Source organism: Gossypium hirsutum, chromosome D08 (assembly GCF_007990345.1).
Source record: "Gossypium hirsutum isolate 1008001.06 chromosome D08, Gossypium_hirsutum_v2.1, whole genome shotgun sequence".
NCBI lineage: Eukaryota > Viridiplantae > Streptophyta > Magnoliopsida > Malvales > Malvaceae > Gossypium > Gossypium hirsutum.
In genome coordinates this window covers 326,389-388,847 of record NC_053444.1, presented here as the reverse complement: position 1 = coordinate 388,847, position 62,459 = coordinate 326,389, and the positions used below count along the sequence as shown (strand labels likewise).

Here is a 62,459-nt window from a genome sequence, read left to right as displayed (position 1 = left end):
GGTAAGAAAAATCTACAAATAGGGGACTCACGGTCGTGTCCCCTGATCATGTGCGAAAACTAAACTTGTGTATGATGAACCACACAACCATGTCACCAAACCGTTTGCGAGAGTTAAACCCATGTGAAATAGGCCGTACGGCCTTCTGGTCTGTAAAAGTTTTGGTGATTTTAGTGCACACAGTAACATTTAATTGCATGGTCATGAATGTTACAGTTTAGGGATCAATGGTGGAACTAACTCAAATTTATAGTGTACTAAAATGAATTTAGTTACTAAGTTAGGACCAAAATTACATTAACCCAAATCAATATCTAAAGCCTGTTTTTCTAAATTCCTCAAATGTGTTTGTACTGCAAATCCCTAAATTACAAAGTGCAGTACAATGATAATAGTCCAAGGTTCTTTTTTTTTTTTCTCTCACTAGCTGGCAACTCTAGTGGACATTAGATTCATTGCATTTAAATGTGATCCAGCAAATTAGAATTCGACTTTTGTAATCACCTTCCACAACTTTTTATAATTTTCCATGCAGGTCCACTGTTGTTGTATCGAGTGGCGGCCCCATGCAGTTAAGGGACTCCACCCAAAAATATACAAATTTATAACGTAGTTTTTATGAAATTCTACTTTCAAAAAAATGAAATTTTAAATTAATATAAGGGTAAATTTATATTTTGTTATTTTTAAAATTAAAATTTTATTTTGGCTTGAAAATAATTTTATAGTTTAATTTTTTTAAGTGTAAAATTTTAAGTTAATAAAATGATAAATTTACCATTTTAACTCTTACGAAATTTTGTATTCAATTCTAGTCCCCAAAATATTTGGGACTTGTCATTGGTTTTACTTAGAGTTATAAATGTGATACTAGTGCTCTCAAGTTATTCAAGCTCAACTTAGAAAAAACTCAAATTTGATTCACTATTCGAATTATTGAGTTGAGCTCAAGCTCGAGCTATAAATTGAGTTAAAATTAGGCATTGTAATATTCTATTCAAATGGCTCGTTGGCTTAATTGAGATTTTTATATATTTTAATGTATTTTTATATTATGAAAGTACATTTTTACTCTTATCAATTTTAATTTAACTATAATCTGAGCTTGAGTAAAAAATTTGATAAACAAACTTGAGCTCAGATAGCTCGATTGAGTCCCAAACCAAGTTCAAACTTAAATTTTAATATTTGAATGAACTCGAACTTATTATTATTCAAATTCAGCTTCACTCTATTACATTCCGAAAATAACACTAACCTTCAAAAAATGTGAGAAAACTTTAGAAACTTAGTGATAAGCACTTTATAATGATGTACCAAAACTAGCAATGGTAGTACAAAATCATGAGCGGGATCCCCTTTTTAAATTTGCTTTCAATTGAGTCCACCAAAGAAACCATAAGCAAACCCAAAGAACATGAAGATGGGACACTTAACATTATTTTGGGGCAAAAACACAGAGGATATATTCCCAGGATGGTCAGGTGGAAGCTTCTGTTCTTATTTCTTTGGGTTAATTTGGGTGTTTCTTCTTTCATTCATGGTGGAACGACTTTCCCACACAAAGTTTATCAAGCAAGGGACCAATCATGTCGTTGCAGGGCTTTTGCAGACACTTATGTATGCAACCAGGGTGGCTTTGGCTTACTTAGTGATGTTGGCTGTCATGTCGTTTAACGTTGGTGTTCTTTTAGCTTCGGTTGGTGGGTATGCTGTTGGGTTCTTGGTTTATGGGAGTCAGGTTTTTAGGAAGGCGGACTTTATTCAATACGAGGAATCTTCTGACATTCCTCCTTTAAATTGTTGAAATGTTGTTTGATAGTAAGTTCTGTCTTCTGACTATGTAGAGAAAAGTGCTTGAGATGTTGGCTCTGTAGAACGAGAGTATCTTGTCGGATCAGACCATACATAGGGCATGGCTGCCTATCAAAGGAACATGAGTATCTATGCTTGATAGGGTTTGTATATATGCCCTTATATACAGGGGTGAAATTAGATATTCTTTTGGAGGGGCCAAAAGTAAATTATAAATGTTTGGGGGCTAAAATGAGATTTTATCACTATACTCATTTGTATTCTTACAATTTGTAAAAGGACTCTAAGCAATTCTACCACTTTTGGGGGCCAAGGCTCAGTACCAGTCCTCCTCTAACTTCATCACTACTTATTTGGCATCAATGGATATTTATGCTACCACTTGATTAAAATGGTCGTGCGTCACGTATGGTCCAATCCAATAAGATGCTTCTGCTCTATTGAACATATTATTTTAATCATTCGAAAACTCTCTAGAGTTAGGAGACAAAATCCCGATTAAGAACAATTTTGTTCCATTTAAGGGTCTATCAATCCCCATTGAACTTCAAAAGCTTCTCCAAAAAGGTTTGACCTCTTCTCAATAAAAACATAACTCTAACATGTGAAAAAATCAGTTGGTCTTTAAAGATGTTAAGTTTTGGGTTTTCACTGTTTGTTGGCCCAAAGGGGTAGAAATACCAAAACCCATCATACTCACTTGTTCAAGTTGAGTCAATTTGGGTTCTTTATTCCGGTGATTATAAGTTAGAATCATTTCTAATTATCAAATTACTTCGAGTTATTTTAATTATTTTAGATTTGAGTTAAATTAAATTGACTTACATAAAATTTAGCAAAAAGGTACCATTATGATTTTGTACCCAATTCACTATTTAAATACAACGATTCTAGGTTTTTAAGGTACAACAGATCAAGTGAACATACTACCTCACTCACATCATATTTAATTAAGTTCATCTCGTAAAATCAATAGATAGTCTCCGCACTTATCAATTTATGTAAACTTAATCATTCTACTCTTGTTTGTTCGAAATTAATCATCTATTTTTTGAATTATTCATTATCAGTCATTACGTTAACTTTTTGTTCAAATCTCATCATCCGCATTCTTCTAAATTTCAAGTTTGACTATTTTATCTTCATATTCAATTTTTAAATTCATTAAAATCTCGACCATCTATAGAGTTGAAAGTGTTTTAAGTTTAAAATAGTGGAACCTCACTTTTTCTTCCACTTCTAATAAAGTAATGGGAAATTTGCTTTATAGCTCTTCCTAAAAAAAATTAATTTAATCCTTTTTAACCTCTGATTAAACGAAGAAAACTATAATTTTAGCCTTTTTCAAAAATTAGTAATTTAACTTAGGTATTTTTAATACAAAATTTTTAGCTTTAGGCTAAATTTTATAATCTTATCCCGGTCCCTTCTAAATAAAATTTTTAACTTTGCCCCTCTCTCGATCTCTAAAACATCTAAATATGTTTGAATTTATATTTTTCAAATTATTGCAATAATAATACCAGCCGAACTAAAACCTGTATTTTTTATAAATGAATCTTGGTGTGTGCTCTTTATTTTAAATAAGATTTGTGAGATAAAATGGTTCCATCTTTTTCTACCAAAAAGATGATTTACATATTTGACCAATTAAAAGTATGATTATTACCCAATCATATAATAGAAGCATCTTGGTGTCATCTATCACATGATTTTAAATAAACCCACGAATTAATATGACGTTTAGAAAATGAATTTTTCTTTTTATATTCTAAATCCAATCATTCTATCTTTGACCAAAATTCATCCAATCGGACGGCTACCATCAACAACATGAAACCGGCCATGATTCAATCAAACGGCATCCCACATTCACAATGGTAAGCTCTATAAATATAAAATGGTAATAACTTCTGTTACGATAGTTGTTACTAAATGGGTTCGGGTCGGATAAGTCGGTTTCTATCGATCTGGCATGATAATAGATGTTCGCATGATGGTTATTTATATTTTTCTGTGAAGTCGCATATGAGATTGTGCAAGAAAAATATTTGTTAAGTATGCATGGAACCTATTTAATATATTATATTAATAAACAGTACTGATATCATATAAATGACAAACATCACCATTTAAGAGAAAAAAAGTTTAACAAGTTCAAATCTGAGTTTGTATTTAAATTTTGAATTTTAATATAAAATATAAACCATTGAGTTTGAGTCAATAAATATTAAAGAAAACTTTTTTAAAAATTATTTGAATTCAAGTAACTTATGAAAATTTTACATCGAGAAAGCTCATGGAGACCGGTAGATGTGACCGCATTGGACTAAAGCTCAAGAAAATGACAAATTTCAAGGATTTGGGAGAGACATGCTAACATTACATCCACTGTCACTGCAAAATCATCTGCCATGCCAGCCTATTAATTTTTTACCTTTAAAATTCGTCTTTTTCACACAATTGCCATTTAAACGACTCCGTTTCATCTCAACCAATAAAAACAGAATTATATTCTAATTCAAAATTTAATCCTTGCCCCCGTTTCAAAAAAAAAATCAAAAATCAAAGCCCTCTCCCGGCTTGTCCCTCTTTTTATTTTCACAAAATTATCGAATTTTCTTCCATTTTTTGAAAAATTTTCTCTTCTCGATCTATCCACTTCGGGTAAGTTTTTTCAATCGCTTCAATATTTCTCTCTTTTTCTTTTCTTCGTTTTATCTTTTTTTGTTTTGTTTGAATTTTTTTGGATCTTGCAGGTTTGAGAGGGAAGAGATTTATAGAGAGTGATAGAGAGGACGAAATGGCGCATAGAGTAGATCACGAGTACGATTACCTTTTCAAGATCGTATTGATCGGCGATTCTGGAGTTGGAAAATCGAATATTCTCTCTAGGTTCACGAGAAATGAGTTTTGTTTGGAATCTAAATCCACTATCGGCGTCGAGTTCGCTACGAGAACTGTCCAGGTTTTTTCATCTATTCAATCGACAACTCTTTGATTCATGTTCGTGTTCTTTTTTTAAAAAAAATTTGTATTCTCTGCTGAAAATTAATTGTTTCTTGAAGTTTCTAGAATTTAACTTCATATTTCTCTTCGGCTTCCATATTTTAAAGTGTTTTTGACTACTTAGGATCTGATTTAGTTTCCGGAAAAAATATTTGCATGATCAAGTTCACTGTTAATTCTTCGTGATATTTTTTTTGATTCCTTGCTGAAAATCAGTTGTAGTTTCTAGAATTTTACCTGATAATTCTCTTCATCTTTGATATTTTAAAGTGTATTTGACTACTTGTGATCTGATTTAGTGTCCGGAAAAAGAAAATTGCATGATCAAGTCTACTGTGAATTCTTCGTGACCTTGAAGTTTCTAGATTTTACCTATTTTGATTTTTTGAAGTGTACTTTACTTATCATCTGATTTAGTTTCTGGAAAAATATTTTTGCATGATCAAGTTTACTGTGGATTCTTATACTTAGTAAAATATTTAGTATATAAAGAGTTGTAATCTGATTCCGTAACAACTTCTACATTTAAGAAAGCTTGAAGATTTGATTAATTCAAAACATTTTTTTCTTACTATATTGTTTATTTTGTTGCAAAGATAGATGATTTTTTTGTTAATGAGAAAAACTATGTTACTCGGGCTCTTCATTTTCTCTAAAGAATCTGTGTTCGACGACTATGTATGGGTTATCAATTATGATGCTCCAAATATATCATACATGTATGCTTGTCTCAAACTTATATATATATCTAACACTCACCTAAGTCATATAGCATACGAGAAAACATCTGTCTCCGTCTTTTTCCCCCTCTCTGTGTAGACATCATTTTATTGAATTGAAAATGAAGTTATTACAATAATAATCCAAGCTGTTATGTTGCTGTCTTATTCCCATTCTTATTAATAGGGAGTTAAGTATAATGTTGTTGTTCATGGGCCCATGATATAAATAACATTTTCTTTCATTTGCCAACCTGTTATATTAGATATATTAAATCTTTTGATTCTTTGTTAACTAGTAATCTTGTTAATGGAGACTGGTAAACTGTTGCTTTGTATTTTTCTATTAATTTCAATTTATTATCATGATATAGGTGGAGGGAAAGACTGTCAAAGCACAGATATGGGATACGGCTGGTCAAGAGAGGTATCGAGCTATCACTAGTGCTTACTACAGAGGAGCTGTTGGTGCACTTCTTGTCTATGACATAACCAAGAGGCAAACCTTTGATAATGTCCAAAGGTGGCTACGTGAATTAAGGGACCATGCGGATTCCAACATCGTCCTCATGATGACCGGTAACAAGTCCGACTTGAACCATCTTAGATCCGTTTCCGAAGAAGACGGTCATGCTCTGGCCGAGAAGGAAGGGCTTTCTTTCCTCGAAACATCGGCATTGGAAGCCACCAACATCGAGAAAGCATTCCAAACCATATTGAACGAGATCTATCATATTGTAAGCAAAAAGGCATTGGCGGCACAGGAAGCCGCTGCTAGTGCCTCGATTCCTGGTCAAGGAACCACTATTAACGTGGGTGATGAATCGGGGAACACTAAGACAGCATGCTGTTCTACTTAAAAAAAGGTAATTGGTTATATCATTTCTTGTACTTACTTTTTACTTGATTGTGATATTTTAAACAAAACCATGTTGTTAGTAGCTTGGAAAGGTCTGCATTTTTTTTTTTGTTATTTTTTTAAATCGACATGTTTTCTTCAAAAGTGGAAGATTGAAAGTTGGGTTTGGAAGTTGCTTTTAGGAAAAAAAAAGAAAGGTTTAATTTGTTTTATTTGATCAGTCACTAACTTTAATAAAAGTGTGCCTACTTTTAGTCGTGGTTAGGAGAATTGAAAGGCACAAAATAGACCTTTTGTCTAAATTCAAACACCTGTTAATCTTTCTGTAAACTTGTCTTGTTCATTCAAATGGAAATTAAAAAAAAAAAAAAAACTATGTCACTTGGATTTTTATTTTATTTTCTTAAAATATCTGTTACATTTATATCTTTTATATGGGTATGAATATTAGCTTAATATATATATATATTAATCATGTCGAAGCAGAGATGTTGATGGACAAAGTAGTTTGATCCAACCAAAATAAAATTGAGGTTTGTAAATTTGGTATGTCACATATTGGTCAGCATTCTTTTCATTTAAATAGCAAGGTTTCCCTCTTCCATGATGATGGTAGTGATGTTTTGAACATTAAGCAAAACTTTATTTTGATATGATGTATAAAGTTATTTGAGTTATTATTTGGTTTTCTTAATAATCTAATAATTTATTTATTTTTAAATTCGAGTGAATTGAATTTTTATAATTCAAATAACTAAAAAATGATTAACTAAAATTGCTTGTTTAGGTACTTTTTACTTTTGTAAAAGTACTTATTGGGTCGCTATCAATTTTAAAAAAAAAAAACCAAATTCATTGTTTTAAAAAAATAAAAAAATTGACTTTTAAAAATTATATAATTTTATGTTTTTTTAAAAATATATAAATGATAATGAAAATATAAAAATCTAAAAAAATCTTAATATTTGGAAAAATATATAGGTTTAATGGCAAATTTGGTCTTAATGTTTGTATGTTTTGTTAAAATAATGCTAATTGTATTTTTGATTCTTTTTTGGCCATCAACCTTTGTTCTTTTTTTCAATTTACTTTTTCTAACAAATTTAATGAAAGTGCCATTAAAAAAATTAACGGGGATGATGTGGAATTTCATATGTGGAATATTTTTAATTAGATGTAATTTATTACTTAGATAACTCAATAAAATAATTACATGCGAAAAATAATAAAATAAATAATACAATAAATTAAAAAAATAACTCTTAATTTAAATAAAATAAATGTAATTATTTAAAAATTTTAATTCAATAGAAAATCTTCTTAGTAGACAAATTTATAAAAAAAATTTGAAACCTTTTGAAAGAACAAAAAAGTTTAAACCTTGAATTTATTCATTAAATCTGTTAGAAAAAGAAAATTAAAAAAAAAAACAAAGGTTGATGGCCAAATAAGGCTAAAAAAAATAATTAGGGTCATTTTGACAAAACATATAAACGTTACTGGCCAAATTTATTATTAAGCCAAATATATAATACATAATATTAAAAAAGTCTTAATATTTGAATCATAAATTTTCTAATTTAAGTTTAGTTGATAAAAGAGGGTATTTTACCAATAAAAGCCCTTTTTTTTCAAAATTTACCGAAATGGGCCAACTATTTAATTATTTACCGGAATGGTCCATTTTCCGCGAAATCACGTCCATATCAGCGCGATGTCAGGGTACGCGCCAGGAAATCGCGTCCACATCAACGCGACTTGCTGACGTGGACGGAAATCGTGCCCTAGAGGACGCGATTTGTTGACGTGGCATGAACAGTTTATGTTTTAGCTTGAAAAACTTTGAAAGGCCATAACTTTTGGCTCGGTTGTCCGATTGAGACGATTTTTTTATTTCGAATAACTTTTCGAGATCTACGCGCTGAAAAACTGCTTAGAGATGAATAGGGACTAATTTGTAAAGTATAATTTGTTAGTTACGAGTATAGGGACTAAAGTGTAATTATTTCAAAATTAGCATGAAAATTTTGTATTTAAGAATATTTGAATGTTATGGAAGGATGAATTTGAATTTGAATTGAAAAACGAAGCTTAGATTTGAAAATATGACTATTTAGGTTTTAGGGACTAAATTGAATAAAATGGAAAATTTTAGGGAACTTCTCAAAAGTGGAATGAGCTGACTTATACCTATAACAAGATGATATAAGACAATTCTGTAAAAAAAGATCCAGTGTTTACTTCAAATAAATAAGGAAAAAAAATGATTTGAATGTTTTAAAATTCAATTTTAAATCGAAAAAATCAAAATTTAGGGGCAAAAAGGATCTTTTTCGATGAAAAGTGCGGCAAACCGCCTTCGGCTGTTTGTTAGCGCGTAGATCTCGAAAAGTTATTCGAGATAAAAAAAAATCGTCTCAATCGGACAACCGAGCGAAAAGTTATGGCCTTTCAAAGTTTTCCAAGCTTAAAAACATAAACTGTTCATCCACGTAGCAAATCGCGTCCTCGTATGCGCGATTTGTGTCCACGTAAGAAAATCGCGCTGACGTGGACGCGATGTTCTGACACGTACCCTGACATCGCGCTGACGTGGACGCTGTTTCGCGGAAAATGGCCCATTCCTGTAAATAATAAAAAAATCGGCCCATTTCGGTAAATTTTGAAAAAAACGGCTTTTTTTGGTAAATTGCCTGATAAAAAGAGAATTCAGTAAATTTTTAAATTCAATTAATTTAATTTTTTTTCAATACTCACTTCTAATCATCCTATAAGTAAAGGATCATATCCAAACACACCAACTCGCGAACATAGTTGCATTAAGGGAGGTAATACCAACGGCAACTAATTGAATAAATTGATGGTTAATTGATTAGTGGGATAAAAATTGAAATAGAGTAAGGGTGAGTTTGGATGGACGATTGGGTGTGGTGCGGTGTGTTTAGTTTACTTTTTGTCTCACGCTACAGTATTGCTACAGTGTCTAATCTCACCGCCACCTCTGTTTTTACACTAACCGCAGGTAAACGTACTGCCCATCTAAACTCACCCTAAATCTATGTGAACCGGTAAATCATTAAAAAAAACAAATACAATAAACCAATGGTTTAACTAATTAAACTAGGTTTTGGATTTCTAATAATTTTTTTAATTTGAGTTTTTCATTTAATTTGTCATGACAATTGAATTATTTAAATTGGGAACAAGTGGTTTGAATGATTCGATCTTCAATCTAATTTTTACTATACAATTTTTGAGAACAATAAAAAATATATTTTAATGATAAATATGAATACAATTATTTTTAATTAAATGAAATTATCTAGTCAAATACATTGAATAATTGGTAATAATTATGGTTTGATAGTCTGTTATGTTAAAATTCGAGATTTAATATATTTATCTTAATTTGACATAATTTGATGTTTGGACAAAAAATTAGTGGGCATTGAGAACCTTTTAAATCTCACAATTCTTTCATAGATGACCTCTTACTTTTCACATAGGCTTCAACGAAACAAGTGAGAGTTATACATTCATGCTTACAAGAAGTCATTTCGACTTCGGGATTATTTGTTAATTTAGATAAGTCGAAACTTTTTGTGTCACCTAATTTAAACCAAGCGGTAGTGGCTAATTTTAGTGCGGCGGAAGAGAATAGATCATGCCACACCCTAAAATTTTCATTGCTCTATTTATGCTCAGTTAAAAATTTAAAGCTGCAAATGCAATTTACATGTCTCTTTTTTTTTGTCTATTTTCATTTATTAATAAATTGAATAAAGAAAAGTATAAAAACCAAGTTGATGGTTAAAGAAAAAACAATGTTTTATTATAAATTTACATTTTAATATTTTATTAAATGAATTTATAAACTCTCACATTTTTAATAATTTTGTAAAAGTAATAATTTAAAAATTTTTTATTATATATCATTTTTAATCTAATCATTAATAGTCATTTTTTATTTTCACCGTTGTTTTTAATTTCGTCACTATAATATTCAATCTCATCACTACAATAACTAATCTCACCACAACCGATATTTTTAGCCTTACCAGAGTTAAATACACCGCTTATCCAAACTAAACATTAGTTAATTGTCACGTGTGTATTTCTTCGAAAATTCGAGGAAGGCAACATTTAACAATCTCGCCATGCTCTCCGAAGCTAGCTGGCGTTTACATATGAACCATGAAGCACTTTGGTGTTGAGTTTTTAAGCAAAAATACATGCGCAACACCTCTTTCATGGAGGTGGATTTGAAGGCGAAGGCGTCATCCCTCGAAGCTCGTACTGTCTTGACTCAAGATTGGAAATGGAAGTTGGAAAGTGTGACCTAAAAGACAAAAAAAAGGCTAAACTTATTGTGAAATGAGAACCCAATAAATAAGTAAGCAGCCCAAGCTCCTGGCTTGAAAACTGAAGCCTTTTCTTTGAGCCCAAAGAAATAAAACACAAATAATTATAAAAACATCCACTTAACCCCAACCAGCTTTCACCTTCAACCTCTTTTAATCTTGTTTTCTCGACAGGGCAAGAAACTGTGATTCTTGATCGGTTCGAGAAGAGGACAAAGTTAAATTAATAAAACAAACATGTTTTTTCACATAGTATTAGAGAGGAACATGCAATTGCATCCACGCCACTTCGGTCGTAACCTACGGGAAAACCTCGTATCCAAGCTCGTGAAAGATGTCGAGGGCACTTGCAGGTTTCTTCTTTTACCATTTCATAAATGTTGTGACAGAAAAAAATAATTGTTTTGGGTTTTCTTTTATGTATAAAAAGAAAAACCCAATTGAGTTTATTCGCTTAAATTTTCTTGAGAATTCTATATCTTAAATAGATAGAAAATATAAAAATTAAACTAGGTTTTAGCTTCTTTTTTACATAACTTGGTTGAGTGCAAATAGATCTCTAATAGATTGATTGATGGTTAAATTCTTCTATTAGTCCTTGTACTTGGCGAAAGTTTTGTTTTAATTTCATTCACTGTATTCACTTTTCAAAAATTGAAATTTTAGTGCTGTTCCATTTGGTTAAATTCAATTACTAGTGTTGTATTATGCGTACAGTTGTAGATTTAGTCCATATTCTTTAATTAGATCATTATAAGCCCTATTCTTTCCAAAATTTGAAAATTCAGTGATGTAAATGATTGTTGTTAATCAATTAACTGGATTTTTAGCGAGTAATACGTGGAAATAACAATCTAACATTGCATTACACATATGACAATACGCCTGGTGAGGACTCAAATTTTAAAAATTGAAAAGTACAGGGATTAAAAGTAACCAAATTAAAGTATAGAGACTAAATCAACAAAATTTGCAAAGTACATGAACTAATATCTCAATTTAACCTTGATTGATTGATTGAAATAACCTTGTTGAGCGAGTTCGGCTTTTTTTGGAGAAGTCTTCGAAGTGTCGCTTATTGGGTTGAGCTTGAGTTTTAAGTTTGGGGTTAAAAATGGCTGAAATTGTTAGCTTTACTATTTGTTTACAGTGGTAGACATGGTTTTGTGGTGGCAATAACGGGTATCGAAAACGTTGGGAAAGGTTTGATTCGAGATGGGACCGGGTTTGTGACATTCCCTGTGAAGTATCAATGTGTTGTTTTCAGACCATTTAAAGGGGAAATCTTGGAAGCTGCTGTTACTATGGTGAACAAGGCATGTTTTTTTTTTTCTTTCTTTCTTTCTTGGGCCTGTTTTCAGTATTTGATTTCTACCATGTTGTGTTTATGGTTGTAACTAGATTTTATGGTTTCCATACAGATGGGGTTCTTTGCCGAAACCGGGCCTGTTCAAATTTTTGTTTCGAACCATGTAAGTCTTGTTAAAAATCTTGGTATCTGGCTAGAACAGTTTCGAGCAAATGCTGCTATAATCTTTCGCTTTGATTGTATTACTATATGTTGTTTCCGAGGTTTGAAATACTATTCGATCAATGATATGTTCTGTATGTTGAGATGAAGTTAGAGACTTTATTAAGCAAATTGCATTTGGAGGATTGAAATTTTTCGTTTTCTGTTCCGGTTGACAACATATGAAAGAATATGAGTTTCATTTTTTGAGATTCCATGTCTTTAAGATTAATGCGTGAGGGATGACGAACTAGGGTAAAAGTATTATGGAGGCTCCTATACCAGGAGTTGGATTGTATTTGGCCCCACATGCTCAAAAAATGGGCAAATTAGTCCCTGTATGTTAAAGAGCAAACTGGTCATTCTGTTAAAAATTTCATCTATTTCCATTGTTAAAAATTAATCATTGTACCTCAACTTGAGGTATATGTGGCATGCCACATGTTACTGTGTTACTGTTTAGTTATTCCATCAACCACACCATTTTTTAACAGTACAAACGGATCATTTTTTTCAGAAATGACCAATTTGCCCTTTGATCTAACATACACAGGTTTAATTTGCTCATTTTTTTAGTAGAGAGGGCAAAATGTAATTAAACTCCTAGTACAAGGGCATTCATAATACTTTTTCCGAAGAACTAGCTTCATTTGTTAACCATGCTTGCTCGGATATGTTTCACAAACGACTTAAAATTGCATCTAGAGAACTTCTGTAAGTCAGTACCATAATTTCTTATGTTACTCGTTAATTGTAGTGAAGTTTCATCGTCATTTAAGCTTTTGTCGTATGTTACTCAGATTTCGTTGTGTAATGAAAATTGTGTTCTTTATTCAGTTGATTCCGGATGATATGGAGTTCCAATCGGGAGATATGCCAAATTATACTACATCTGATGGATCGGTATGCTTAAGTTTCATTTTATGGCAAAGGAAATTTTCTTTTTGTGGAAATTTCATTTTCGACCTTTTCATCGATGTTTTTTCAGGTTAAGATTCAAAAGGACAGTGAAGTTCGCTTGAAGATAATTGGAACTCGAGTAGATGCTACTGAAATAGTATAAAAACCTGACCCTTTCTTCCTCTTCATTATTATCTCACTTATAGTTCCTATAATTATTTGTGCTGTGAATCACAATCTCGACAATTAAAGACTCAAGTCACTTGGATGCCAACCGTAGAGTCTTTTAAGCTCTCACTTGGAATTGCTAGCTATAGTGCTCGGATTCTTGAATACACCCATGTCAGACAACATAGTCGTATCTATTGACTGATTATCGGAACTGGCCAACAGTCGGTATAAGTTGCATTTGTGACTGTTCAAACAAGTTATCCATTTCAATAGGCTGCATTGGCATTCAAGTTTCTTTGTGGTTATCGATACTTATTTGTCCGTATGATGTAAAACCCACGTTATCGGTCTCGAAACTCACATCTATCTACGGTGAGATTGAAGATATCGGAGATTTGAACACGTAGGCAACTTTGTGAGCATACATTATATGCACTTGTTTGAAATCTTTTACTTCATATTTCTGTCGTGTTTCATCCTACGAGCGTTGCATGCTCGAATATGTTTTGTCTAAAAATAATGATTTCCTTTTCTGTGTATTGCAGTTTTGTATTGGAACCATAAAGGATGATTTCTTGGGTGTGATTAATGATCCGACAACAGCTTAATCCGATGTGGGATAAATCTCACAGATCATTCCACCATTTCTATGGACATTGGAATCTTGTTTTTGTTACAGTTAATACAGTTATTTGAGGATATGTTAATGGTTGATGTCTGAACTTTCATTAGCTGTAAAATTTTTATTTAATTTCATGGGCATTAGAATTTTCTCTCGTTTGTTACTGTAATAATTATTGATCTAATTTCATGGATAAACTACACCAAAGTCACTAAACTAATAGTAAGTTTACTTAATTTCGAAAAATTACAAAATAGTCATTGAACTAGTTCGAAAGTTTTTATTTAAGTTATTGTATTATTAAAATTATTGTATGGTTTTCTTTTCTTGCACCAACTAAAAGTTCTTTTCCCTTGTTTTCTCTATAGTTCAGTTTTATTTTCATGAAATAACTTTGAATGTCGTAAATCTGCGGATCAAAATTTAAACAGTTTTCCTTTTGATCTTTGACATTGATCATTAGATTAGCTTGTTGATGGGTATTGACTTATTATATTGATTGTTAAATCGTTGTTTGGAATTTGCTAGTCAAACTTAAAAAAAAAACTTAATAGTTTAGTTATTTAAATAAAAATTTCTGAATGGTTTAGTGACTTGAATGAAAATTTTTAAATAGTTATGGAATTTTTTAAACAATGATGGTAAACTTAAGTAGGAAGTATAAAAAAAAATTATATTAAAGTAATTATTATAAAGTTAATTTCTACCTTAGAAAAGGAATCTCAAACTTTAGTTTCAATGATTTGGCATCCCACTTTCCAAAGCTTTACAGCTTAGCATTTTCTCTCTTTTCATTTGTCAATCAACGTCGTATTTCTTTTTTATGTTTTAAATATCACTAATTAAATAATGCTTGAGATAATATAAGGATTAATCTCATAAAACATTCTTAAAATATTCTAATTGAATCTTTAAATTATCGAGTAGCATATTAATCAACTTCTTCCATCATGCTAACGTTAGCCTATGCACTAAATGACAATTCGGTTCTATTCTGAAGTATATTTAAAACAGGTAAATCAAATTTGAAACATGTGTATATTTCTGACCTGAACAATTTAGATTTGACGTGTTATAGAAAAGACAATATCATTAAATTTAGGAAGGTTATTATTTTCAACTTATTAAATCTAACTTGTCCATACAATTAGAGCTACTCAATGGCTAAATTGCTCGGCCAAGCTCGAAGGTCCGACTGAAGTTTGGGAGGATCTAGAAAAAATATTAAGTCTGAAAAATGAGATTGGATAAGAAAATTTGGTCCATTTATCGGCCCAACCCAACTCATTTTTGAGTTTTTAATATGTTACATTTTTTTTTCTCATGGACGAACTAAAATGAACTTAAGTTAGCCATTTACAAATATAGGTGAGCTAAGACAAAATTCAAGGTCCATACTTTGAACCTGGTCAAGCCTAGGCAACTATGTATGGTTTCGACACCATGCATGAACCCGATCCAAACCTAGACTATGAATACCTTTACACACGATAACCACATGTGTGTACGTGTTTTAAATTCAACCTCATGTTTAATGTCAAGCTCACAAGTAGACGGATAGAAAAACATGATTAAAACTATACCCATACTTTAAGGATTCAATTAGAACATTTTAAAGCTTCTAAACTAATTTTTAATATGAGTCATAACTTGGGGACGTCAAGTAAATTAATCCTATATATATTAGCAGGACTAGAAAGAGAAGAAAAAATAGGGAAAATGTGGTGGAGGGGAAATACTTATTAATTAAGGAACCAAAAGCTAGTTAATAATAATGATTGAGGTGTTTTTTGTGATATATATATATATTCTTGCTGAAGCGTATACTCAGCTGATTTTTTTTTTTGGGGGGGGGGTGGCAGCCATGAAATACAGAAAAAGCTTTTGTTTTTGCATCCCAGCAAGCTCAGAGAAAGAAGATTATTCAGACAGTTCTTCTTCTTACAAAACAAAAGCTAAACGAAGTGGAAAAAAGAAGAAGAAAAAGAGAGACATAGAAGAAGGTAATGATGGGAGCTATCAAGGAGCTCCTACCGTTACCACAGCCAGCAATGATGCTGCCGTGGCGACGGCGGCGGCTGTTGTAATGGTGGGTGCTACTACTGCTGCAGCCATGGAAGGAAGTGGTTGTGGTAGTTCTCATGGAGGAGGTGGCGGCGGAGACGGTGGTGGCTGATATATACTATTGAAAGCAGCTATTATATATATATATGTATGTATAGTTTTTGGTCTTTGGTAATGATGTGATCATAATTGGTATTTATAACCTTTTTCCTTGTGTGCAATTGGGTTTTTGATTATATTTTGTTGATGAATTTTTAATCTTTGGTGTTCTTTAATTTATGGAAATCTGTGTAAACTGTAAAAGCTTCCTTGAAGCTTTTCAAAAAAAAAAAAAGTATTCCATTGTAAGTTTGTGTATTTGCATTATTATTTCTTGTTTTTAACTCTCAAAGGTTTATACCTTCTCTCAACTTATTCTCGATTTAATAAATTTAGCCTATAATATTTGTATAAATATAATTTATTAATTTTTTAGAATTAAAATCAAATAAATAAAATATATAAACATTAAGTGTTAAATTTATTGTTATACCGATCAAAATTATGTATAATTGATAAAAGATATTAACATCGTGATTAATTGTCCTTAGTTACTCTTTCAAATTTATTGGCGTTAAATTACTCCGTTAGGGATCAATTTGCTCAATTTAGAAATTGAGAAGGATGGGAGAAGTTTTTTCGCCATTGAAATCAAAGGTTCTAAGTATTCTACAGAGGCCCTTGTATTAGGAGTTAGATTGTGTTTTGCCCAGTTTACTTAAAAAATAATTTTTTAGTCCTTATAAGTTAGATCAAAGAGCAAGTTCGTCTATATCTATTTTTAATGTTAAAAACTGGCGTGGATGGTAAAATAACGTGTACTTCATTTTGATATACAAATATCAGTTTTTAACAATAGAATTGAATGAAACTTTTAACATAAGTATGTGAATTGGAATGTTCAAATTCAATTTACTTGGCATATAAAGAATTTGAATTGTTATACGTTTTAAATAAAAAAAAATTAATTTAATAAATATGAAGTTTTAATAAATTTAAACATCCGATAGATAATTTAAATGGTTTGGATTCAGTCAATTGAGTCTTAACTTCATTGGTATGAGCATTATCGTCCTATTTAAGGGTTGGAGAGGGATTATGAATAATTTTAGACATTATCTTAAAAAGAATAGATATCATCAAAACTTATAATGAAAATGTTCAAAAATAATAATAATTTAGATTCAGATTTAAATAATTATATTCCATCAATAATTGCTCATGATAGCCAAGTTGTAACTTTGGTAGGGTTGATAATTTCATGATTGGGAATATTCGAGTATTTATGATTTGGACCAACTTAATTTTCTTTATTTTTTCTCAATGTCTTGTACAGTAGCTTTTAAGGAATATATAATTTGTTAAAGAATAAAATTAATCATCATAAATTAATTATTAATTCACAATTTATACTTTAATCACATCCCATAAACCATCACTAGCAGACGTTGCTGATAAATTATTCAAATTTGATCCAAAAGAAGTTAAATTTTGATTTCGTAACTATTAACAGAGGTTCGAATTATCGATTGAGTTAAATTTGAGTATTTTAATATTCAATTCAAACTTTTCATGAGTCTAGTTGAATTTTTCTTTGTGATATAAACATATACAAGCTTAATTGTGTTGGAGTTTGAGCTTGAGTACTAAAAGTTATAAATGAGTATAATCAAGCTCAAGCTTGCCACTAATCAAACTCGGCTCAACTCAATTACACCCTTAACCATCACTCACTAGATTTGAACAAATGTTCTCTATCCCCGTCCCGACTCAAGTAAGGGTTCAGGTAGTTGTTGCTTGTGGTGCAATGGGCGGAATTAAAGTAGATAGGGGCGAATGGAGGGGCAAGCAGGGGCCTTAACCCCTTAAAATAAAAAATTGTGGCTTTGGACTTTCGAAATTTACAAAATTTTAAGTTAATATATGATAAAATTATAGTTAAATCCAAATATAATAAAATTTTAATTTAATCCTTTTGAAAACCGTAAAATATAAACCAAAAATAAAATTATATTTTAACTCTCGTAATAATATAAACTCAATCTCGGCCATTTAAAAAATTTTCTTACTTCGTCCTGAAAGCATGAGGTATGAAAATCGGATCAAAAGTTAAAACGAGTCGAAAATCTGACAGATCAGATACAAAAAAAAGAAAAGTACTTAGAACAGGAAACAACAAACCACCCAAAGAAAGCTTGCTATCATGGGGAAGAAAAGCATCAAACAAAGATATACTGAATCATATGATGTACAGATGCAGAACAAAAAAAAACCATCACTGTGCATCATTGACAATGAGAAATTTATTTTGAAACAAAAAGAACAATGTGGAAGGTTCTGCGTATCCCGATCCGACTGGAAGATTTCGCCACCCGATCGCGGTCCCCATCGGTGCTTGTACCACAGGTTCCATGTGATCATCGATCGGAAACACGGATTCTTACGTCTCCGAAAACGGACTCGGCGAAGAAGCCAACGGTGTAAGCAATGGGATTGGTGTTGCCCCTTTTTCGATAACAGTGGTGTTGGGCTTCATCTGACTGAGCTGAAGAGGTGCCGGGGCATGCTTTTGAAGCCTGGTGGTGGGCGGTTTCGGCTTATTGGTTTCGTAAATGTCGATAACTTGTTTCTCAAGTAAGATCCCAACGGTTTCCATTGTTGAAAAATGAAACGATATCCCTTCTTTTGATTTTCTCTTCTTGTATCTCTCAATTCACCAACATATGTCGATATGAAGATGGAGAATTGAAGAGATATTGAAGAAAAAAGGAAAGAGTTTAAAATTTAGTGCAAGAGAAAAGGTAAAATATGTAGGAAATGGACAATAAAAAAGGGCCTTGTCTTGGAACCGGGAATTACGGGGACTGTCATAACTTTATGGGATGAAAAACATGAGTTTTACTATGTTTGGTAAGCAGGAAAGTGCAAGAAAAAAAAAGTAAAACAAAAAGACTATTAATCGTGGTTAAGTATTAATTAATTTGAAGGGTAAACTATCAAAATATTTACCTTTGTTTATTTATTTTAGGTTACATTTTATTTACTTAAATTATCGCGTTATAACATTTTAGTTATTGAATTGTCCTTAACGGTGTAATGATTAGTTAACATGGCATGTTAAATCATTATTTCAATAAAATATTTTAGGTTAATTTATATAATCGACTCCATATTTTTTTCGTTTTAAGTAATTTAATTTTTTTCTTTTATGTTCTTTTAACTTTCATTTTTTTTCTTTATTTTCCATTCTTTTTTGCTCCTCCCTCTGTTTTCTTCTTTTCTTTATTTCTTTTAAAGTAGTTTTTCTATGTTTTTCATTTGCTAAAACTAGTCCCTATACTTTTATTTTTTAAACAATTTAATTTTTTGGAGTGAGGCAAGCTTGTAGACTAGTTTTAACAAATGGAAAATATAGAAAAATTACATTAAAAGAAATGAAGAAGGGAGGAAAACAGATGGAGAAGCAGAAGAGAATGGAAAATAAAGAAAAAAAAAGGAAAGTTAAAAGAATAAAAGAAAAAAATTAAATTGCTCAAAATAAAAAAAATATAGGGACCAATTGTAGAATTTAACCTAAAATTTAATTTTGAAATGATGATTTAAAGTACCACGTCAGCTTAACGTTACACCGCTAACAATAATTAACGGCTTAGTGACTAAAATGTTACAACATGATAATGTAAGTGGCTATAACGTAACATTTCAAACATAAGTGACTAAAATGTAACCTGAGGCAAGTGACTATTTTGATAGTTTATCCTAATTTGAATAAGAAACAAATGAATGATAAAACGAAGACAAAGTTGTTTAATCTTAAGCCTAATCAGTTTGCTTCTCAAATCGACAAATGGGACAATAATGACTTTGCACCAACCATTTTTCGATGCAATCACCATGAAATGCATGAGAAGATGGCATGCAGTCTTCTTCATCTCCAGCCTCTACTTTGACTCCCTTTGGCATCTCCTTGATCGATGATTAGGTAGCGGCAACCATGCCATAGTTAATGCTCTCAAGCTCAGAGGTTGATTCAGCCAAAGCTGTTGTCATCAAAGTCTCTCGGTTGATCTCGGATTCTACCAGCGATGCTTGTATCGCTGAATGTAAGTACACCACTTTGCAATAAGATCCACTATTTAGCGTCCTATTCGCAATTCCAAGTCCGCATTCCACGATTCCTTGAACAAGGGTGTTGTAAGAAGCAAAACACATGTTGATTCCGAGCCTTGCAAATGTCGAAACAAGAAGTTCACGAAGCCTGTTGCGGTTTTGCAAGACAATAAGACCAAAATGAAGAGAAACAATTGGTCTAACAGCTTGTTATAGAATCATGATGGAAGAGATTGATGTCAATAGTTGACGAGACGAGATATATGATGAGTTTGAAGCATAATTCCATGATGGTGCACATGGTGAGAAATTAAATTACACCGGTAAGAATTTGAAGCCAATGCCATTGAAGAAACTTGGGGGAGAAATAAAGCTTTAATTTACTATTCACAGCGGGTGCTGAGGATTTCCAATTCTTATAGTAATATATATATTTATAGGCGGTATAAAAAATCTCACTTCAACTAGAAATTACAAATCCTAGTTCAGCAATAGAGGTGTTCATGGGCCGGCCGGCCGGCCCGTCCGAAATATGGGAGGGTTTGTATAAAAATATAGGCCCGAAATATGGGCTTGGGCAAAAAATGAGGCCCGTTTTCTAAACGGGCCGGGCCTCAGGCACTATTTTTGGCCTGGGCATGGCCCGGCCCGAATATAATAAATATATTTATTTTTTATTTTAAAAAATATTTTTTTTAATTTTCTAAAATTTTTTTGGTGTTTATTTAAAAAATGGGTCGGGCCGGCCCTGGGCAAAATTATAGGCCCATATTTCGGCCCAGGCCGGGCCCGGGCCTAGGACTTGGGCTGATTTTTATGGGTCCTACCCGAACCCGGCCCGGCCCATGAACACCTCTAATTTAGCAATGAGTAAAAATCAATTATTATTTAGCTATTTAACTTTTCAACTTATCTAAATTTGTTTTTTCAATCCTTGTGAAGTAGAGATGTTCATGGGTCGGGTCTAAACATAATATTAACATCCTTTATGCTTGCTCAAGCCCGACTGACCCAAAATTTGGGCCTAAAATTTTGCTCAAATCCGCTCATATTTGCAAAAGACTAACTCAAACTCATTTTAGGCCCGTCCAAATTATTTTTTAAAATTAAAAAATATATATTTATATTGTTTTATTTTAATGTTTATTAATATTATATTTTTTTTATTTATTGAAAATTTTTATATAGTTATCTTAACATTTTTTTAATGTTTACATTAGAGTAGTATTATATATTTAGTATAAGTTTATTTTTTTAATGTATTATAAATTACATAATATAAAGTATTATAAATTTAAAACGGGTCGGGCTAGGCTCGGGCCTTGAATGTTCAAGCCCGAGCCTAACCCATGTTTTAAACATGCCTAATTTTTTTACCTAAACCTATTTTTCACATCTAATATTTTTACCTAAATCCTCCCAAATTTTAGACCGTGCTCCGAGTCTAAACCAATTACCCAATCCATTAACAGCTGAGCAAGAAAAAGAGAAGGATTTGTGTTTTAAGACGGCCATCTTTTTCTTCCATAAATTTAGCATGTCATGCATATCCGGACATAATTTTTTTTTTTATTCTTTGTTTTGCCATTAATTAGTTTAAGTATTTCGGCTGATCCCTTTATCTTAAAATTTGTTTTTATTGATCCTTATATAAAATGTAGAAGTATATTAGTGTTCGTGTAGAGGGCTGAAAATAGAAAAATTTTCATTTAGGTCTTTAAAAATTTTAAATTAGTAAAGATAAAATTATATTTTGATCCCTATAAATAATAAAAAACTAATTTAATTCTTTAAAAAGATAAAAATATAGACTATTAAAATGGTAAAATTACACTTTTACTATTATAAAAATTACAATTTAATTTCGACCCTCCTAAATAAATTTTCTGCCTTCGCCCTTGTTCGTGTAAATTACACATTTGAAAAAAGAAATGCACCTAATATCTTACACAAAATAATTAAATTTAAAAATGGGAGATTAAAATAATTTTTAAAAAATAATTAGTCTGAATTTTCAAATTGTCCTCTCAATCAACTTGTCCCCTAACATGCTTTGAAAAACTTTCAAATATACATAGTTTCAAATTTACGTGTTCCAACATGAAATTAATTATATTGTGATAATATTTTAATTTGACATGTTTAATTTTTTAAATTTAACTCGAGCAACTTAATTTACTTGGCTCAAATCAAGATGAGACTCATCAACTCAATTAATTTGAAAATTTTCTCTTAATTCGATCGAATGCTCACCCCTTTATCCAAGGGTGGTGGTGTGGGGTTGGCAGGCCCCACTAAATTAGCAAATTTATGTTTTGACTCCTTAAAATTTATAAATTTTTAAAGTTAGTATATGATAAATTTATAATTTACCTAACTATAAAATTACATTTTAGTTCTCATAATGTTATACAATTTAATTCCGATCCTAAAATTTTTTTTCTCGCTTCATCCCTTCTTTTTTATCAATTATTATTTTTAAAGCTTTATTTCGGACAAATGCATAAGAACAAATGATATATGCCAAAACCTCTGCATAAATGGAAAGTAGAATTGAGTGTTTCATTTGTTTCTGAAAATAAAATCCTTGAAAATAGGATAACATCTTAAATTTACATTTGAATTTTGATACACCCATTAAATTTTAATTTGAGACAATTATATATATAAATTTTTATTTTTATTTAATGGTATGTATAAATAATTTAATGATTAAAATATTTAATTTTAAAAAGATTAGTGCCTGAATCGAAAAAGTTAATAGTTAAGTGATATTTTTGTATGTTACCCTAAAACTAACTCCTAATAATCTGCATCATTTATCCATCCATGTAGATACTTCTATTCGTCTGAACTAGAGGTGATCATGGGCTGGGCCGGGCTGGGTTCGAACCAGGTCCAAATAAAATTTTAGGCCAGGACCCGGCTCAAAATATGGGCCTAAAAATTTGTTCAAGCCCGGCCCAAAAGAAAATATATATTTGATTAGAAATAAAAAAAAATTAAAAAAAAATTAATATATAATTCGGGCCGGACCGGGATTGGGCCAAAAAATTTTGCCCGAGGCCCGACCCGTTTTCTAAACGGGCCTCATTTTTTGCCCAAACCCATATTTCGGACCTATATTTTAACCCGAACCTCCTATTTTTCGGATGGATTGTCGGGCCGGGCCAGGTAGCCCAACCCATGATCACCTCTAGTTTGAACCCTCCATTATGAGTAATCAACGGCTAAAATATATTCTATGTAAAATTAAAACTAATATTTAACACTTAAATTAACGACTAGTCTAATAAAAAAAGACATGACTGATACAATATTCATACTTCGAGTACTCAATTGAAAACCCATTTAAAATTTGGCAACTAATTTAGAATCTGAATAATAGTTTGAGGACGCTTCTTGGATTTAGCCCCCCAAAAAAAAGGCTTAAATTAACTGGTAATAATCCAGGTCATCGATCCGCGCCAATACTTTTCTTCACCTGAACCCTTCATTATGAATAATCAACGGTTTTTATTCATCTTCATGCTCAACCCACGGATCACTATCGAAGCACAAAACTCTCCGTTTCCCGCTATAAAATACCTCGCAATTTAGTTTCGCTCCTCAAATTTCCGATTTTATCATCCAAATCGTTCGTCTCTTAATTCTGGTTGGATATCGAAGATGTCAGGAAGAGGAAAGGGTGGCAAGGGTCTTGGCAAGGGAGGAGCTAAGCGCCACCGTAAGGTCCTCCGCGACAACATCCAGGGCATCACAAAGCCGGCAATTCGACGCCTTGCCCGTAGGGGAGGAGTGAAGCGTATCAGCGGCTTAATCTACGAGGAAACCCGTGGAGTTCTCAAGATCTTCTTGGAGAACGTCATTCGCGATGCGGTAACATACACCGAACACGCCAGGAGAAAGACGGTGACTGCCATGGATGTGGTTTATGCACTGAAGAGGCAGGGTAGGACTTTGTATGGATTTGGCGGTTAGATGATTTAGGGTCTAGATTTTAAAATAGAGGAAAAATTGTAGGACTCAGTTAAAGTTACAAGGTGGGTTTTGTTGTTCGCTGTTATAATTTCTAATTCGCATCATCAATTGCATATTTTTATTGAAATTTGAAGGTCATTTTGTCAATCTTAGCTCTCTTCTTTTAGAAAATGTTTTTATAGTTTCCCCCAAGGTGGCATTGCAAATAAGGTTCCTACTTGAGAGAGGATGTTGAGTGAGTTGAAAATTTCAATGGCTACCAAAACAGAGACTGAAAGAATCAAGGCTTTAACATTTCTTTGGCCAATCAAATGGGGTATGCACCCCAGCATCACTATTTTTGTAAGCAACGAAAGCAGACTATTAAACATGACTTTGTTTGGTAAGAAAGAAATCGCAAGAAAAGAAGTTACAGCTCTCCACACCCATTTTTCCATGCAATCACCGTGAAAGACATGAGAACATTGAATTTGAGAAGCTTCAAAACCGACCTTGAGTTCCTCCAGACATGGCGTGCAGTCCTCTTCTGCAGCTTCTACTTTGACTCTTTCTATCATCTCCTTGATTGATGATTCATTAGCTGCAACCATGTCATTGCTAATGCTCTCAAGCTCTTAAGTTATTTCTGTCAAAGCTCTAGTCATCCAAATCCCTACATCCATCCCGCTTTCCACCAGTACTGCCAGAATCTTACTTTATAATAATATCCCCCGTTAACCATCATTTGTGATATTTCCCCCTATTTATCTTCTTATTTATACTTATATTTTATTTATTATGTATTTAGAGAATTATGGGAGAAAAAAGTGGAAGAGTGCATGAGCATGAGTCCGAGGATGACCAATATGCTCAGTGTAACCTATTTATTTTAGATCCAATTCAGAGAACAACTTTGAAATACAGATAGATACAAATTTGATGATGTTCTCGTTGCTGTAATAACTTAAACCTTTTAAACCCATTTACGAGTAATAAAATCCAATTCCTTCATGCATTAGATTACAAATGAAGGATAAACAATAGCACAAACTCCTATAATCTTAGTCTTAATCAATTGGCATCTCAAATCGGCAAATGGGACAATAATGGCTTTGCTGCAGCCATTTTTTTATGCAATCATCGTGAAAGACATGAGAACATGGCATCTGAGATGCTTCAAATCCGACCTCCACTTCTTCCAAACATATCATGAACTTTTCTTCATCTCCAGCTTCTACTTTAGCTTTTTCTATCATCTCCTTGATCGATGATTCGGTAGCGGCAACCATGCCATTGTTAACCTCTCAAACTCTGACCTCGATTCCGCCAAAGCTCTACTCATCAAAGTCTCTTGGTTGATCTCAGATTCCACCAACAATGCTTGTATCGTTGAATGTAAATACATGACTTTACAATACCATGCGCTGTCAAATGTCCTGTTTGCAATTCCAACTCCACATCCCATGATTTCTTGAACGAGGGTGTTGTAAAAAGCAGAGGGCATGTCGATTCTGAGTCTTGTAAATGCCGAAGCAAGAAGTTCATGAAGGTTGTTGCGGTTTTGCAAGATGTTGAGACTAAAACGAAGAGTTTGTTGTACAGAAAAACAGTTGGTGTAATTATCTATTATCAGATCATGGCGGAGGAGATTGATGTCTACGATTAACTTGATTTGGATGTGACGAGGAGGTAAAGGACGCTTCTGTTATATCAACCCGTGATGGTGAACATGGTGGGAAATAACATTGGACGGGTATAAAATTGAAGCCGATGCCATTAAAGAAACTTGAAGAGAAACAAAGCTTTAACTTAACTATCCCAATCGGATTTTCCGATTCTTGTATTGATATTTATTTATAAAGAGCAAGGAATCCCATGTTTACTAGGAATTACAATTCTGCAACTACTTATCCATTTGATTTATCAGCTAATCCAATATTTTTTCTACTCCTTGTAGAGGAAGTAGAAGTTATAAATTTATGTTTACTGTGTGTAATAAACTTCTCTTCATCTGAATTCTGTATTACAAAAACATTTCAATCCACAGGCATTGAGCATGCTTTGGAAAATGACATTGTTGCAGCCATGGCAATCACCATGAAAGATATGAGAACCTGGCATCCGAGAAGCTTCAGAACCAACCTCGACTTCCTCCAAAGGTATCACGCAATCTTGTTCATCTCCACCTTCTATTATAACTCTTTCTATCATCTCTTGGATCCATGATTCAGTAGCCGCAACCATGCCTTAGTTATTGTTCTCAAACTTCGAGAAATGCTCTTGATTGATCTCACCTGTCTCACTAAATGACAGTAATGTGACAAGTATACATATATTTGTAATTTGATTTTTGTGTTTTAAAAATACTCTATTTCAAATTAAAACCGGCTTTTAACACTTAAAAATGATGGCTATACTATCGAATAGGACCTGATTGATGCAATAGGATTCAATTGAAAATATTTTTGAAATTATGGGGACTAATTTAGAATCTGAATGATAGTTTAGGGATGCTTCTTGGATTTAACCCAAACAAAAAAAAAAGAAAGGAAAAGCGCTTAAAGTAATTGGTAATAATCCAGGTCACCTATCCGCGCCAATACTTCTCTTCATTTGAACCCTTCATTATAAGTAATCAACGGCCGTTCTTTATCTTCAAGCTCAACCCACGGATCACTATCTCAACAAAAAGCTGCCCAGTTCCCACTATAAAATAACTCGCAAAATCGTACCGTTCCTCAAGTTTCCAATTTCGTTATTCAAATCATTCAAGTTTCTTAATTTTCATTCGATATCGAAGATGTCGGGAAGGGGAAAGGGAGGCAAGGGACTTGGCAAGGGAGGAGCGAAGCGCCACCGTAAGGTTCTCCGTGACAACATCCAGGGCATCACAAAGCCGGCAATTCGACGCCTGGCTCGTAGGGGAGGAGTGAAACGTATCAGTGGCTTAATCTACGAGGAAACCCGTGGAGTCCTCAAGATCTTCTTGGAGAACGTCATTCGCGATGCTGTCACCTACACCGAACACGCTAGGAGAAAGACGGTGACCGCCATGGATGTGGTTTATGCACTGAAGAGGCAGGGCAGGACTTTGTATGGATTTGGCGGTTAAATGATTTAGGGTTTAGGTTTGTAATTAGGGGAGCTTTGGTAATGTTTAGTCGAAATAGCAAGTTGGGTCTTGTTGTTCGATGTTGTGATTTGTAACCCGTGCTATCAATTGCATATTTTATTGAAATTTGAATATCATTTTTCCAATCTTAAAATCTTCAGCCTTAAGTTTTTTTTTTTTACACAGATGTTCAAATTTGAAGCTTTTCCCAAGCTAAAGAGTAATTAAAGTAATTGAATTCATGGAATGCCTGTGGTTGGTTCCAAGTTTACAGTGAGTAGTCGTTCTCCATCATTGTAATCTACCCAAGCCTGTGTCGGATGTACATTGATGAGCTCCAAACTTATTATTCCTTTCTTCAACGGAAAAACATGTTGCTGGTATGGATTTGAAGCCATTCACATCAATTCCTTCATGCTTTTCATCTATATCCTCTATGTCAATACTCTGCTTAGTATTGAACTCAACTGCAAAGATACGATTTGAAGAATTTCCATTGTTTGTGGTATTAAAGAGTCCTACATATTGGCTTTGCATTAGCATGGCTGAAATCTACAGATTGAGAGATGACAAAGGCTTTGCCATGGCCGCTACGAACAAGATCGAGATGAATTTGGGGTGTATTGGAGATGGATAAAATGCATGAGCAACTGCTAGTTTTCAAGTGTTGGTGAGCTGCAATAGACCATTGGAGTAGATACTGGTTAGTCCATAAAGGTGCAAATAAGGATCATGGAAGCCATTATTATAAATGAAGTGGTCAGGATCTTCAGCAATGACCACATAAATCACAGCCAGAAAAGTATCAGCAGCCATTGTAGAACCACGGAAACAACTTGAAAGCAATATATCAAATTAAAGTCCTAGTTTTAAGATACTTCCTTCAAGTTTTAGATGGTGTTCAACTCCTTATAACCATGAAATCGAACTTTCTGAGCAAAGTTGCCTCAACAGCCTGGAACTGAACCCGGTTTTCACTGTTGAACCGAGAGTTGATAAAGTCCCACCAGTATGGGTTCACTAAGCAGGTGTTAGAGCTAAACTAAAGACAAGTATCACAGCATTCTTTTGAGTAAAACATATCAAAAGATTTTGTAAAAACAGCTAGTCGATCACCAAGCAGTTAGAATTATGGATCTCGAAAGCATATAGAGATAGAATATGAAAGGGAAATCAAGCAGTACCAATGGCCTAATTTGCTTTTTAGATTATCAATCAATAAGAATACGCATTTTGCTTTTGGATTACAAATAATCACACTACTAAATTGTGGCTAGGAACAAACCATGGCATACAATGGTCAATCACTATGCTGCTATATGCTACCAGTTTATCAAGAAATGGAAATGGTTGAAAAAAAGGAATTAACAAGTAAAAGTCAGAAAAAGCCTTTTTCTACAATTCTGAAAAAGTAGGTATGGAAGTACCTTCCCCTTTCTTGGAGCTTCTAAATCGTACATTGATGTTTCTTTTGCATGTGAACTTCGGAAATGTTATTGCAATTCACTTTCCAGCATGGTAAGCTCACAAAACAGCTCGACTTTTTCTCAAGGCAATATAAAAGCTGCATTTCCTTTGTTATAACCCTAGCTCCTTTTTCAATTTAGCAAGAGTAGCTTCTATTTCATCAATGTTCTCCTCGATGCTGCTACCCTTGTTAGCTTCATTTCGAAAACTGCTTCCTGTTTTCTCGGAATTACTGAAGTCGTTTCTGTTGTTTTCTTCGAATTCATCATCAGATATGTTGAGCTCTTTCTCCAGGAATTCAACAAATTCCTCTCCAATAGCCTGCCAAGGGTGAAATCAAACTAGTTAATCAAAGTTATTCTTTATTATGAACTAAAGGTCGAATGAGTGTGATTAAGCTCTTCATATATGCTGGAACTGCTAAAAACAATCGCATCATACCGCTAATTCCTCCCACAAGCTTTTCGGCTTTTCTTGTGAAGATGCACTTGCTTCCCAATTCTGAAATTCTTCTTGAAGGTCTCTAAAGAAGTCCTCTGCAACACAAATCAAAATATGAGTGCTATAGAGAAATGGGGTATTACTTGACACTTGTAGGGAAAAGATAATTCAGATGCTAGACAAGATTAAGAAAATGATGCAATTTTATCTTATCCTTCTCACAATCTCAACAGAGAGTACAAATCTACCTAGCGTAATTTGAACATCCCTCAAAAAATTACCTGCAGCACGAAGCGTTTAAGTATAAGAATAACAGAAATAAACCTAACTCCTATAAATATAATAAAACATATAAATTTTAAGGATACTTTCATTGGTAGTTAGATGGTCGTAAAAAGATAGGTTAAAACGGTTGAAAGTATGAGATGTGCCACTACAATATCCGACACAATGCATGGCATGGGCCACAAACATCTTCCATACAGTGAGAACATATTGAAATGGTGATCTTCTAGCTAAGAAATAAAAATGAAATGCGAACACTTCAAAGCCGTATACATTGGACAAGCACCATAAGAATATAAATCCTTTAGGACTAAAAGTAATTAATTTGCTTCTAGTAAGTGTAGAGGTTGTTACCAAATCCATAGAATTCTTCCTCTTGGGTATTCGGGCTTTGGCTTCGTTGAGTTCTTGAGTATGAAAAATCAGATGTTCGGTTTCCAGGGTTGTATCTTCTCCGAGATTCTGAGTTCAGTAATGTATTATATGCATGCTTAATCCTCATAAATTTCTCTTGTGCATTTGCCTGTATACCAGAATTCGCTCAGTACACCAAAGCCGTAAACATAAAACCAAAGCAAAAAGGCTTCGAAAAGCAAATGCAGAAAGGAAGCAGGCTTAAAGTTAATCCAACTATGAAGGAACACTGATGGAAATGCACAAACAACAACCTTGAAACTATTATATAATAAACATTGCTTTCAATCGGTTATGAAGTCTTAATTATATGATTCGCTAATTTGACAAAGCCAATATCTTCTCAAAGCAATGGATTTTCTAGTTCCTGGACAGCCATTGTTTTATGTTTAAAATCTGAAAACCTACACTAACAAGATTGTTGAACAATAGTACATGGCATATAATATGAGAACTTGCTGACTATAACATGGGAAATTGTTGCAAAGCAAGAAATTACAAAAACCATTTGCTAACCAGAACATAAAACAAAATCCAATTTGTTCAATATGCAATGACTATGTGGTGATAGGCCTTTGCTCCATTTGTTGAAATTAACAAAAATATATAAGCCAAAAATACAGGAAATTGGGAACTTTAATGTGTTTTTAACAGAAATGACCTCTTTGTTGACATCAGGATGATACTTCAAAGCAAGTTTCCTATAAGCCCTTTTGATTTCATCAGGAGTTGCAGAAGGAGAGACACCCAAAACTTCATAAGGAGACTCTCTCCAGCTCGCTCTCAAAAGGGTACGACTGTTTCTTTTTTTATAATACCTGAAAAGAACTGGTGCAAATGGTCTCGGACTAAAGCCAAAGTCACTACCTTGGCAATATCTAAAACTGGGTATTGACAAATTTGCTTGCTTTTGAAGAATGAGGAATGATCTAGAAGAAAAGTGGGGGGGAAAAAGAAGAGAATCTGGTGTTAAAGAACGAAACAATCCATGAGTATTCATGAATTAATCCCAATTTTGTAGTGTGTTTGATAATCATAAAAGTTAAAATTTTTGGCTGCAAAACTTTGAAATTGGGTTGTAATAGTTGTGGTGGGAGGTGAATGGCGTGGAACTGAACCATTGTTTCTGAGGATAAACTACATCGATGGTTCAAAAAGCTCGTCACTTTAGCCAGAAACAAATGAAAATCAAAAATACTAAAATGCCCTCATTTTATTCATAATTTTTTCCTAAATGGAAAGTTTGGTCATTGTATTGACACCAAGGATGCCGGCCATGGGCTTCAATTTCCAAGATATGCCTGTACAAGGCCTTCTATTTGTCCTTATCTTTTTCCATTAAAGATCCAAGCTTTGCTTCAAAATAAATTCTTATCAAGAATGAATGCTTGTGTCCATCCAGTTGCCGGAAAGAATATGTGAGAGAGAGTGATTGGGTCAGTATATCATCGTCAAACTAGAATAGGAAGAAAATAGTAACTCGGCAACAAATCTGTTGGCAATTACTGCAGATTTTAATCTTTGATGGGTTTAGAATTTGTAAGATTGGACCTTGCTCTGATTGCAGAGATCAGACGAGCTTCTAGGTACTTAGCCTTATTGATATTGTATGCTATATTTAGATTGCGCCAATGGGATGCCTCATTTAGATGTTTCATGTCTGCTTCATCTTATCGTCTGATTGCTGGTTATGCTAGCTGCGGCTCGTATGATGATCAAGCTTTTACGTTCTTCTTCAAGTATAACTGTGTTGAAGGCTTTTAAGGAAGATTTTAACACGTCTGTCAAGAGCAAAACGAACCCCTCAACTAACCAAATGCTTGAAAAAGCCCCTAAAGTGCACCTCACAAAAGTGTGAATGCCTTGACGCATGATCACCCATCAAAAAATATGGCCATTTACTATTGGAAGGGACTTATCGCCCAACTAATAACATACACGTAATCTTTCAGGGTGGATGCCTCGTATGCTATAAGTTCAGTTTCAACCTACCAAGCGTGAATGTATATATTCCCTTGGTACGCAGCAATGTACCACCACAGTCCGATCCAACAAAACACACTTCCTATACTTGTCCAAGCACTGAGCTCTCTTTAGGGTCTAGAGATAAATCCCCAATAACCAGAATTATCCCATTGAGAGTCCATCAATTCCGGGAAAATGACACTTTTAAGACTTCTTTGAAAGAAGTCAAACCTCCCCTCGACAAACAACTTCAATGACAAGCTTAATCCTTATACATACTCGACTGTGCTAGCAATTTGTGGAACCCTTTCAACTATTTAAGGGATTATACCAGTATAATCATTTTGAGGAAGCCATTAAGCTGAGTGCGGTGTAATGGATCACATTGATTCACAGTTACAATTACTGTTGCAATCTTGTGCAAGTGTAATAATGATAGTAGCCGGTTGCTCTATGCCTTTGCATGTAAAAAAATGAACTTCGATCATTAGGAAAGAAAGTATCAAATAAAATCCATCAAAGATGTGAACAAGTTCATGGCAACAAGAAACAAAGTGCATTTAAAGGGAAAAAAAGAGTAAGTGTCATTAAAGCATACATTGAGGGGGGAAAAAACCAGTGGCCTCACCTAAACATCAACAGCTCTCCACAAGCCAACATTTTGTACAGTGGCGGTTATCATATAAACTAAACTCACCATTTTTTAAATTTTTACACCCTTAAAAACTCGTATAATCATTCGATCTCCTCTGCATGTAGCATTCTGTTGTGTCCGACAACAGAAACCTCGGGTTTGCTCGATTCTATGTATACAATCTTAAGCTACAAAATGTACAGTTTCCGGTACAAGCAACAACTTCTTTTATTTCCATACAGATCTTACCTGTCTAAAAAGATAGGTAGAAGCATAGCTCTAAGATAGGGGAAGCTCTCGTAATAGCTTCTGTTAGCTGTACAAACACATTATTTCCTACACCAACTAAGCAGTAGGGTGTGGAGATTGAGCAGCAATTCTCCTTTCTGAAAAAAAAATGCAATATCGCCTATTAGAAGGTTTCAACACTGGAAAATGGATCAAATTTGAACTTGACCAAACAGAAAGGTGAATATTGGTATAATAGTTCAACATCCGATAATAGGAATCATGTCATTTCAACAGCCATATATATGCCCCTTTAGCTCAAATTCCCACGGTTTCATCATCATAAAAATGTGGTTTATGAGCCTGTTTCACTTTCTAAAACGCTCAAAGCAATGTATTAAAAAAGTAAACAGGGAAGTACAAAAACTCTGCCTGCAAAAGTGTGCCTATTACTAATGCAGAAAGAGGTTAAAAGGCAACTTCATGAAAAGATACTTGAAAACATGCCGGGAAAGTATATCTTCTACGATTACTATAATGCAATGAACCAATCACAATCTTGAATTGTGTAGAGCCTGTGAAATTGTTGTGGAACCCGTATTTTTTAAGTGACCGGATAATTTCAGCTCTAGGGAACTTGCTAGCACCATGCATGAACAGATATACATAAACTATAAAGCGGTCATAGAAGGTAAAAAAGTATCAGTACCTCCAGCAGCAACAAGTTTCTCTACACGCGCAACAATATGTTTTCCGTAAGTGTACTTCTTCAATGCATTTAAATGGACCTTAATTCGAGAAAGGATCAGCTCACGTTGCTGGTCATCACAAGTCTCCAGTACTTTCTGAACAACATAATTTGCAAACTGATCTTTCATCATTGCCTGAAACAGACAAATGGAAGTCAGTAAAGTAACATGGAATTCTGAAGGGTAAATAAAAAAGCTAATTCTTGAAGACCATGCAATCAATGTTAGAAAGACTGTTCCGATCACAGTTTTTTCATGACATATTACATCTCAAAACATCAGTGAGATAAGCAAGTTATAAAAGTTCAGCACAAAATGGACCAAACCTGAAGAGGTTCATTCTCATCAGTAGAACCAAGCATTTCATTCACCAATAACTGACGTTCAGAAGGACCGCCAAAAGTTAAGCACTTCTCAACAACATTAGAGGCAAACTTCTGTTGACTCATCTGGACAATCTTTCCAGCTAACTCCTTAATTATAATTGAGCGCTCATGAGGCTTTCCATGCTCCAGTACATGCTGTTACGGGAATAAAAAAGGTCGGTCAAGCAACGAGCAGTATAAGTGATACTATAGACAGCATAAACAAATTGAAAGATATACTACAAAAATAAACAACAAATATCACCAAAAAGATGGAAAGCGTATTAATAGACATAAAGGCAACAAGGGTGAAGACCCTCCATAAGGTTTCATTGATTGATTACTTTTCAACAAAAAAAACCTATAATATGCGAAATATAAGTTTTCAGAAAAGAATCACAACCTGAACAACATAATTGCCATACTGGTCTTGGGCCAACATGCTAACAGATCCTAGAATCTCGTCCATAACCTTGCTCTGTGTTTTTGGGTCCTTGCAGTGCTCCAGTATTCTCTGTAGTGTTAACGGAAAAAAAAAATACAGAACAGACATTGGTCATTCTACAAGGTAGTTCTAAAGGCCAAAACAAAATCAAAAAAGGAAAAAGAAAAAAGGCTCTCGACCTGTATCACTCGGCACCCATATGGATGAGCAGAAAGGGTCACAACTTGATCAAAAAATGTTGTAACTATAAATTGTATATTTTCCTCCGGAACACATTCGATGCATTTTTGGATAACATGGTTGCCATTCTGATCACGTACACAACGCATCACACTACCATCAAGCTCTTGAACCATTTTAATCTTCTGATCCAGATCGACAACTTCTATGGCCTTGAATGTCAAACAAATCATACATAATTGTCAGAATGCAAGGCAGTATTCTTGGTGTAACCATCCAGAATAATATCAATTAGTATGAACACTAAGAAATCTATAAAACAAAACAAGTTAAGGCGATGAGAGAGTAAAGCTCAATTATTAAAGCATATATATTAGCACATATTTACAAACTAAACATAAAGATTTGGATCAATTCTGCATGAAAAGAGAAGTAAAACTCTATCACACAAAGGCACATTTTCACTTGTCAATACAAAACCATGCTGGGGTCATTTAGAAAGAAACACGTAAATTGTCAAGAAACAGCAATTATGAGGAGGTTGATAAATGATAAGAATCAACAAGCAACTAGATGATTATAAGCGAACCAAATAAGAAAAAAATACACAAAATGAAGTCCAATAAAATAGCAATAATATTTGCTAATACCTTCTGGATCACCCGACATCCATACATTTGCAGACCAAGAGTTAATACATGACCAAAAAGCTTGCCAGCAAGTTCCCTTCTCTGACTTGGAAGTCCGTGTTCAAAAAACTGTACAAATTTAAGATTTCATTTGGTAAAAACAATAAAAAATAAAATTGTAAGACTAAGCAGATAAGGAACAGATTAAGAAGCAGATACCTTTTGAATAACATAATTACCAAAAACATCAGTCATCAAAGCAAGAGCTTGAGGCATGATTTCCTCATAAACCATAGTTTTCTCTTCAGTTGTGGCTGTTTCAAGTTTTTGCTGAATAAACCTGCTGCCATATTGATCCGCACTGCTCATCAAAAGCATAAAAATGTCAGGATATGACAGTATGACAACATAAAACATGATTAGGATACAAGAATACCTGAACTCAACAACGTGACCAGCAATTTCTGAAAGTTCAAAACACTTCGTCTTATTACCCTTAAACTCTTCAAGTAGGGAGGAGGAAAAGCTTTCATCAATATTACATCCTGAATCCAAATGCCAGGGTCCCATTACACTCCCAGCTAGATTCCTCATCCCAGATGGAAAACGCATGTTCAGGTCAGTGTGTCTGATAGGACTACCGGGTCCAACTGGAGAATTTGGAAGAACAGCATTTGCTAAGGGACTTCCAGGATAAGACATGCCAGCTCCAAAGGTGGTATTTCCATAAAAGCCATGGAGATTTGAACTACTAGATTTAGCACCCAATGGAACACCATATTGGGATTTTTGAGGTGATAGCAGAGCTCCGAGATAAGCTTTTTGAAGCTCAAGCAAGTTCATGTATGAATTACCAAGGAAATTTCTATCCATAGTGGGGTCATTAAGAGCTGCCTGCCGTGCTGCAGCATAATCAGAAGTCCTTAAATACTGAAGATACAAAGGATCAATGAAAGGTGCGTTCAGAGCATTTCCAGCTATTTGGCTTCCAACTCTACCAAGATTATGGGACTCAGATGCAGCATTTGAAATGTTCTGTCCAGAACCAAAAGCTCCCCCAAGCACTCTGGAGTCCATTCCAGGGACTGCCATAGCTGATGCAGCAGCAACATTTTCAAACAATGGTGGCAAATTCCCAGATCCAAGTTGGCTGGGCACCATATTGGCCAAAGCAGGATTTAAAGAGTAACCACTTAACCCATAGTTTGGAAATGATGCATTTGCACCATCACCATGCTGATATTGAGCAGGTAAGCTGCCACTGCCATTAAGTGTGGAAGCGGGTGATCCTTTCAAGTAAGAATTGTTTGAGGGAACAGCAGATTTCTGGAGCACAGCTTGCCTATCAGAAAGCAAGGAAGGGCTTTTCAGGTCCGATCTAATTCCATTACTCTTAACTGAAGGCATATGTAAATGGCCAGGTTCTGGTTTCTTCAAGTATGCCTGCTGTTTGATATGATCCTGACCATCTTGCAAACCAAACAGATAATTCTGGTGATTCTCAACATCTTGTTCAATCTGTGATGCTAACTGATTATCTTCATCTATCCCATGATTTGATGACAAGTTCATGCCTGATAAAGCAGCAACAAGATCATCAGATCCGTTGACGCCAGATGTGATGCCACTAAATGTGCTTGGACTATTTATGTTTCTTTTCTCTGAGTTGCCAACTCTCCCTCCACCAATTGGTGTCAGGCAAGGACTAGAAGCCCTAGCTACGAGTTGGGGATCAGGAGTGGTACTCCTAGACATAGAAGCACCTACAGCAGCAGCATAGGTGTATGAAGAAGGTGGCCCGATGTTATGGACAGCAGACGATCCCCGACCACTTGCACTTGACCTTAAAGGATCTGCAGAAGTAAGTTGTCGCCGCAAATGAGCGAGCTCAGATTCAGCAGAACCTACATTCTCAAAGTTCTCATCAAAAGCATTACGACTCGCAGGACGAGATGGTATCCTAGCGACTGGAGCAGTGTGTCCCAAATCATCCTGCAAGGATTTTAGATATTAGATCACTGCACAAGAGAAAGAAGGTAAAGGTCCAGAAGTTTCTGAAATATTAACAGAAAGATCTTGATAGTTACATGGAAAGTTAAGGAACAAGGAACAACTTGAAAACTTAAACGAGCAAGATTTTTCGTAGCATTTTTTTAACCTTGGATATACTTTAAAGCTTAAAAAACCTAGCTATGTGTGAAGCACGACAGAAGATTGATCACAAATACACCTACTAAGTATGCACATAGTACTATCACAACCTTGGGAACCACAAAATTGGGAAATAATTATGTCAGTCAGATATGATTTAAAACATACATCACTGAGTATTTTTCAATCGAAGACTGCACAAATAGGCAAATTATTATCAGCAACAACAAAAAAAAAGGCAGACTGTCTAAAATCAACTAAGGATCGGTTATCACCTGAAAAATTTCGGCAAAGCTTTTCTGTTTGCTTCCAAGTCCTAAACCAGACAAACCAATCAGTCCATCACCACCCCAGTCTGCAGAGCTATGCACTTTCTCCGCCTCTACTTCGTTCTCTTGTTTCCTGGTATCAAACCCAGGCGGCATCGAGAACAACGACCTATTGCTACCATTATCAGCCCTATTCAACTTCCTCCTATCTCCAATCCCACCTATAGCTAAACCCTCTCCCTTCAACCTCTGTGCAAACTTCCAATCCTCCTTTGAAAGCAAAGGAGGTGGGAGCCTCGGGTTGAGATTCACATTCGAGTAATAGTATGAATGATAAGCTGGATCAGACCTAAGTTCTTCCTCAGATGCAAATCCATTTCCATTTTTAGCTCCAGCAAAAGCTGAAAAGGCGGAGGCAGAAAAACCACCACCAGTACCAGCGGAGGAGGTGGCACCCCCAAACAAACCGCCAACCGCACTCAGTGAACCCTCCACGGTAGGAGGAGCAGAGCCACTTCTATACAAGTTCAGCTCGCGTTCAAGATCATCAGCATCTTGCCTACTATGCTGTTCACGGAGCAATAATCCTATCTCTTTCTCTAAATCATCCCCAAATGATCCTTCACTACTTCCTATCATTGGTCTCCTATCTAACTCAGATAACATTATTCAAAAACCCTAATTGATCATTAATCTCTATCAGAACTCCCAAAACAATCACTACCCAAAACCGATAATCAGCCGCTAAATCCAAAAGAAACTAAACTTTTCTACACTAATACACCTAAACCCCATATTTACAAACTAAAGATTCTCACTTTAAGCTACCAAATGTGTTAAAGATCAAAACTTTAATTTCCCTGAACTCATAAACAGCAAAAAAGTCCACCTGCCTAAGAATCAAACCAAGAAAAACAAAAACAAAAGGGTGCCCAAATTTTAAATATTCTTCAAATTTGGAAACCATAAATCAACCAACAAAAACCAGGTAAGAAAGCCATGATTTTCAAGTAAAAAACAGCAACAAAAATTAAAAATAGAGCAGAATAGCTCAAGGGCAAAAAAAAAAAGCGTTATTTTTGAAGCAGAGAGATCAAAGAAAAGAGTGAAAGAAGTTTAATGATATATAGAGAAAGAGTAGACGGCTGAGATCAAATCAAGCGGCGATTGTTTCTTACAAGAACCCTTTTAGGGTTTTGTTACAATCCAGAAAAGCTTGGATTAAATACAGTGAGTGTAAAAAAAATGTTTTTACTTTGTTTTGCTTTGGGATATTTATTCATTTTACACATTTCTTTTTACGGAGTATTTCCTAAAAGTCAGGGCCGACTGACCAAGTGATGACCGACTGATAGAGGGAAAACAAAAATTAAGGCTTCATTTAATTTTAAGAAAATCATTTTAATATTTTTTATTTAAAAAACATCCTTTCATTTCCTAAAATAACCATGTTTTTTTACTTTATCTCATGTCACGTTCAGCAATGGCAACTTTTGGTTCCATAGATTTTGATCAACTTTTGAAGTGATATTTTATATATTTTTATGATTTTTTAACAACAATATTTTTCATCATGATTTAATTTTAATATAATTAATCTAAACTAAATTTATTTTCAAAATTAATTTTCAGATATAGGATATTATTTTTTTATTACATTAAAACTCCATTTGCCTGGATCTTTGTTTTGTTTTTTTCTTCTTTTTCTAACATTTTTGGATAATGGCAAACACAGTTAAAACTCCTTTTGTTAAGGAAAGTGTTTGCAGTTCAAAGCCAAGAACTGCAGAATTCAGTGCACTTTGTTCCCTTTTCAAGTACATTTCAATCAAATCACAATTTTCTTCAATTTTTTAACCTTACAACTAGTTTCTTTAAAAAAAAAACTTAAATTATGTCTTTCTTAAATAGTTTTTCTATTTTTTATATAATATGTTAATTTAAATTTATTATTTGATGTTTAAATTTATCCTGGTTTAAGAAAAAGTCAAAACAAAATTGATTTTAATATTATTATTTTGCATATTCGAATTTTCAGTACATGAAAAAGTTACGAGAGTGTTTGGTAAATAGAATTTTGGCTTTTTTTTAGCTGATTTGAGCACAAACCCTCCAAAACAGAAAACGTAAGTATGGACAATATTTTTCACATCTGATTGAGAATTAGATATGTAGAATGACATACCTAACCATTTTTATTCAAAAATTACTTCCTTTGTCACATACTAAAAATAAGACATAATAATCACTTACAATATAGTTTACAATTATATTAGTACACTATTAATATTTATCAAATTCCACAATGTTAGTATTTGTAGATAAGTAACTTAAAAATTTTATTTATTTAAATTTTCAAAATTATTTACTAATTAATTTTCATAATGAATATTTTATTAAATAAATACTAAAGTATTGTAAAAAAACATTTACAATAAAATGTGTCATGCCCTTATTTGTCATTTTATACATATCAATTTCAGCTATCAGTTAAGTTTTATCAAACACTTTTAAATAGACAGTTAATAAAATTAGTAAGTCAAATCATTTTTCTCATATTGGGTTTAATTTTTATTATTATTTTAGTCTCTCGTATTATAAAAAGTTCACTAATTAAATCATTTGAATGTTAAAAAAACCGGTTAGATATCTAGTATACTATAAAATGTCACGTCGTTATGACTAAATCTAAAATAATAAAAGAAAACATTCATCTAAATTCGATCTAAGTTGAACCAACATGAAATTTCAAACCCTCATAATATCTAACCTCAAATTAAGACGGTCCAAAGCCTTTCCATTATTAATAAGATTTTATCTTATTGTATATATGTTTAGACTCTATAGCATTTAGGGCAGTTGGGGCAGCATTACCTACTTTCCTGCCCCATTCAATCTACTACACCGCTGCTACCAATAAGTAGAAATTTACAAAAATGTAATATTATTTAAATTTAATTATAAAATATTTAATATCAATAAATATTTTGTTTAAATAAAAATATTCTTTTCATTAACACCATTAAACTTTGTCGTTGAAACAAATGCTAGAAAATATTGGTTTAATATTACATTATTATATTTGTTTTTTTTATATAGTACTTCAAATCACTCATAATCTTTTTTCAGTCTATAAATAAGTGGATAATTCATTTTAACGCACTTGAACTCACGTTCTTCTGTATTAACAACAATACACATGTCAATCGAGTTAAAGACTATATCAATCTTTATTATCCAAATAACAATGATTAGGTCGATCCTCGATTAAAATCGTTTAGGGTTTAGGGTTTAAGGATCCACGTGTCAATCATTGATTTCAACTATACAAACTAAAATCGTTTACTAATTTAAGACGCATTGACGAGAAAAAGTGACCTAAATGCTTTGTTTCTATCTTCAGTCGGAATTTTCCATGGAGCAAATGGGATATCCAGCCAAACCTAAAACTAAAACCTAATTTACCTGCCTTATAGGACAAGGCAACTCAAACTCTGCTTATATTTTGTTATATCAACATATCATATCCCATTTTTGTCACCAGTTATAAGTTGAATGGGATGATATACTTTTGGTCCCTAACTTGGTAATTAAATTTATTTTTATATTTACATATTTTTTTCATTTTTGGTACTTAAACTTGGTAACCAAATTTATTTTAGTCATTGAACTTGAATTTTGTCCAAATTAGATGAGACCAATGTTCTTGGAATAGGACTAGATTGGTCGGTCGAACCGGTTGGATCGAGAATCGAACGTTATACTGATTCAAACAAAGAGATTGAATCGGAAACTACTCGAAACTGATAAAAATTAGAATTTGGGGTAAAAAACCAATAGTTGAACTGGTTTAATATTTTTTATTTTTAAAAATTTTCATGAAATTAACTGATTAAACCGATTGAATCGAGAATCAGTGGTGTGACCAATTCAACTACTAGTCTAATTTTTAGAATATTGTATGTAACACTCTAAGATTGTATGACGTTATCACCTAAAAATTTATATACATTTTTTAATTTTTAAATGATGATGTGGCACTTTAACAAATTTTTATATTTTTTAAATTCAAAAATAAAAAATAGATTAATAAAAATTATAAGTACCAATTTAGACCCGATTTTCAAATTCAAAGCAAAATTTTTTTTATATTATCTCTAAATAATAATAATAGTAATAATAAAAGAAGGTCGTCGGGAATGACATAAGGATATAAATATAGACGATGCTACTTAAGTAGACTGGCCACAACTATGGAACAAAATACCTATTTTCTAATCTCTAAATTTGTGTATATATATATTGAGTCCCTGTATATAGAATTCGAGTTTTTACGATCTAGCGAATATAATATAAATTTTGAGTAGAATTATTCATGAGTCAGGTTATCCGTTTTTGAGTCCGTATGAATTTGAAAAAAAATGTTGAGCTCGAAAAGTATGCTTGAGTAAAAAAAATTAGGTTTGTTTAAAATGTAAATCAAGCTCAAGCTCGAACATTCAAGGTTTGAGCCTAACCCGTTTTTACATTTATATATTATATAATTTATATCACAGAAACTAAAATTTATAATAATATATGATGCTATAATTCAAATATTAAAAATTGCTAAGATTTCTCTATATATATTTATAATAAATGATCTATTAAATATTAAAAAATGTAAATATATTTTTTAATTAAAAAAATATACGGGCAAATCTAAAATGAGTTTGGGTTGCTATTTACAAATATGGACAATCTCTAACAAATTTTTAGACTCATATTTTGAACCGAACTAGACTTAAACAAATATAAAATATGTTAATATCATGTTTAAATCTAACTTATAAACACCTCTAATTTCTGAGGTGTTAAATTTGGTATGTGTTTCAATTATCATAGGTTTTAAACTATAATCATGAGCTACCATAACAATAATTATAATAAAATAGAAATTCTTAAATTTAATATTGTTAGTTAATTTCATGAATTCCAGAGGCAAAATTAGAAAAAATTTAGGGGTCAAAATTAAATTGTAAATTTTACAATAGTAAAAATATAATTTTACTATTTTAATAGCCTATATATTTATAATTTTTAAAGGATTAAATCAAATTTTTATCATTTTTAAGGGATCAAAGTGTAGTTTTATTTTTACTAATTTAAAAGTTAAAAAATTTAAAAGGTCTAAATGAAAATATTTCTATTTTGGACTAATGAATTCACTCAATTATATTAAAATTAGTCCAATAAATTTAAAACTTAAATGTTTATAAATTTTTTATTTTATAGCAGAAAACTTTTTTTTTTACTTCAAAAATTATGTCAGCAATAATTTTAATTTGCTTGAGCTTAAAGAAAAATTAGTTTACTCGTAAAAGCAAAGTGCTGAACAAAACCCATATATAGAGGAAAAGATAAGAGATATTTTCATGTCCCCCCACTTATTTGCTGCTTTTAATGCTTATGGTTAAGCCACGTGAAAGGTACAATTTAATTTACTTTTTTTTTTTAAATTTAGTTATATATATAAACATCAAATTTATATATTATTAGAGATTATGTGACTCGAAAATCTTTACTTGTTGAAGAAATAAATTCAATGACAAGGTCGAGGGTCGTAGACCCAATACCGCACAAGTTTAATATGTATAGAACTATACTTCTACTATTTGACTTTGATTAGAATAGGGTTGAAAAACCCTTAAATAGATGTAGTTGACACTCTTTTTTGTATCATTCGTTTTTCAACATTAGTGAATTTATTCTCCTCTGTTCGTGGTTTTTTCCCGAAAGGGCTTCCACGTAAAAATCTGTGTGTTTTTATTTTTCTTTTCTTATTGTTTTGCGATTGTTCTACCGCCATTATCGACATTTATTATAATATATATAACTTAGATTCAATGTATAATGTTGTACATGAACTTTAATTTGGTATGATTTTATATATGAATTTTTAATTTGATTTAATTTTCACAAATCACTAACAACATTATCAAATTATCACTATTTTATGTTTATATATTACATTCACAAACAGTTATACTAATCTAATATGAAAATAAAAGTATGTATTTATTTATTTAAATGTATACAATTGAATTAAAATCAAAGTTTTATTTATACACGTGAACCACGATTCAAATTTCATGTATTCAATTGCACTAATTCAAAGTTCATATATCAAATTGCACATTAGACCAAAATTTATGTATAAATTTAAGATTTATCCTTAATTATAAACGATATACATTTAAATAACCATGATAAGAATTTATCATTATAATGCACAAAATAACTCATTTCAATAAACTTAAAATTGGATCCGCTCATGGAACAAAAGTGGATATTTATATTGAGTTCGTAGTTTTTTTATTATTATATAATTTAAGAATTTAAAGAGGATTTTCAAAATTTTGAACTAATTTAATTAAAAGTTTAATGAGAATCCACGAAAATTTTAAAGGGGTCTAAAGCTTAATGAAAAATGTATAGGGAGAATTAATGTAATTTTGTTTTGAATTAAGCAATAATAATTCATTAATTGTATTTATTGTTTTAATTTTAATTTTAATCAAGTCTTATTTAAAATAAAAAAATGCTAATCAATGACTATAAAATATTAAGAAAACTTTTTTTTAAATATAAACCACATCTTTAAAACTTTATATTATATTATTAAATTTTTAGTGCTAACATGTATATCACCCGATAAAAGTCCCATGAAAGTTTTCTTTATTAAGAGTTAAATTGCATTTTACCTCGTTTATTCAAAAAATAACGTCAAATTAACGAAAAAATTGGTTCATTTTATTAAAATTTTTATCTATTTTTATTATTAAAAATTGACATGATCGACAAAATAACTAGATAGTTACACATAGTGTGCGGTGTGTACTTCAAGTTAACATACAACTACCGCTTTTTAACAGTAAAATTTGATGAAATTTTTAATAGAATAACCAATTTACTCTTTAATTTAATATATAAAAATTAATTTACTCATTTTTAATAGAAAATTAAAATGCAATACTTTTATGATAATTTTACCCTTTATTTATTTAAAAGTCATTAGCCGAAACTTTTGAGTCTTCACTTCACGCCTTGCTTTTTTCAAAACGATGACCCCACCTCGTTTTTTCATTATCTTTTTGACTAAATCTTTGGATTTGATTTTTGATGATTTCTTTCTATGCATAAATTGCGGCCCTTAAAATTAAATAATTACGACTCTAAAAAAATAAATAATTTTCAATTTTCTTTTCCTATGTTTAAGTTCGTGGACATTTTAATAGAGATTTGATTATGCGAATCCAAGAATTATATAAGTATGATTGGAGAATACTCTTTAAACAAGTATCCAGAGAGGTAAGTTCGACTGCCAATATTTTAGCTGGTTTGATGAAAGGTTCTACTATAGGCTCGAGAATATTTCATGTTTCCCCTTTACAGGTTGCTGATCAATTGCGGATAGATAGACGAATTATGCTACACAACATATATACTACTATTAGCTTATAATTGAAGCTTTTATTTCTTGTTACCATTTTTTTTTCAAACCTTTAAATTTTTTAAAAATATTAGGTTGAGATAGCAACGATGTAATTTGAGTTAAAGCTTGCTCAGGCGATATTAGGATTTTTTTTCTAAAGTGTTGGAAAAGCCAAAGTTTAATCAGAATAATATTTTGTATGACACACAAAAATATAAAAATTAATATCTTTGCTATGCTCCACTCAGTGGATGTTTCCATCAGTGCAAAATGTAGATAATTATTAGATTTTATTGTATTCTCGATGTTCATTTGCTAGTAACTCTTTTGCTCGCCATAATATAAGTAGAGACAAATAGAATCTTAAAAAAATGATATTGATACACACATTGAAATTTTTATTAATTTATCGTAAATTTATTTTATCCCCACACCAATAAAAATAAGAGAAGCAGGACAACAAAATTTTCTTGCTTCATTCCTCCTACATTTAAGGTCGTTAAAATTTATCTTATAATTATGATAATTAAGTACATTATTTGTTTTTCTGGTAATTGTCTGGGGTATTCAATATTTCCGACATTATCGTGCTATATTTTGTTGCCACGTTAGAACAGACTATTTGTTTCATGTAGACACATCTTAGGTAGTGGATTCGTCTGTGACCTAAGCTTTTAAAAATTTCTCCATTTTTTTAAAAAAGGAAATATTTTAGGGAAATGGACTATTCTTTGGGATCCCATCCTTCATAATTGGACTTTATTAGATAGTTATTTATCGGATTATTCATAAAAATACATATTTACAATAATATAAATAAGTTTTTTTTAATAAAGTTGATATGATTTGTTATATCAGTTTGTCTAGTTCAAATTTTATGTGTGAATTTTTATTTATTTTATATAAAATATATGAAAAAAATAAAAATATTCTTATAATAATATAATATATTTTTGTATAAAAATATATTAACTGAACTTGTACCTTGATTGACCCGTGATAACAGCTCAATCAATAATTTTAATATCTCAAAACAATTTATACAACAAATAATCTTATCAAATACATATTTTTCTAAAAATTGATATGAAATATATTTATTAAAATTTCGTTAAGAATAAACCAGCAACTTTGAAAATTTTAAACTTATAGGTTTTTTGGTTTTTAAGTAATTTATAAAATATGAAAAATATAATAATATATAAATTTAGAGTAAAATAAACTTTTTAAAAGAAAATCTTAAAAAGGGTCGTCATTGGTAATTTATATGGCAAACTATACTACTATTCATTAACACGTATCGCCATGAACGCATCTTCCGTTTATGACGGATCAAAGAAAAGTAAGTCACGTGTCGCATTTTGATTGGACCATGTCATCTCCGTACTTACCGAATCCCTTCTCCTTTGCCATTCTCCAAAAACCGCTCCTTTTAATCGTCTCTTTCGCTCCTTATTTAAATCCCTTCCTTTCCTCTACTTCTCCCTTTCCCCCCACTTTCCTTTGGTCTTTCATTAAAGGAAACAACAAGGTTTTTTTTCCCTTACATTGTTTGATCACTTTGGTTCTGGTAATGTTCGATTCTTTACTTGTTATGTTCTTCATTTTTTGTCTCTTTTTTTTCCAAAGTTTTTATTATTATTTCATGTCGATTATGGGTTTTGTTTTATCTGCGTTTATTTTTACATAAAATGTGTAATGTGTTAATGTCTCTGGATATTTAAAGACAATAATGACAATGAAATCTTTGTCTGTCTCTAATAATCCTTTGGGTAACACTTTTTGAAGTTTAAAGAAAAAGATGGAGTATGAAGATCAGATCAATCGGGGCATTGATTCAAAATATGAATGTCTTTTATTTGGTAAAGTTTTCATCTTTCTTTAATCAACATTCATCTTTTAATTGTATCAAAATGTAAAATTTTTAAAATCTAACCTTTGTATTAAATGAAAAAAATAAGTACAGATTTAGATGACACTCTTTACCCTCTGACTTCTGGATTATCCAGGGAAGTTACCAAGAACATTCAAGGTATTTTTTTGTAATATTTCGTTGAGAAATTGTTAGCTTAAGCTTGAAATTCGTAACTTTTTTTTTTTGTGTGGATGCCATTTTATAGAATATATGATTAAAAAGCTTGAAATGGAGGAGGAAAAAGTTCCTGAATTATGTGTTTCTTTATACAAGCAATATGGCACAACAATGGCTGGTTTAAAGGTAAAGGCTATCATCACATTCTTTTATGAATCTCGAATTCATTTAAGGGGTGACATTGCTTGTCCTTTTTCTCCAGGCTATTGGCTACAACTTCGATTGCAATGAATTTCATGAGTACTTATCTTTCTTCCCATTAATGTTTTTGTTCTGATGATATGATTCTATGTATGGTATAAGTTTCTAACGTATTCCCTTTCTTACAGCTTTGTTCATGGGAGATTGCCTTATGAATTGCTAAAACCAGACCCTTTTTTGAAGACTCTCTTGCATAGCCTGCCTATTCGGAAAGTTGTAAGAATCCAAATTCTTCTTTATGAATCGCCATTTGTGATGATCATTTTTAGGAGATCCCTTGTGACTATTAATGTTATGGTGTTGGTATAATACAGATTTTCACGAATGCGGATAAGAACCATGCTGACATAGTGCTTAACAGGTTGGGGTTGGAGGATTGTTTTGAAGGGATTATATGCTTTGAGACCCTGAATCCCAAAAACGAAGATGATTCTTCGGCTGATGATTCTAACACTGAAATTTTCGACTACTATACATGCATTACTTGTCCTGATTCCCTGCTTGAACTTCCAAGTCCTAAAGTTGTGTGCAAACCACTTGAAAAAGCATATGAACAAGTTTTTGAGATGGCCAACATCAACCCCCAGAAAACGGTAAATCGATGATACCTATAAACTTTTGAAGTGATCTGAATTTGAATAACTTCCATCAAATGTTACAATGTCTTGTATTGCAGTTGTTCTTTGATGACAGCATCCGAAATATTCAGACTGGTAAAAGTATGGGCCTTCATACCGTATGGGTAAGCCACTGAATATCTAACTATGTCCTTATCCTACACTCGCACCCAAGTCCAAGCATTATAGGTTTTACTCACTGGGTTCCAATGGTACTGGTATAGGTGGGAACTTCTCAAGAAACTGACAGTGCGGATTATGCATTAGAGAGCATTCACAATATCAGGCAAGCATTGCCAGAGCTTTGGGAAGCAGCAGATGAGAAGGTTGACAACATTCTGCATTCCAGGGAGGTACCTGCCGAGACAACAGTTATAGCTTAGCTTTAGCTCTTATATTATAAATCTATATTTGGTGTGTTTTCACCACTCTTTTGTAACATGTAGAGTGGGGTCGTAATAGTTACGATATTTGAACTTTTTATTAGAACACTTGTATTTCGATTGAAATAGGATTTGATCTTTTAATATATGAAAACATTGTTCTAGGAAATGAATATCTGTTAGACCCTAGTTAGTTCTTGACAGGTTTCCAACATGAAAGTGCATAAATAATTCTCCCTTTCCATCCCTGTAACATCCAATGGCCATCGACATCCACAACAAAGTCCCTATGATAACTAGATTGGACCATGTCCATTACTTTCTTCACGAGCTCTTGATTCAATGGAACCTGCTTGAACCCTGTCCTCAGGGTCCGAACCTGCCATTGCTTGTACGTTTCTGGTCTTTCAACTCTCTCAGTACCCTCGCATGCAACGAGGTTCATAATGTCCCTCCCATGTATTTCCTTCTCAAACATCATCCTTTGTGGATCATCCTGGGCAACAGTAGCTTCAAATATATCAAACTGAGCTGAGAAATGGAACAGTGCCTTGCGGAACCTTGAGAAGAAGAACGGAGCGTTGTATGTCCCATTTGCGACCCCATGGATGAATTCGGGATTGATGCTTCTGATCAGTTTCAAAACGGTCTCCCTCGCACTGGTTGGTGACACTGTGTGGGAGGTTCTTTAGCCTATGCATGCAGTTAACAACCACCACTTCATCTTTAGTAATCTTCAGTTCCTCAAGTTGGATGGTTTCCCATTTCTTTGCTATCACATTGCACTTGAATAGGACATTGAACCTCTCACAATACCTTTTCAATCAACGCCCTGTCTCTTCCACCCTTTCTGCAGGTCAGAAACCTGGTTGTGGGAACTCGAACCTGTAATACGAAGCTTGGAAGGTCCACCAGTCTGTGCCGAGAGGAGTTGGATGAGACAAGGCCATTGAAACCCGTAGCAAATGCCAAAATCAATGATGTAGAGTGTGGTTGCCTTTTCGGCCAATTCCATTATCCTTTTATTTGCATAGAAATTAGACATCTTCTTAAAGGGGCAAGCTAAAACATACACTCCATAAGCTTTTAAGGCATCAGCAGCTGATGTCCTGTTGCTTAGCAGATGTGCATACAATGGCGCCCCCATGCCAGCCAAACGTGTTGTAAGGGCATTAGCAAAGTAATGTGCCGATCTTTGGGTTCCATCTCCGAACTCAGACGAGTGTTGCCTTATCAGTTTCAGCATCTCATTAGCAGTCCTTTGGTCATTGACTGCTACCGATTGTGCACATTAAGTAGACTCCATAAATCCACTGCTTCACTTTTCTTTTCGTTTTTCTTCCTCCGGCCATTAGACCGTTTTATCTGCCTGTGCTGCGCTGAGTTGCCAATAAGAGAACACTTTGGAGAGTCTTCATTTTCACCTTTACAAAGCAATACATCGTGGAACATCTCTGTCTGCTCTGAATCGTCAAGAGAAAGAGCCAATTGCTTATTGATCCTACCTTCTTCCACATCCTCACGCTGATAAATTTTCCTTCCCCTCACCTTATCTACATCAACAGATGGTGATATACTACCTTCACCAAGCCGTTCAATGGTTCCTCTTCGTAAATCCAGAAACAAAGAGGTTCTTTCAAGAGAATCAATAAGAGAAGTTTGAGTACAAAATGAGTTGAATTCACCTTTACTGCTATTACAATCATCATCTGGGTAATAATGATTTAGACCAGCCGGAATCGGATAATTGTGGCAGAGGACTTCATAGAAGGATCTTTCAGCAGCTTGTAGAGCTAAGCAATCCTGCAACATGCAAGTCTTTTCTTCAAGGTCTTCCTCCATTAACATCTGGTTTAAGTATTTAAGCATTTCATTAGGGAAAGGACTATCTGAACTCATGCCTGATGATGGTGATGATGAAGATGAATCAATGGGACTCTCTTTAGACCATTATCAAGGTTGTGATTTGCATACACTGGCATTGGCACTGAGCCGTGATCAAATTTGAACCCATACATGGAACCAGGTAAATCTTGGAAAAGGGTATCCATACAAACTTTAAAAAAAAAAAAAGAGAGTAGAAATTCAAAGAGCTAATGAGAGAACCTGGATGGCTCCATAGTTTCAAGGAGCCAAAATTGAAGATGAACTTATAAAGTTCAAAGCTTTGACTTTTCTGGAGTGGCAAGCTTTTGACATATTAGCAAAAAAAGTTGCTTGATGCACAAGATATTTGACTCAGCTTTCAGTTACGTGGGGAAGGAGGGCATCCATGAAAATGATGATGACCACAATTTGGTCACTTTACGAAAATCTCCCGTGATTATTACCAAATATCCTAAGATATTTGTACCTAAAACTGTCTTGATCTTATCAGCTGCAGCCACCGGTTCCTTTTTCTTTCATTTGGTCGTCGATAATGTTTCCAACAAATGGAAAAAAAATGTAGCTCGAATAATGCTCTGCATTTTGACTGTTTGGGTGCCGAGAAAATCAACAAGAACCAATCTACATCTAACCAAATTTCATTTAGAAAAAGAAAAGAAAAACCCATTTAAAAGATTTAGGCTAGATTCATGCAATCTCAAGTGAAAGGAAAAGCAGAGACCTTTCCTTATTATTATAACATTAAACTTGATCCCACATAATTCAAGTGAGTGGAATATTTATATACCTTAACCTTATATTTAATTAAGTCCAGTTGAAAACTGCACCATTATGAACCTGTAACCTTCAAATATGTATCATCAACTTGAATGTTATTTGACATATAGTAATAGAGAAGAGTAGTCTCCATGAAAGATGCTTTGAGGTCTAGGTGCCGGGCCGGATTCCTGGTGAAACAGGCCCGACTCACAACTTTGAGGTGTTCCATGTTCTTAACCACACTTGAGCCAGAAGCATTTGCTTTGGTATTTTAGGCTATTTTACTTTCGTGGTAGGGATATGCTTTTACAACATGTACATTTCTGGTAGAAAGATAAATAAATTTTGATTAAAGTATTTTTTATGTCTATTTTACGATTCTTGAAGATTAATCATTTTAGATTCGAACAAAGTCTTCCCTTTACGAGTCAACACTTAAATTAAAAAGATGATCATTAACATGTTAGGACAGTGCTCAATATTAAAAGCAAAAAAAGTTGAATCCAATGGTTTTTTCTTATTTTAAACGGGGTTTAAATCAATGATCATGAATGGAACTAATAATAATCTAATGGTTTTCCTCCTGTTTAATGGAGTTTAAATTCGATGATCTAATCTAATGGTTTAAATATAATACCTGAATTGACGGCTAGACTAATAATAAAACATGATTGATACAATACAAATATTCTGAGAATTCAATTTGAACATTACTAAATCTAAAGGACCAATTTATAACTTGTGCAATAATCAGAAGACGTTGGGTTGAATTAGCCCGAAAAAAGGGGGAATTGGATTGAATCATCGTTGGTCAACTATCCCAACATGAGCCTACCCTACCTCTGGTATACCTACTATATAACAGCACCAAACGTTAACCAACAAGAGAATTATGATGACTAATGTGAGAGACCAAAACCAAGGAAGAAAGGAATAACTGATACTTTGCATGGCCAAGAAAGTTATTTCATGTGCATCCTAATGGGCCCTTCATCACCAAATGCCATAAGTTATTTCTCTTTACTTCATTTTAGTTTTACAGTTTATATTTAGAGTTCATGATTGTCTTTTCCAATAATGCCGTCTCTAAAATTTAAAATATTTTTTATTTAATGGAGAAAGTGGGGATGGGAGATTGGAATTAATGTACTCCTTGCTTAGTCTAGCTCTAGCATAAGGATATATTTATCCGTCCCCTCTATAAAGTGATTCATGCAAGGAAACATATTCACATATAATTTTATATCTAGAGGGATTAAAATACTAAAATTTTATTTTAGGGGCTAACCTTAGACTTGTTGATGGCCAGATTATTTGTTTGGTTTAAAGGCATGTTCGAAATTTAAAAAGATTTAGGTAAAAATATTAAGTCTGAAAAATAAGCATGGGCAAAAATTGCACGTCTATTTAAAATATGAGTTGAACTCAAGCTTGAACATTTAATGTTCAAGACCGACTTTTAAGTTTGTAATTTTTATATTATGTAGTTTATAATACATAAAAATTAAATACTAAGTTAAAATAATATAAATATATTTTTAAATTTTATTTTTAAAAAACAATATGGATAGACCTAAAATAAGTTTGGATTAACCATTTACAAATATAAGTGAGCTTGGACAAAATTTTAAGTCAATATCACACTTAAGCCTGACTCAACCAACCCCAAAACACCTTTAGCCAATTCCCTGCCTACGTCTCCTTATATAGCTTCGGTCTACATTATATTTTAGTGTTTGATTAAGTTTGGTTTCATGAATGAACCAAATATTTTTAATTTAAAAAAAAATTAACTTAAATTTAAAATATGTTCTTTTACTTGTCGATAAATATTAATATACAGTTTGAAGTTAACTAGGACTTTTTAGTAAAAAAAATTAACCTTAGAGTGAATTTTGAAGTTTAGCTAATAGTTTAGTAGTTTACTCTATAATTTAAAATCCTTGTGTGTTATAAAAGCGGCAGCAGGCCATCTTTTATTTCACAACCTGGTAAAGCATTAGCTATACGAGGGGTAATAGCCCATCTCTCTCGACGTAGGGAGCATGTCGGGTGTGTGGATATTTGACAAAAAAGGCGTGGCTCGCTTAATACCCAATCCCACTCGAGAATCCTTCGAGCATAAACACCCTATTTATCCCGGCACTGTTGGGTATGGGTCCCACTATGTGGGAAACCCATAATTTCTGCCACATTTTATTGTCTCTTTTTGGTTTTGTCAAAAGCCATTTTTTGGGGGCTTTTAACCGGTGATGTGGGCAGAAATTTTTGTAGAGCTAAACAAAAAAATCTCAAATTAAAACAGAGAGAAAGAGAGAAGAAAATTTCAGTTTTTTAAGTTTGGTGCAGCAGTGATCAACTCTTCGATCGAAGGTTCATCTGTGGTTCGATTGAGCTGATTTTTGGACAGCAGCTAGGCGATAAGGTGTTCTTGACTTTGTACGGTCGGATTTTTCATCCGAGTCTTGTAGCGTCGGAAATACCCATTTTTTCAGCAGCTACGTTTTTAGTGATGTTCTCTCATTTTTCTCTCTTTTGCTAAAGATTACATATTGTTAGCCTTGTCGGAGTTGAATACTTGTTGTAGGCTTGATATTGTGATCTTGTAGTTGAACATTTGATGATAGTGGAACTCTTGATCGGACTCTAAAGTCCCGTGGTTTTTACCCTTGATTTAAAGGGGTTTTCCATGTAAAAATACCGGTGTCTCTATTTATTTTTGTTGTGGTTGCATTAGTTGATTTGTGGTTGATTAAGGTTGCTAGAGAACATATCTTGTACTATTATGCTTGCCATAATTTTTGACAGGAGTTATAAGGAGAGAAAAAACACCGGTTGTGCTTTCGCTTTGTTTCGGTTATTCGGTTTCTTCTCAACAAACTGGTACCAGAGCTTGGTTATTGTGTCAGGTAATTATGGAAATTAATACGAGCAAGATGATTATGTTGAATGGCACAAATTATCAACTTTGGCGGAATAAAATGAAGGACTTGTTGTTTGTGAAGGCTTTGCATCTTCCGGTCTTTACAACTCAAAAACCCGATTCGAAAAGTGATGAAGAATGGGAATTTGAGCATCAACAAGTGTGTGGCTTTTTTCGGCAATTTGTTGAAGAAAATGTTTACAACCACATTGATCAAGAGACACATGCTCGAACATTGTGGGAGAAGCTTGAAAGCTTGTATGCTTCGAGGTCGGGCAATAACAAGTTGTTTTTGCTGAAGAAAATGATGGCGCTGAAATATAAAGAAGGAATGTCTATAGCTGACCATGTTAGTGAATTTCAGAGTGTGATGAATCAGTTGCTTGGTATGGGTGTCAAATTTGATGACGAGATTTTAGGACTTTGGTTGCTTGCTACTCTACCAGACTCTTGGGAGACCTTTCGAGTCTCACTCATTAATTCTGCCCCACAGGGTATTATTACTTTGGATTTGGCTAAGAGTGGTGTGTTGAATGAAGAGGTTAGAAGAAGATCTCAGAGTTCTACATCACAGTCCGAGGTGTTGGTTATCGAGAATAGGGGGAGAAATAGAGACAAAGATGGAAAGGGTAGAGATAAAAGCCGAAGCAAGTCAAGATCGAGATACAAGAATCTTGAGTGTCATCATTGTGGTAAGAAAGGTCATATCAAGAAATATTGCTTCAAGAGGAAGAAAAAGAACAAAGGTGGTGGTGATAAACACGATCGGAATGACGATGAAAAATCCGAGCGTGTTGCTACTGTTACTCGTGAAGATCTGTTAGTTATTTGTGATGAGAATTTGGTCAACCTAGCATGCGACGAGACTAGTTGGGTGATTGATACTAGTGCATCACTTCATGTCACGTCGATGAAGGAATTCTTCACATCTTATACTCCTGGTGATTTTGGGGTATTGAAGATGGGTAATGATGGTTTGGTTTCGGTTATTGGTATGGGAGATGTTAGCTTGGTAAGTAACAATGGAACAAAGTTAACTCTCAAGGATGTCAGACATGCACCGGATGTCCGTTTGAATTTGATTTCTGCAGGAAAGCTTGATGATGAGGGATTCTGTAACACCTTCAGTGAAGGGCAGTGGAAGCTGACTAAAGGCTCATTGGTTGTGGCTCGAGGAAAGAAGAGCTCAAATTTGTACTTGATGCAAGCTTTGACTTCTCGAGAGACGGTGAATGTGACACTGAATGACAGCTCAATTGAGTTGTGGCATAAACGACTCAGTCACATGAGTGAGAAGGGGCTTAACTGTTTAGCGAAGAAGAATCAACTTTCGGGTTTAAAGAATGCTACAATGAAGAATTGTGCTCATTGTCTAGCAGGAAAGCAGAGAAGAGTTTCATTTAGAAGCCATCCTCCTCATAGGAAATCAGAGTTGCTAGAGTTGGTCCATTCAGATGTTTGTGGTCCGATAAAAGTAAGATCACATGGTGGTGCACTTTACTTTGTGACTTTCCTTGATGATTGTTCAAGAAAGCTATGGGTTTACACTTTGAAGTCTAAAAATCAAGTCTTTGAGGTGTTTAAACAGTTTCAAGCATCAGTTGAAAGGGAAACTGGGAAGAAGTTGAAGTGCATTCGTACTGATAATGGTGGCGAGTACACAGGGTCGTTTCATGAGTATTGTCTGCGACAGGGAATCAGACATCAGAGAACACCACCAAAGACTCCACAGTTAAATGGGTTAGCTGAAAGAATGAACCGAACATTGATTGAGAGAGTCAGATGTTTGTTGTCAGATGCAAAGTTACCAAGATCATTTTGGGCTGAAGCTTTGAATACAGTGACACATGTGATAAATCTGTCTCCTAGTGTTCCTTTGAAAGGTGATGTGCCATATAGAGTTTGGTTTGCTAAAGACGTGTCATATGATCACCTACGTGTGTTCGGTTGTAAAGCATTTGTTCATGTTCCAAAGGATGAAAGATCCAAGTTGGATGCCAAGGCTCGACAATGCATTTTTATTGGTTATGGTCTAGATGGTGGGTTTGGTTATAGACTCTATGATCCAGTTCAGAAGAAACTCGTGAGAAGCAGAGATGTTGTCTTCATTGAGGATCAGACCATTGATGACATTGATAAGACGGAGAAAGTGGATTCACAAGGTAGTGGTGACTTGATCGATGTGAATCCGGTTCCCCTAGACTCTTCACCAGATCCTATCCAGGATGATGTGCATGGTGATGTTAGTGGTGACCATCAGACTATAGGTGACTTTGATACTCCCATGGATGATGTTGTGAATGATCAACAACAAGCACCTATAGCTCCACCAGCAGTTCCACTTCGAAGGTCTTCCAGAGATCGACGATCTTCTGTCAGGTATTCTCCTGATGAATATGTTCTTTTGACTGACGGGGGAGAACCTGAATGTTATGAAAAGGCTATGGAGAGTGAATGCAAAGATCAGTGGGTTGAAGCGATGAAAGACGAACTTCAATCCTTGCATGAGAACCATACTTTTGAATTGGTGAAACTGCCTAAGGGCAAAAGAGCTTTGAATAATCGGTGGGTTTACAGGTTGAAGCAAGAAGAGAAGTCTTCATCTCCACGATACAAAGCTAGATTGGTCGTCAAGGGTTATACTCAGAAAAAGGGGTTGATTTTGAAGCAATATTTTCTCCGGTTGTGAAGATGTCCTCTATCAGAACTATACTGAGTTTGGTAGCTTGTTATGACCTAGAGGTTGAACAAATGGATGTGAAAACTGCTTTTCTTCATGGTGACTTGGAAGAAGAGCTTTACATGGAGCAGCCAGAGGGTTTTGTTGCACAAGGGAAAGAGGACTATGTGTGCAGATTGAAGAAGAGCTTGTATGGTTTGAAGCAAGCTCCAAGGCAATGGTACAAGATGTTTGAGTCTGTTATGGGGGAGCAAGGCTACAAGAAGACTACTTCTGATCATTGTGTGTTTGTTAAGAGATTCTCTGGTGATGATTTTATTATTCTTTTGCTCTATGTTGATGATATGCTTATTGTTGGTCAGAATGCTTCTAGAATTGAGAAGTTGAAACAAGAGTTGAGTAAATCCTTTGCAATGAAGGATTTGGGGCCAGCAAAGCAAATTCTTGGCATAAGACTGACACGTGATAGAAAGGCCAAGAAATTATGGTTATCACAAGAGAGGTACATTGAGAAAGTACTTCAAAGGTTTAGTATGGACAAAGCTAAAGCGGTGAATACTCCCTTTGCTATGCACTTTAGATTGAGTGTTAAGCATAGTCCTTCCACAGAAAAGGAGAAGGAAGAGATGCAGAAAATTCCTTACTCTTCAGCCGTGGGTAGTTTGATGTACGCAATGGTTTGCACGAGACCAGACTTGGCTTATGCCGTTGGTACAGTTAGTCGGTTTCTTTCTAATCCAGGCAGAGAGCATTGGAATGCAGTGAAGTGGATTATGAGATATCTTCGTGGCACTTCCAACATGAAACTTTGTTTCGGCAATGAGAAACCTGTTCTTGTTGGGTATACAGATTCAGACATGGCCGGAGACATTGACTCGAGGAGATCTACTTCAGCTTACTTAATCACTTATGCAGGGGGAGCTGTGGCATGGCAATCGAGACTGCAAAAGTGTGTTGCATTGTCCACCACCGAATCAGAGTTCATTGCAGCAACCGAAGCGTGTAAGGAGATGCTTTGGATGAAGAAGTTTGTGCATGAGCTTGGTTTTACTCGGAGAAGTATGTCCTGTACTGTGATAGCCAGAGTGCTATTCATCTTGGTAATAACTCAACTTTTCATGCTAGATCTAAGCATATTGATGTGAGGTACCATTGGATACGAGATGTTCTTGAAGCTAAGCTGTTGGAGCTTGAGAAGATACACACTAATGATAATGGTGCTGATATGTTGACGAAGGCCTTACCAAGAGGAAAGTTTGAAGCATGTTGTTTGACCTCCGGCATGGAGGCATTCCCCACATAGTTGGAGGGGGAGATTTGTTGGGTATGGGTCCCACTATGTGGGAAACCCATAATTTCTGCCACATTTTATTGTCTCTTTTTGGTTTTGTCAAAAGCCATTTTTGGGGGCTTTTAACGGGTGATGTGGGCAGAAATTTTGTAGAGCTAAACAAAAAATCTCAAATTAAAACAGAGAGAAAGAGAGAAGAAAATTCAGTTTTTCAAGTTTGGTGCAGCAGTGATCAACTCTTCGATCGAAGGTTCATCCGTGGTTCGATTGAGCTGATTTTTAGACAGCAGCTAGGCGATAAGGTGTTCTTGACTTTGTATGGTCGGATTTTTCATCCGAGTCTTGTAGCGTCGGAAATACCCATTTTTCAGCAGCTACGTTTTTGGTGATGTTCTCTCATTTTTCTCTCTTTTGCTAAAGATTACATATTGTTAGCCTTGTCGGAGTTGAATGCTTGTTGTAGGCTTGATATTGTGATCTTGTAGTTGAACATTTGATGATAGTGGAACTCTTGATCGGACTCTAAAGTCCCGTGGTTTTTACCCTTGATTTAAAGGGGTTTTCCATGTAAAAATACCGGTGTCTCTATTTATTTTTGTTGTAGTTGCATTAGTTAATTTGTGGTTGATTAAGGTTGCTAGAGAACATATCTTGTACTATTGTGCTTGCCATAATTTTTGACAGGAGTTATAAGGAGAGAAAGAACACCGGTTGTGCTTTCGCTTTGTTTCGGTTGTTCGATTTCTTCCCAACAGGCACCTCCACCGCACCGGGGCTCGACCACGAGTCCTCCTCTACCTCCCTACCAACCAAGTCATCAACTCCTATTCCGAGATCGAGCACCGCCTGACCGAACTCGTTGGACCGTTACCACAACTTCACCAACCTCACTCCTTCAGTTCCACAGATCAGAAACTCGGTCATCTCATTTCACTGCGAGAAACTTCGCCATTCAGGCTTTGCACATGTACGACATTATCGTCAAGAACGGTCTTTTTCAAGTACGTGAAGCTGCAGCACTCAGTGACGATGCTTTGTGTGCCTGTACAATGATTGACACGTTTGGTTTTCAACCGACTCCATAGCCGTACAAAGAGGGCTGCTTAACTTGCATGCTATTGCGAATTATATATAGCAAATATTTATAGCTCACTGGGATCTATCCTGGTCTTTCTTTTGAACAAAATGTTTTCATCTCATGTTTTAACGACTAGTTTTATATTTTCTAATGGATCAATTTCACACTTGGCCCCTTAACTTTCATCTAATGTGTAATGTGGTACTCATACAAAGAACTTGCACTATTCTGTTATATATTAACATCTTTTAATTTACACAAACAAATGAATGCAATCTGTCTTTATGTCGCCATTCAATTTTCATTGGATGTGTTTTAGTTTTTTCTTTAATTTTTTTTAAAAATTTTGTTTATTGCTTAAAAATATAAATGAAAGGAAAATATCAAATAATTTAATTAATATGTAAAACTAATATTCATATTTGCCAAACTAGGGAGTGTTAAAGCTTTGGGTACATTAATACATGTGATAAAATAGTACAACTAGAATTAATTATGGGCCGAATCGAATTTTAACAAAATTTTAGACCCCATTTCCTAAGAAAATATAAGATTCAGTCACGCCTAATAACACCTAGTTATAGCTAGCTAGCACATTCTACGGAATCTACACCAAACTCTAAACCCCTCTGTGTAAACCCCGTTTGTCGACACCGAAACGGAGGAGTGGCTGTGGACATTATTGTGTGAACTACTTAAAGTCACTATCAGTGCCAAACATTAATCAACGATTTGGGCACTCAAAACATAATAGAAAAAGCTTACAACCAATCCCAGAAATATGCTCAAAATTATTGGACAATTGCTCTCAAAAACCCTTGCTCGACACTCTCTTTGTGCTTTCATGACTATAGCAACCCATTCATAGTGTTTTGATGGCCTCAACAAAAGCCAATAGACAATTTAAAGAGCAAAATTTGTTGGGTTGAAACTATGGGTTTCCCACATAGTGGGACCCATACCCAACAAATCTCCCCCTCCAACTATGTGGGGAATGCCTCCATGCCGGAGGTCAAACAACATGCTTCAAACTTTCCTCTTGGTAAGGCCTTCGTCAACATATCAGCACCATTATCATTAGTGTGTATCTTCTCAAGCTCTAACAGCTTAGCTTCAAGAACATCTCGTATCCAATGGTACCTCACATCAATATGCTTAGATCTAGCATGAAAAGTTGAGTTCTTACCAAGATGAATAGCACTCTGGCTATCACAGTACATGACATACTTCTCCTGAGTAAAACCAAGCTCATGCACAAACTTCTTCATCCAAAGCATCTCCTTACACTCTTCGGTTGCTGTAATGAACTCTGATTCGGTGGTGGACAATGCAACACACTTTTGCAGTCTCGATTGCCATGCCACAGCTCCCCCTGCATAAGTGATTAAGTAACCTGAAGTAGATCTCCTCGAGTCAATGTCTCCGGCCATGTCTGAATCTGTATACCCAACAAGAACAGGTTTCTCATTGCCGAAACAAAGTTTCATGTTGGAAGTGCCACGAAGATATCTCATAATCCACTTCACTGCATTCCAATGCTCTCTGCCTAGATTAGAAAGAAACCGACTAACTGTACCAACGGCATAAGCCAAGTCTGGTCTCGTGCAAACCATTGCGTACATCAAACTACCCACGGCTGAAGAGTAAGGAATTTTCTGCATCTCTTCCTTCTCCTTTTCTGTGGAAGGACTATGCTTAACACTCAATCTAAAGTGCATAGCAAAGAGAGTATTCACCGCTTTAGCTTTGTCCATACTAAACCTTTGAAGTACTTTCTCAATGTACCTCTCTTGTGATAACCATAATTTCTTGGCCTTTCTATCACGTGTCAGTCTTATGCCAAGAATTTGCTTTGCTGGCCCCAAATCCTTCATTGCAAAGGATTTACTCAACTCTTGTTTCAACTTCTCAATTCTAGAAGCATTCTGACCAAAATAAGCATATCATCAACATAGAGCAAAAGAATAATAAAATCATCACCAGAGAATCTCTTAACAAACACACAATGATCAGAAGTAGTCTTCTTGTAGCCTTGCTCCCCCATAACAGACTCAAACTTCTTGTACCATTGCCTTGGAGCTTGCTTCAAACCATACAAGCTCTTCTTCAATCTGCACACATAGTCCTTTTCCCTTGTGCAACAAAACCCTCTGGCTGCTCCATGTAAAGCTCTTCTTCCAAGTCACCATGAAGAAAAGCAGTTTTCACATCCATTTGTTCAACCTCTAGGTCATAACAAGCTACCAAACTCAGTATAGTTCTGATAGAGGACATCTTCACAACCGAAGAAAATATTTCTTCAAAATCAACCCCTTTTTTCTGAGTATAACCCTTGACGACCAATCTAGCTTTGTATCGTGGAGATGAAGACTTCTCTTCTTGCTTCAACCTGTAAACCCACCGATTATTCAAAGCTCTTTTGCCCTTAGGCAGTTTCACCAATTCAAAAGTATGGTTCTCATGCAAGGATTGAAGTTCGTCTTTCATCGCTTCAACCCACTGATCTTTGCATTCACTCTCCATAGCCTCTTCATAACATTCAGGTTCTCCCCGTCAGTCAAAAGAACATATTCATCAGGAGAATACCTGATAGAAGATCGTCGATCTCTGGAAGACCTTCGAAGTGGAACTGCTGGTGGAGCTATAGGTGCTTGTTGTTGATCATTCACAACATCATCCATGGGAGTATCAAAGTCACCTATAGTCTGATGGTCACCACTAACATCACCATGCACATCATCCTGGATAGGATCTGGTGAAGAGTCTAGGGGAACCGGATTCACATCGATCAAGTCACCACTACCTTGTGAATCCACTTTCTCCGTCTTATCAATGTCATCAATGGTCTGATCCTCAATGAAGACAACATCTCTGCTTCTCACGAGTTTCTTCTGAACTGGATCATAGAGTCTATAACCAAACTCACCATCTAGACCATAACCAATAAAAATGCATTGTCGAGCCTTGGCATCCAACTTGGATCTTTCATCCTTTGGAACATGAACAAATGCTTTACAACCGAACACACGTAGGTGATCATATGACACGTCTTTACCAAACCAAACTCTATCTGGCACATCACCTTTCAAAGGAACACTAGGAGACAGATTTATCACATGTGTCACTGTATTCAAAGCTTCAGCCCAAAAGATCTTGGTAACTTTGCATCTGACAACAAACATCTGACTCTCTCAATCAATGTTCGGTTCATTCTTTCAGCTAACCCATTTAACTGTGGAGTCTTTGGTGGTGTTCTCTGATGTCTGATTCCCTGTCGCAGACAATACTCATGAAACGACCCTGTGTACTCGCCACATTATCAGTACGAATGCACTTCAACTTCTTCCCAGTTTCCCTTTCAACTGATGCTTGAAACTGTTTAAACACCTCAAAGACTTGATTTTTAGACTTCAAAGTGTAAACCCATAGCTTTCTTGAACAATCATCAATGAAAGTCACAAAGTAAAGTGCACCACCATGTGATCTTACTTTTATCGGACCACAAACATCTGAATGGACCAACTCTAGCAACTCTGATTTCCTATGAGGAGGATGGCTTCTAAATGAAACTCTTCTCTACTTTCCTGCTAGACAATGAGCA

General features: G+C 34.0%; 7 protein-coding genes and 1 pseudogene across 10 annotated transcripts; 5 read left to right on the top strand and 3 right to left on the bottom strand.

Annotated features, from left to right (window-relative positions):
- The first annotated feature begins 4,332 nt into the window (after positions 1-4,332).
- On the top strand, positions 4,333-7,079 carry LOC107932500 (ras-related protein Rab11C). The gene is made up of 4 exons (XM_016864519.2): positions 4,333-4,482; positions 4,575-4,783; positions 5,918-6,409; positions 6,889-7,079. Exons 2-3 carry the CDS (start codon positions 4,619-4,621, stop codon positions 6,401-6,403), a joined length of 651 nt encoding a protein of 216 aa, XP_016720008.1. The 5' UTR covers positions 4,333-4,482; positions 4,575-4,618; the 3' UTR covers positions 6,404-6,409; positions 6,889-7,079.
- A 3,740-nt stretch (positions 7,080-10,819) lies between these two features.
- Positions 10,820-14,117, top strand: LOC107932501 (DNA-directed RNA polymerase II subunit RPB7). Its single transcript, XM_016864520.2, has 6 exons — positions 10,820-11,116; positions 11,914-12,079; positions 12,185-12,235; positions 13,111-13,176; positions 13,262-13,330; positions 13,890-14,117. Exons 1-6 carry the CDS (start codon positions 11,001-11,003, stop codon positions 13,950-13,952), a joined length of 531 nt encoding a protein of 176 aa, XP_016720009.1. The 5' UTR covers positions 10,820-11,000; the 3' UTR covers positions 13,953-14,117.
- A 9,546-nt stretch (positions 14,118-23,663) lies between these two features.
- Positions 23,664-24,307, top strand: LOC107932464 (histone H4). The gene has a single exon (XM_016864453.2). The coding sequence runs from the start codon at positions 23,849-23,851 to the stop codon at positions 24,158-24,160; it is 312 nt and encodes a 103-aa protein (XP_016719942.2). The 5' UTR covers positions 23,664-23,848; the 3' UTR covers positions 24,161-24,307.
- A 1,721-nt stretch (positions 24,308-26,028) lies between these two features.
- On the top strand, positions 26,029-27,397 carry LOC107932465 (histone H4). Its single transcript, XM_016864454.2, has one exon. It carries the CDS (start codon positions 26,940-26,942, stop codon positions 27,249-27,251), a length of 312 nt encoding a protein of 103 aa, XP_016719943.1. The 5' UTR covers positions 26,029-26,939; the 3' UTR covers positions 27,252-27,397.
- Positions 27,398-27,453: 56 nt separating this feature from the next.
- On the bottom strand, positions 27,454-31,603 carry LOC107932462 (dnaJ homolog subfamily B member 9). Of its 4 annotated transcripts, XR_001693389.2 has the most exons (6): positions 30,520-31,603; positions 29,799-29,967; positions 29,408-29,440; positions 29,160-29,254; positions 28,679-29,039; positions 27,753-27,926 (listed from the first exon to the last, which is right to left on the bottom strand). XR_001693389.2 is itself a non-coding variant. In XM_016864449.2 (5 exons), exons 1-5 carry the CDS (start codon positions 30,856-30,858, stop codon positions 28,830-28,832), a joined length of 846 nt encoding a protein of 281 aa, XP_016719938.1. In that variant the 5' UTR covers positions 30,859-31,603; the 3' UTR covers positions 28,439-28,829. The 4 variants fall into 4 exon arrangements, 2 of the variants coding, with proteins under 2 accessions (XP_016719938.1, XP_016719939.1); XR_005917338.1 differs by lacking the exon at positions 29,408-29,440 and having other exon boundaries at positions 27,454-27,926; positions 30,520-31,599; XM_016864449.2 differs by lacking the exon at positions 27,753-27,926 and having other exon boundaries at positions 28,439-29,039.
- Positions 31,604-32,360: 757 nt separating this feature from the next.
- On the bottom strand, positions 32,361-38,698 carry LOC107932456 (pumilio homolog 2). Its single transcript, XM_016864444.2, has 9 exons — positions 37,480-38,698; positions 35,490-37,045; positions 35,273-35,414; positions 35,075-35,182; positions 34,424-34,636; positions 34,203-34,313; positions 33,761-33,955; positions 33,395-33,569; positions 32,361-32,843 (listed from the first exon to the last, which is right to left on the bottom strand). The coding sequence occupies exons 1-9, from the start codon at positions 38,137-38,139 to the stop codon at positions 32,803-32,805; spliced, it is 3,201 nt and encodes a 1,066-aa protein (XP_016719933.1). The 5' UTR covers positions 38,140-38,698; the 3' UTR covers positions 32,361-32,802.
- A 7,678-nt stretch (positions 38,699-46,376) lies between these two features.
- On the top strand, positions 46,377-48,441 carry LOC107932460 (uncharacterized protein C24B11.05). Its single transcript, XM_016864448.2, has 9 exons — positions 46,377-46,517; positions 46,736-46,809; positions 46,914-46,979; positions 47,068-47,165; positions 47,242-47,279; positions 47,369-47,456; positions 47,555-47,833; positions 47,917-47,982; positions 48,082-48,441. Exons 2-9 carry the CDS (start codon positions 46,749-46,751, stop codon positions 48,238-48,240), a joined length of 855 nt encoding a protein of 284 aa, XP_016719937.2. The 5' UTR covers positions 46,377-46,517; positions 46,736-46,748; the 3' UTR covers positions 48,241-48,441.
- LOC107932457 (scarecrow-like protein 14) lies at positions 48,431-50,847 on the bottom strand (annotated as a pseudogene).
- Between the last annotated feature and the right edge of the window lie 11,612 nt (positions 50,848-62,459).

Coding starts and splice junctions, on each gene's coding strand:
- LOC107932500 (XM_016864519.2), top strand. CDS start 4,619: ATGGCGCATAGAGTAGATCACGAGTACGATTACCTTTTCAAGATCGTA. Junction 4,784..5,917: donor TCGCTACGAGAACTGTCCAG/GTTTTTTCATCT, acceptor ATCATGATATAG/GTGGAGGGAAAGACTGTCAA.
- LOC107932501 (XM_016864520.2), top strand. CDS start 11,001: ATGTTTTTTCACATAGTATTAGAGAGGAACATGCAATTGCATCCACGC. Junction 12,080..12,184: donor CTGTTACTATGGTGAACAAG/GCATGTTTTTTT, acceptor GTTTCCATACAG/ATGGGGTTCTTTGCCGAAAC. Junction 13,331..13,889: donor GAGTAGATGCTACTGAAATA/GTATAAAAACCT, acceptor TGTGTATTGCAG/TTTTGTATTGGAACCATAAA.
- LOC107932464 (XM_016864453.2), top strand. CDS start 23,849: ATGTCAGGAAGAGGAAAGGGTGGCAAGGGTCTTGGCAAGGGAGGAGCT.
- LOC107932465 (XM_016864454.2), top strand. CDS start 26,940: ATGTCGGGAAGGGGAAAGGGAGGCAAGGGACTTGGCAAGGGAGGAGCG.
- LOC107932462 (XM_016864449.2), bottom strand. CDS start 30,858: ATGAATACTCATGGATTGTTTCGTTCTTTAACACCAGATTCTCTTCTT. Junction 29,968..30,519: donor ATCCTGATGTCAACAAAGAG/GTCATTTCTGTT, acceptor TCTGGTATACAG/GCAAATGCACAAGAGAAATT. Junction 29,040..29,159: donor GCTTGTGGGAGGAATTAGCG/GTATGATGCGAT, acceptor CACCCTTGGCAG/GCTATTGGAGAGGAATTTGT.
- LOC107932456 (XM_016864444.2), bottom strand. CDS start 38,139: ATGTTATCTGAGTTAGATAGGAGACCAATGATAGGAAGTAGTGAAGGA. Junction 35,415..35,489: donor GGTCACGTTGTTGAGTTCAG/GTATTCTTGTAT, acceptor TTTGATGAGCAG/TGCGGATCAATATGGCAGCA. Junction 34,637..35,074: donor GATGTCGGGTGATCCAGAAG/GTATTAGCAAAT, acceptor TTGACATTCAAG/GCCATAGAAGTTGTCGATCT.
- LOC107932460 (XM_016864448.2), top strand. CDS start 46,749: ATGGAGTATGAAGATCAGATCAATCGGGGCATTGATTCAAAATATGAA. Junction 47,166..47,241: donor CAACAATGGCTGGTTTAAAG/GTAAAGGCTATC, acceptor CTTTTTCTCCAG/GCTATTGGCTACAACTTCGA. Junction 47,983..48,081: donor TGGGCCTTCATACCGTATGG/GTAAGCCACTGA, acceptor GTACTGGTATAG/GTGGGAACTTCTCAAGAAAC.